Source organism: Carcharodon carcharias, chromosome 32, assembly GCF_017639515.1.
Source record: "Carcharodon carcharias isolate sCarCar2 chromosome 32, sCarCar2.pri, whole genome shotgun sequence".
Lineage (NCBI taxonomy): Eukaryota > Metazoa > Chordata > Chondrichthyes > Lamniformes > Lamnidae > Carcharodon > Carcharodon carcharias.
This window is the reverse complement of record NC_054498.1, coordinates 9,218,404-9,289,540: the sequence shown is the minus strand read 5'-3', so window position 1 is coordinate 9,289,540 and position 71,137 is coordinate 9,218,404. Positions and strand designations below refer to the sequence as shown.

The window sequence follows — 71,137 nt, the reverse complement described above, 5'->3', positions numbered from 1 at the left end:
ACAGCCAACCCCAGGACTAACTTAGCTGATTCCTTACAGCATTCTGGTGAATATCTGAGGAATCAATCGCCCCTTTTAAGAGCATGCTGACACGTCACTATGAACCCTATGTTGTTCAGATGAACATTGACAGCATCACAAAAGATGTTCAATCATTGCCCTGATTTACTGATGCTAATTTATCCTATCCTACTTTGCAGTCCCTTCATCGGCATCTAGTTAACTCTCAACACCCCCCAGTCCTCCTGTCTGCGGCTCAAGATTTATGAAACTTCTAAAAATATATGCTCTAATTAATTAAAAATTTATAATCTGTTTTGCCAATATCCTTGCTCGCATCCCTAAGGGTTTCAAGCCATAATGGAGCATTAAATTGCCGGTGACAGCAACTCCTTAAACACATGATAATCGCAAAATATTGAATTACCTGGGAGGGAGGTACAACGCTGTGTAGAACAGCCCTGCTGTTATAGTGTAACTAACTACTTGTTGTAGCCACAAGCATTCGACAAACATCGGGCAGGGATTTCAATGCAATTGCGGGTGGGACCGGAGTTCGGGCGAGCTGACCATTTCCTGGTACCGGCCATCAGGCCAGTTTGCCAGCATTTCCCTGCCTCCAGGCCATTTTGGAAGAATTCACCTCAGCAAGGAGGGGTAGCAATGGCTACCCATTCATACACAGTTGGCAGGCAGCCACTTAAGCCAATTAAAGAACATATAAAGGGCACTCTTCCTATGCTGGCTGAAAATTTCTGTGACCGGTAACCCGGCCGATGGATGGGTGTGACCTTCCCACGGCACCAATGCTCCATTGTGCAATTTAACCCCCTAAACTCTTTGCAGCCACAATTGCCATGGAGCAGCATTTGTGGCCACAGGACACCCTGTGAAAGGATTTCCCCTCTAAAATGACACCCTGGCTGCTTTTAATTTTGGTATGTTTTTAAAGTTTTCTTCAGAAGACACCTCCATCTTGAGGCACCCTCTCTCTCCTACCCACGGTGGCAACACCCATCTCTGACGCTGTGGATGATGATCATTCAGTGCCGGACGGCCTCCTATTGGCCTCTGGAACTCAATGTCATTAATTGGATGGTGAGCACATACCCTGGCCACTGATTGGACAGAGGGTGCACACCCTGCACACTGATTGGACGGTGGGTGCATACCCTGGCCACCGATTGGACAGAGGGTGCATGCCCCCAGCCACTGTTCGGATGATGGGTGCATACCCTGGCCACCAATTGGACAGCAAGTACACACCCTGCACACTGATTGGATGACGGGTCCATACGCTGGCCACTGATTAGACAACAAGTACACACCCTGGCCACTGATTGGAGAGCAAGTGCACACCTTGAACACTGATTGGATAGCAGGTGCATACCCTGGCCACTGATTGGAAGGTGGGTGCATACTCTAGCCACTGACTGGATGGAGAGTGCACATCCTGGCCACTGATTGGATGGCGGGTGTACACCCTGTCCACTGATTGGAGATCAATTGCACACCTTGGCCACTAATTGGACAGTGAGCACATACCCTGGCCACTGATTGGCTGACTTGTCAAATATCATGTCGAGTGTCAGGTGGTGACACAACATGGGGTTGGGACCCAGAAATGTATTGGTCGTTGGGGTCCCAACCCCAGAACAAAAATTCAGTCCATCATGTGAGCCAAGTCCGTAATACAGACCAGGCATTGCTTCTGATGTACAACTGTTCTATCCTGCTCACTTGTTGAGTTACCAAAGTAAAGCCGGAATGTCAAGGGTGTCATGAGCAAAGCCAGCATTTGTACCTATCCCTAATCCTTCGCCCTTGAACCGAGTGGCTTGCTTGGCCACTTCAGAGGACAGTTAAGAGTCAACCACATTGCTGTGGGTCTGGAGTCACTTGTAGGCCAGACCAGGTAAGGACGGCGGATTTCCTTCCCTAAAGGACATTAGTGAACCAGAGGGGTTTTTACAACAATTGACAATAGTCCCATGGTCACTAGTCCTAAGACGAGCTTTTAATTCCAGATTTTACATTAATGGATTTTAAGTTCCACTTGCTGCTTGGTGGGGATTTGAACCCATGTCCTAGAGCTTTAGCCTGTGCCTATGGAATACTAGTCCAGTGACATTATCACTACACCACTGTCTTCCCCGGATGACTTCACTTCAAGTACCCTTCATAGGGACAAAACATGAATCTCCAAATAATTGTGAGCTCCTCAAAATTCCATGAGCCTAGACAGACAGATCCTCTGGGAACAGCCACGTGGGATAACAATAAAAAAAAATCCAACACCTTATCAGAGAGCCTGTCTAAGCTCAGCAGCGTCTTTTAAAACAGAATTTTTGACGGCACGTTCTCCGATACTTCACCTTGTCATTTTGCCTCATCTGCGACAGCTTTTTTATCTCCTGTCAGAGTTGGTTATGTTGCCTGGATCACGTGCATGCTGTTTCCAATAAAAACACATAACCATATTTCATGGTTCACCATGCTCTGCTGCCTAGCCGCTTACTTGTGATCCTGTGATCCTTTTGCAGAAAAAAAGCTCGTCATAGCAATAATCAGAAATTCAATAACCTGTCAGGGTTTGAAAGGTTCTCCCGCCCCCAAGATCCTCCTGAATGCTCCATAGGGACATTAGAAACAGGAGGTGGCCATTCAGCTCCTCCAGGCTGTTCCGCAATTCTGTTAGATCAAGGCTGATGTGTACCTCAACTCCACTTAGCCAACTTTGTTCCATCCTTCACGACCCTTACTGCAACAACAACAACTTACATTTATGTAGCACCTTTGACATAATGAAACATCACAAGATGCTTCACAGGCACATTATGACATAAAGCATGACACCGAGACACGTAAGGAGATATATATTATGTCAGATGAACCAAAAAGCTTGGTCAAAGAGGCAGGTTTTAAGAAGTGTCTGAAAGGAAGTAGAGAGACTGAGAGGTGTAGGGAGGGAATTACAGAGCTTGGGGCCCAGGCAACTGAAGGCATGACCACCAATGGTGGAGCAATTATAATTGGGATAGACTAGAGGCCAGAATTAGAGGACCACAGAGGTCTCGCAAGGTTGTGGGCCTGGAGGAGATTACAGAGATAGGGAGAGGGAGGCCATGGAGGGATTTGAAAATAAGGGCGAGACTTTTAAAATCAGAATGTTGCCTGATAGGAGCCAATGGGCAGAATTTTGGCCTTGGTGGGCGTATGGGCCCCACCAGCTCACTGGCGGGCGGGCAGCTGACCCCTGCCACCGAAACAGGGCCCACCGCCATTTTGAGTGGGCGGGCCAATTAAGGCCCACCCAGCGGCATCCCCGACGGGAAGCGCTATGCCCTCCCTGTGCCGGGGGAGGGGCGGGGGGGAGAGGGAATCCCCAGCTCTTTCGCGCGCTGTCTCAGGGAGATTAGTGACAGTCCAAAAAACTTTAAAAATAGAAAAATTAAAAATATTATTAACATGTCCCTCTCATGCGACAATGTCACACGAGATGGGACATGTTTATTGAAGTTTTTAAGCATGAACATGAAACCTCATCCCGCCAGTGGATGAGGTTTCATGTGTTTTCAGGAACCCGCTGGGGCTCCTGGCCTGCCCACCAGCCTTAAGGTTGGACAGGCAGGGCCTTTAATGATCTTAATTGTCCTGTCAAAGGCCTCAATTTGCTGATTTCACTGTCCGCTTGCCTTCCTAAAAATTTAAAGGGGCCGCGATGACATCGGAGGTTCCTCCCAGCATCATCCCGCATCATCTTCCTGTCGGTGAGCAGGCCCCGCCCCCAAATCACCGACGGGAAAATTCAGGCCAATGCAGGTCAGCGAACACAGGGGTGATAAGGGAATGGGACTTGCTGCGAGTTAAGACACAGGCAGCAGAGTTCTGGGTGACCTGAAGTTTACAGAGGATAGAAAGTGGGAAACAAGCCAACAAAAATCTATCCATCTCAGTCAAAATAATTCCAAATGACTCCAATATCCACAATCTGCTGGGGGAGAGAGTTCCTGGTGTCTACCTGCTTTGTGTGAAAAAGAGTTCCTCGATTACACTATGAACGGCCTGGTCATAACTCTCAAATTACGTTCCTTCATTATTGACCTCCCCCACCAGAGGAATCCGTTTCTCCATACCTATCAAATCCTTTTAACAACTTAAACACTCGATCAGATAACCCATCATATGCTCAAAAAGCTCCATCTAATCCATAACACTTACATGCATGTGAGGAAATTTTTCAGGGGTCCTCACAGGTGTGCGCTCAGGTGATGAAAGATGGAGGCTGGAATCACTTGGCAACCGCTGATGGATACTATGCTCCTCCACTGAACTAGGAGGCGGACTTTCTTCAGGAGGTTCCGGAGAAGGATCGGGATTGGTTTCTTCCACAGATCCATTCTGCAGTTGAGGCAAAAAATAAAACCATAAACGTTGAACTTTCAAAATCCTGGAACTCTCCAACAGCACTGTGGGTACACCTACACCACATGGACTGCAGCGGTTCAAGATGGTGCCTCACCACCACATCCTCAAAGGCGATTAAGGATGTGAAATAAATGCTGGCCTATCCAGTGATGCCGACATCCCATAAATGAATATCAATGAAAACCCTGTGGAAGAAGTAGGCAGAAATATGCATTATAAGCTAACGCTCAGAAGAGGCAACTGCCCTGATAGATGAGTAGTCTATAGCCTTTATTGGCATTCCTTAGGTGAGATACCCTTGTCAATGCCAGAATACTCCTTTTAGTATTGTTATTAACAATTGTTATTAAGGTAACAATAATGGGTAAAGCACCAAGGTCCATAACATAGTACATCATCAATATTGAGAAGACACCATTACTGTTGTGAAGATACCATCAAGCATCTTCTGAAAGGGGGGGACCTTAATCATCAACCAAAGGCTGACTTGTATCGGGCCACAAGAGAGATGATCCAAAAGCTGATATATGATGAGTTCTTCTCAAGTGGCTCGAATGCAGAATATCTACAGAGCATTACACGGAAACTTACCTCCCCAAACCATGGTCGCTGGTGCAGCTGGCTCTCTGCTGGTGTTTTTGGATATTACACACAGGCATAAGGCAGAGCCTAACCCTAGCTGAGGCCAGGCCTGGACTCTTTTGCTGGTGACCAATTAGGTGAAAATGACACGGGTGGAATTTTACAGCCCATCGCAGTGGGGGTGGTGCCATAAAATGCAGTTAGCCGTTCAAAAGTCATCTTGGCGTCAGTGGGACCGGAAAACACCGCTCGCGGGAGGAGCCATAAAATTCTGCTCATGGATTTTAATTCATGTACTGTTAGGTGGAGGTTTAAAATGACTGAGTGGCTGCAAAGGGCAGTTAAGGGTCAACCATGTTGATGTGGCATTGGACTCATGTGTAGGCCAGACCAGCTAAGGACGGCAAGTTTCCCCGTCAATAGAGTCTTTCCAATGTTAATGGTGCCTTTTTGATGTTGTTATCATCTTCCAAAGGACATTAGTGAACCAGTTGGGCTTTCACGATAATCCAGCAATCAGTTAGCTTTGCACAAAGGGCAGTGGAAATCTGGAACTCTCTCCCCAAATGGCTGGGGATCAACTGGAAATTTCAAAACCGGCATTGATACGTTTTTAATAAAAGCAAAATACTGGGGATGCTGGAGATCTGAAATAAAAACAGAAAATGCTGGAAAAACTCAGTAGCTATGGAAACATCTGTGAAGAGGGAAAGAGTCAACAATTCGAGTCCATATGACTCTTCAGAGCTAAAGACCCCAGGCCTTCTTTAGCTCTGATGAAGCATTATACAGACTCATAACGTTAACTCTGTTTCTCTCTCCACAGATGCTGTCAGACCTGCTGAGTTTTTTGCAGCATTTTCTGCTTTTATTGTTGATACATTTTTGTTAGGCTTAGGTATTAAGGGTTACAGAACCAAGGCGAGTGGAGGAGTTTAAGAAATAGATCAGCCATGATCTAAGCAAATGGTGGTAGAACACGCTGGAAGGTCTACTCCTATTTTTATACCATTTTAATACACCTAACAGAGCTTTGACAATCCGCTCCTAGAATCACAACACTTCACCGCTGGAGATACTTCCCACTTCAATCCAATAGAAGTGCAGTTAGTATATTCAGCTCTTACCTGAGGGATTGGTGAATGCCATGCTGGAGTAGGTGTCCATTGCTGTGGTGATGCTGTAGAAGATGGAGGCACTTCCAGTGTTGGCACTCGGGGTAATCTTGGGGTAAGGAGCTGAGAGTACCCTCCCTCTTTGCTCCTCAGGGGCGAAGAATCACTCTGGGGCGCCACTTCCTTCGGGAGCCTCACCTCGTGAAAGGACACGTTGCAAGCCATCCTCCCACAATGCATTGTGAGCTTGTCGTCCTGTACACGCAGCAGAGCCACGATATTGCTGTAACAGTAAAAGTCCTCATTTTCCTTCGCAAAAACATTTATTCTGGGTGCATTCGTGCGAGGGTAGATGGCAAAAAATGCCTCCCCCTTCTTCTTTGCGCCCTTTAGGGATGAGCCAGTTATGCGAAAGGCTTCGATACGCAGCCGGACATCATGGTTTTTATCATTTTGACAGTAACCTGCAAAAATAAAGGAAGACTTGTATTTACACCTGCTGTTTCACAACCTTGGGGCATTCCCAAAGTGCTGCACAGCCAATGAAGTACTTCTGAAGTGTCAGGAAATGTGGCAGCCAATGGGCATACAGCAAGCTCCCATAAACAGCAATGACTTAAAGAACTAGATAATCTGGTTTAGGTGTTGATTGGGGATAAATATTGGCCCGGACACGGGTGAGAATCCTCCCCCGGTTCTTCTTCAAATATTTCCATTGGACTTTTACATACACCCGAGAGGGCAGACAGGGCCTTGGTTTGATATCTCATCTGAAAGATGGCACCTCCAGCAGTGCAGCACTCATTCAGTACTTCATTCGAATGTCAGGCTAGATTTTGCGTTCAAGTCTCTGGCGTGGAGCTTAAACCCCCAACCTTCTGATCCAGAGACAAGAGTGCCACCCACTGAACCACACAAGGGATCATAGTTGTGCACTAACACCTTATTCAATGCAGGAACCTTCGCCATCTGCATAGGATTAGATTGTATAGTGACATAAGACTGTTGGTCACCCTTTGGAGGTAACTGACATGAAACATACAATAGTGGATAGGATGCCTATTCAATGCTTCTCCCACTGAAGTCAGTAGATGCAAAATGGGGAAAGGTCTTTAGTGGGATGCCAAGTGGACATTGAATGTTGAAGTGGAATTGCATATTCATGTATGTATTGTGGGAAAAGAACACTAACAAAAACAATAAATTGAATTTATATAACGTCTGTAACATAGTAAAGCATCTCAAGGTGCTTCACAGAAATGTTATTCACAAAATTTGAGCTGATATTGAGGTGATATTAAGATAGGTGACCAGAAAATTAGTCAAAAGGGATTTGTTTGAAAGAGGGTCTAAAAGGAGGAGAGAGAGGCAGAGTGGTGGAGAGGTTTAGGGAGAGTATTCCAGAGCTTAGAGCCCAGGTAGCTAAAGGCGCAGCCAGAACTGCTGGCCTGATCGAAACCAAGGACGCACAAGAGGCCAGAATCGGAGGAGTGCAGATGTCTCGGAGGTTTGCAGGGCTTGAGGACGCTACAGAAATAGGGAGGGGTGAGGTCATGGAGGGATCTGAGCACAGGGATGAGGATTTTAAACTGAAGCATCTTTAGCCCAGGAAGCAATGTGGGTCAGCAAGCACATGGATGAGTGGGACTTGGTGTGTGTTGGAATATAGGCAGCAGAGTTTTGGATGAGCTCAAGTTTACAGAGCATGCCAGGTCAAAAACACCAGCCATGAGAGCTTTAAAATTAAGTTTGCTAACCCTCCAGGAATTGAAGATCAATCTCCAGGACACTGCTGGGCACAACCATAGAGATAAACCATCGGCACATTCAAAAAGATTGTATTTCTTTGTCATTTTAGTTGAACATTTTTCTTCAGCAGGTTTAAAAATATTGATAATGGGGCAAAAAGGCTGTTTGAGCAACAGTCAAGAATCATCCAATTTGGTGATGAGTCTTTTTGCTTTCCAGTTGGTGTAGGAAGGCTGTACATCACAAGATAAATGTATTGGCTGACTAATGGCCGGATCATGATGAAATCTTCAGGAAATCATTTAATCAGAGTTGGCAGCCCTATTTGGAATAGCTCCTCAGTGTTCCAGGAAGTAATATGAAGACCATGAGTCTTCATTACATTAAAGCTAAAAAATAGAATTTGGGACATTTTGACTCAATCAGACTTAAAGACAAGTCATCTACAAACACAAATACAACCCTCTCACATCAAGACCCATATATGGATATGCAACTCAAGAAGACCATCAGCACCTAGAGCAACTAGGAATAGGAAATAAATGTCAACCTTGCCAGCGTTATCTTACATCCCAGGACTGAATATTTGAAAAGGCAATGTCTCTGATAAATCCAATTTCTGCTGCATCTTCTATGACCATCAGCTTAATTCCATCAACCTATCCTTATTCTTTAGCATCTTGTGCCCATATGCCACCATTCTCTGGCATTTGTTCAATGTCTTGTTAAGGTCCAAAATCGCCCACAGCATTGTAAACACTACCTCAAGAACGAGCTGGCTATCAATAGGGAAATGCCACACTCAAGTTTGAAGAGCATATCTGAACACTCATTGAAGATCTTGTGGTCACTCCCACTATTTACTCTCCTCAGCTTCTTTCAGTGGGCATCCGTTGATTATGAATTGATTAATCAATCTTATGCAACAGATCAAATCAATCCTTTAAAACCAACACACTGAAGAAGTGGTATTTTCCTGCAAATCTTTTAGGAGAAAGAGAAAGATTTTTTTAAATAAAAGGACTTGCATTTATATAGCACCACTCATGACCTCCGGGCATTCAAAAAAGCGCTTTACAACCAATGACGCACTTCTATCACTGGTGTAATATAGGCAACATGATAGCCAATTTGCGTACAGCAAGACCCCACAAACAGGAATGTGAGTTATGGTGAGGGAAGCCTCAAATGCTTGGCAAGCGAGGTGTAACAAAGGTCAGATAGAGGATAAAGTTCCACCCATGACCTCTTAATGACATCCCTTGGTGCAAATCATTGCAAATTTTCCATTTTGAACACTAACTCGCCGAGCAGGTCAGTGGACATCCGGGTGGGTCTGCATGCACAAGATCATCGCGCAGAGACTCTTTACCTAATGCTCACACATATCTTTAACACACACACCAAAGGTTAAGACTGGGGAGTAAATACTACTGTGCTGGAAGACATCCACAGGCTTTTGGAAATTCACATTCAAGCCGGTGTCACAGGCTAGGCCGACTATTAAAGGCCAACCCCTGTTGCCCCTTGGGAAGTTGGGCCACTGCAGCCTTGTGAGACGAAGGGACTCCCACTGTGCTGTTAGGGAGGAAGTTCCAGTTTTATTGCATTGCAGGTACTGGGAGTACATGAAAGGTGTTGCAGCCTCTCAGAATCGGGTCTAGAAATATAACACCGCTTCAACACTCAATGTCTGCACTTGCTGTGGTTTTATTTGAATTTTTAAGGCAGTTTTCCATCCAGAACACTTTCTTCTTAAACCATGAAACGATATTACCTTTAGGAAGCCTGAAAACAAATTTCTTCTTGAGGACGGAGTGGATTTCATTGACATCGGTCTGAGCAATGATATCGGTGCTTCCCGTGTTTGTGCACAACACATCACCATCATTCACCTGCAGCTGGACGCCCACCCCAGACCCTTCGAGAAGTGGGTTTTCCACCGTCAGTCGCAAGCGGTAATGTCCCACTTCGTTAAACTGCACGTTGATGATTTCAAACTCAAAGTCGAGCTCCTTGTCTTCGATTTTTAGCCGCGACCTGTGCATGTTTTTGCAGAGGTGCCTCTTGTCACCTGGACCTCTCCAAGTTAGGCAAGAAGCTATTGCTGGATTGAAACACCACCTGTAACAGAGAAAGGGAGTTTAAACATTTCTGGATTTGAGTGGTGAAAAAAGGAATAACCTTCCCAGGTTACAGATCTTGAATGGTTGCCACCGATCCATTGTTTGAAAGTACAGCAACAAGCAACTGGAGAATTCACAACTCCGACAGCGTAACATTCATTACCTGTGCCTTAACTGCTGGAGGAATACTGTCAGCCTCAGTTTCTAATGAGATAAAGAACAAGGTACTTTGTACTGATCCAAAAGCAGCCTTTGTTCTCACATCCCTTTTGGTTTAGGAACGTGATTCACACAACCTGTTCAGTTTGTTGTCGTGAATCTAGGCAGCAACCACTGGCCAATCAAAGTGCAGCATAAAACAAACAAAATACACTTCAAAGTCAATGGATTATTATATCTTATAATAACCAAGGTGACATGTTCTACAAAGATCAGTTCTTATAGAGATAAGCTTAAAACAGGCCTCGAAGGCACATGCAGTGAACAATTCAATAACCCATGCTCCATCTTATCTTTTTAAAATTTACTTCAAGTGATTTTACCTCACCATTTATATCATTCAGTTAAAAATCTCATTCAATGCAGCAAGCGCTGGCTCAGATCCTTTCTGTTCGTTAACAGCAACTTGCATTTATATAGCACCTTTAATAAGATATGACATCGGCACAGGGGCTTTTTAAAAAAATGTTGAACCCATGCCCCCTCAGGAGACAGTAGGACAGGCGATCCAAAGCTTGGTCAAAGATTTAAGGAGTGTCTTAAATAGAGGGCAGAGATGTTTACGAAGACAGTTTCAGAGATTGGGGCTCAAGCAGCCAAAAGTACAGCTGCCAATATTGGAGCGACTTAAATCGGGGATGCTTAGGAGGCCAGAATTGGAAGAGTCCAGATATCTCCGAAGGTTGTAGGAGGAGATTACCCAGGTAGGGAGGGCAAGGCCATGGAATGATTTGAGCACGGGAATGAAAAGTCTAAAAGCAAGACATCGCTAGGAGCTAAAACAGCCTCAGGGTAAAGGGCCAATTATATAGATCTGGGAGGAGGAGAAATTTCTTCACTGAAAGGATTGTGAATTTTTGGAATTCTCTACCCGAGAGGGCTGTGGATATTCCATTTTTTGAATACATTTAGGGCTGGGATAGACAGATTTTTGGTCTCTGAGGGAATTAAGGGATGTGGGGGTTGGGCAAGAAAATGGAGTTGAAGCCAAAGATCAGCCAAGATCATATTGAATGGCAGAGCAGGCTCGATGGGCTAAATGGTCTACTCCTGCTCCTATTTCTTCTGTTCTTATGAGCCAATATGTGTCAGTGAGTGCAGAGCTAAGCTGTTTTCATATTGCTCTAAGGGTCTGTTAGTGGCACTGCTGCTAACGCCCATAACTTGAGCAACCAGCTGCAACTAACTCTCAGTTGGTAGAGTACCTCCTGGCCACTTTCAGGTTGCAGATTCTAAGAAGGACACGGCAGGAGGAGCTTGTTCCACCACTAGCACGGGTCTTTGCCCAAATATAAAAGGAGCTCTAACCTTACATAGGAAGCAGCTCCACCACTAAAGATTTGCTGAGCGTTCTCAGTCCTTGACAAAAGTACCAGTAGATCAGAGCAACCATCGGAAGCCAGTATGGGCTCAATGGGCCAAATGGCTTCCTTCTGTGCCATAATGATTCAATGACTCTGTGACTTGATGGCCTTAGGATCATAGAATATGGCAGAGGAGGAGGCCATTTAGCTCACCTTGCCCATGTCACCTCTTTGAAGGAGTTCTCCAATCAGTCCCACTCCACTGCTCTTTCCACATTGACCCTACAAGGTTTTCCTCCAAGTTTTACCCCTTTCAAAAGTTACTGTTGAGCTTGTTTACACCAGGCAGCACTTTCCAGATCCTAACACCTTGCTGCATTAAAAAAAAACCATAATCTTAACAATAGCAAGACTAGATTTATCTTAATATTGCCTTTCAAAGCCTTCAATCTCTTGTTTGTCCGCTCAAGCCTTTCTCGTTTTCCATCTAGGAACATAGCCAATGTGAATTAGTGCATTGACACGAGAAGGGATGCTGGAATAAAAACAGAAAGTGCTGGGAAAGCACAGCAGGTCTGGCAGCATCTGTGGAGATAGAAACAGAGTTTTGAGTTCAGCATGACTCTTCTTCGGAACTGAAGAAAGTTAGAAATGAGATGGGTTTTAAGCTGTTGACAAAAGGGTTGGGGGGTGATCAGGTAGAACAAAGGGGGAAATTCAGATGAAGGTTACAGGGCAGGAGAGGTTAAACGCCAAAGATATAATGGAACAAGAGGCAAAAGGAGTGGTAATGGTCATAGTAAAGAAGTAAAGCATTGGTCCAGGGTAGGTGTTAATAGCAGAATAAAGGTCAGCTCTGTCTGAAAGCAAAATCATGAAAACAAGATACAAACTGGCACTTGGGAGGAAAATCAAAATGGAGGACAGAGTTCATGATCTGAAGTTGTTGAGCTAAATGTTGAGTTCAGAAGGCTGTTAAGTGCCTAATCCAAAAAAGAGAGGTTGTTGGATATGTGACAACAAGAGGTCAGTGGATTCTGACTAGTGCAACCAGGGTACATTGTTACTTCAGGAACTAAGACCCACTCCTCAGCAGCTCAATTTGAACATGGGTTACCACTCATAATGTAGCAGTGATCAACCTTTGAACTGTGACCTCTGGGTGTCACAGCACCAACAGTGCCACCTAGAGGTTTCTCTGTGGAAGCAAGGCAGCAGTAAATACACATGATCAGAAGCCTGGAGCGCATAAAGGCTACCAGTGAATACAATGTGACACTTAGATAGCACCACCCAAACCCATGATCATCCTTAGATAGCACCTTCAAAACCCACGACCACTACCATCTAGAAGGACAAGGCAGCAGACACATGGGAGCAGAACCACCTGGAAGATCCCCTCCAAACCACTCACCATCCTGACTTGGAAATATATCGGCCGTTCCTTAACTGTCGCTGGGTCAAAATCCTGGAACTCCCTTCCTAACAGCACTGTGGGTGTACCTACACCACATGGACTGCAGCAATTCAAGAAGGCAGCTCACCACCACCTTCTCAAGGGCAACTAGGGATGGGCAATAAATGCTGGCCCAGCCAGTGACACCCACATTCCATGAATAAATTTTAAAAACACCCAAAATGACTTAATACTGATGTGCAAAGCAACACAAAATATGTTTTGTACGCAGCCAACAACAACTGCCATTCATATTGTATCTTTACCATAATGAAATACTCCAAGGCATATTAGGTCAGATGATCGAAAGCTTGGCCAAAGAAGTCAGTTTTAAGGCGTGTCTTAAAGGAGAAGACAGAGTTAAAGAGATGAAAAAGTTTAGGGAGGGAATCCCTGAATTTTTTTTAGAAGCACTAACAATGGAGAAGGGAACAATTCCTGTTCAACTACCAGCAGCAAACAAGTTCAGCACAGTACAGCTAAGGTACAAGTTTCCTGCACTGTTTCCCAGTAGTGTACCTTAAACCAACCTCTGTCCCAATCTACCATTCATCCATACACTCAGGGTCTGGACTAATTTGCAGGCCGCACATCATATTTAAATGAGTGAAACTCTTACAGACATCACAGCTCATTTTCGCACTTTCCTTTCCGCACTTTCTCCCTGGGAGGCACTTCCTCATGCTAAGGTACAATTCCACAGATACTGACAACCCCCTGCTACCTTGCCCAAGTGATCATCTGTCATCCACAAGCCCAAGCCATGAGTGTTGACCAGTGCTTCAACTACAGGAGGCATCACGACACATCACACCCTGGCCCAATACCAGGGCACAATATTCTATTCAGTAGTTGGTCACTGAATTAGACAGACTGACTGAATTTATCTGTCCAAAAGCCCAGAAGTTCTAAGGCCAGTTGAGGCTCAGCTGGTAGAACTTGCGTCACAAGGTTCTGGGCTCAAGTCTCACTTCAGGGCTTGACACTCTATAGCTGTGCTGAGGGAGTGCTGCACTGTCATAGGTGCTGCCTTTTGGATGAGACATTAAGCCAAGCTCCCATCTATCTGCTCAGGTGGATGTAAAAGGGAGTTAAAGGGAGGGATGTAAAAGAGATGGGAGTTATCCCTGGTGTCCTGGTTAATATTTACTCCTCAATCAGTGTCACAAAACAAAAACAGATTAGCTGGTCATTATCACATTGCTGTTTGTGGGATCTTGCTGTGTGCAAATCAGCTGCTGCATTCCTTACAACAGTGACTACACTTCAAAAGTAGCTCAATGGCTGTAAAGCGCTTTGAGATGTCCGGTAGTCAAGAAAAATGCTAAATAAATGCAGGTCTTTCTTTCTCACCCACTGCAATCTGAGATTAGCCAATGCAACACAGAAGCTGAGGTCCCCCGTTTTGTGTAGGTCAGTTATACACTTCCCTTTATCAGGTAAACTCTTAAGGGTATGTTTTGTGCTCCTCGTTTAAGCTGATACTTTTTTTAAAATAAATCACTTATCAGCCTTGATCTATTTCACTCCGTCTCTTTTCAACTCTGCACTGTCTCTGACCGGGGAGCCATTTGTTTAAAACCACCAGCAGGGCAGTTTGTAGAATATCCAAAATAGATCCAGCTGCCATCACAACTGATCAGGCTGGTAATTGTTTGGATAGTTTATCACTCAGGCTGTGCTCAGCCCCGCTCTGTGGGGCTCCCTCCCTGGACCTCTTCATCTTATCAGCTCTCTTCCCCCTTTGTCAGACATCCCCCACTTTATTTCAGTGCAGCTGTTTCTCCTTTGTGAAGTGTCTTGCGATCATCCTGCCCATCCGGGTGAGGCCCTGAATGGCAATCTGAGGCCAACTAGGAAGAATCACAGCCCTGGCGACTGGTTCACTCTTTGGGAAGAGGATGAGGGAGGGTAACGCTGTCTCCATGGCATCAAAGCTGGCTCCAAGTCCGAGATCAGGGTCAATCTCTGTCACGAACTTGGTGATCCCAATAGCTGAGCTTGGCAGAACTCCAAGGCAAGGTTGGTGAGTGACCAGCCAGGTCGGCTGATTCATAGGACCTGGAGGAGTGAGCCTATCACAAGAGGCTGACCCTGGAACTCAAGGGGCAGGGTATCCTAACCAGTGGTAAGTGTGCTTGACAGTGCACTGTGCAGGTAAACTGGAGGGTTTGGGTGATTCAGTGTCTCCTCCACAAAGCCAGTGAGCTCAGGCCTTGGCTGTGAATTTTCTGGGTGTAGCCTTACAGATAGGCAGAGAGTCTCCATATTTATTCTTTCCTATCCCTAACTGCCCTTGAACTGAGTGGCCTGTGAGGTCATTTAAGATGGCAGTTAAGATCAACCACATTGGGTCTGGAGTCACATATAGGCCAGACCGGGTAAGGATGGCAGATTTCCTTCCCAAAAGGACATTAGTAAACCAGATGGGTTTCATGGTCACCATCACTGAGACTAGCTTTCAATTTCAGATTTTCAAAATGGAATTTAAATTCCACCAGTGGGGTTTGAACCCCAGAACTTCTAGTCTAGTGGCAGTACCCATTCTCCTCATAACTAATACATTTTCATTTACAGAATGTGGGCATTGCTGGCTGGGCCCACCCCTAGTTGCCCTTGAGAAGGTGGTGGGGAGCTGCCTTCTTGAACCACTGAAATAATGCACCAAAACCAATGAGGTTAGAATGTTATTACTAATGTCTCTAAGATACTTTATACCCTGTGGCACCCATATGGCTTTGAGCATACCAGTAGACCATCGAATGTTCTCTCTCCATGGCCCTTTGGCACAAGAGATGCCAGGCAGCCAAATCCGAGGATAAAATGCCCAACAAAAGAGCAAGGCACAGGAAGTCAGCGGGGTCTTTTAGCGGGCTGGCCCGCCCACGCATGTAGTTAAAAACTTTCACTTTGATGTTGATGATGATGATGATGATGATATGTTCATGTACCGCCTGCATCCAGAAAAGTTTGCGGTTTTTAACTCAAAGAGACGACCAAAGTATTCAATTGGGAACGCGGAGCTGAAGGATCAGGAATCCTGTAGGATCAGGAACCCAACCAACTTTTTTGTTTAAAAGAAACTCTGCCTTTTGATTTAATTTTGTTTGCAAGTGAGGGCGAGGTTAACAGTGGCCGCCCTCCTCGCCAGCAGAAGGACATAAGCCACCTGAAGCCGCTGAGCAGGTAGGACGGGTTCTGTTTTCCTTTGAAGCTTTTCCCTCTCAAATCGAGTTCCACCAGGCAGCTGGGTGAAAATAGCGCGGGCGGGCACATCCACCCGATAAAACCTTTGTCCGACCCTGTGGTCTGTCGAGGGTTTCACAAGCCAGGCTGTGAACGGGCACAACTTGACCAACCCGCTGCAGCCCGTGTACCTGGGCAATGAAACACATCAATTTAAAGTGCCCTCGCCCCGCAACCAGTTATGTAACGAGGAGGCTGATGGCAATGGATGAAGTTTCCCTTTAAATTGTGCGAGCTTGGCTGGCCGCCAGCATGTACAGGCTTAAGGAGATAGTAGTTGTTTTACGAATCCCACAGGCGCAAGATTGAGAACTGACTATTTCTGTGCTCGCCTCAAGGGACAGGTAAACAACATAGTTAATTACCATTGCTAATGAAATAAAGATGCGACTACTACTTTGCACTGCATCGTTCATGAGTTTATACTAGAATTGAGCCTGATCTGCTATTTCTGACCATAGCGCCAGAAGTTGTGTGTGTTTGTGAACAAGCCTCTGGTTCCTCGTTAAGTTTGTATGTTTTAAACTTGGTGATTTTTTCCCCCCTTCCGCTCCCGCACCCCGTCTTTCTTTCCTTTTTTTTAAACTGGTTTCCCTTAAATAAATCAGCTCTCAAGTTTTCACAGCGATTGAGCTGCTTAAAGTCCGCAGGAAGTTGCGCGGAGTCTGAATTTCGATTTTAAGTGCCCCATTTTTGATTGTGAAAGTTGGAGTGGAAACAACAGGTTGGAAGGAGCCGGGATTCAAATGGGACTCGGGATATCATTTTCACTTCGATTTAACTTTCTCGTCCTCCCTCCTAGATGGGAGACTATGATCCAACCGCACTAGATAATTAAGATCACAACGTGTAATCTAGTATTCTAAACGGAATGCGTGTTGGTAAATAGACCGGGAGAGATTTGTCGTGACTCGGGGCGTTTGGTGGGTGGGGGGGGGAGGGGTGGAATATGAAATATGTTTGGTGAAATTTGCTGCAAACGTTAAGCTTTTCACTTGTTTTATGATTCAGTCTCCTCTGAGGGTCTCGTGGCATTTGGCTTACACTAACATTACCCAGTGTGCAGGAAGTCACATTTATACAGCCATTCGGCCCAACAGATCGATGCTAGTATTTATGCTCCACATTCCACCCCACTGCATTCATTCACCCAGCCCTGTGGCCAGAATTTCCTATTCCCTTCTCCCTCGTGTGTCTATCTAGCTATCCCCTAAATATGTCTATTATTGGCTTCAACTATTCCTTGTGGTAGCCAGTCCTATTCACTGGGTAAGGAAGTTCTTCCGGAATTCCTTATTAGATCTATTAATGACTATCTTGTATTTACGTCCCTTGGTTTGTACTTTCCCACAAGTCCTAACATCTTCTGTGTATCGGAATCTCTGCAGAATTTATTATTGACTATTGAGTGACCCTCCTGGTTTCTAGAGGTAAAGTGTGTTCTAACCTCTCAGCCCTGCTAATCTTTATTGCACTTTCTCCAGTGCTCCTGTATCTTTTCATAATATGGAGATCCTCCTGAGTGCCATGTGTTATTTGCTTGCACTATCACCCTGGCATCAGTCCATCTATGGATTCTGTTTTCTACTGTGCAATATTTAACATGGAACATTTTCAAAAGTAAGTTTTCTGCCAAAGTTTACAATGTTGTTATGAATTGACTAATGCCTGCCTGGCCTACAGAGTTAAGAATCCTATTTGGTTTCTGGGTGCAATTACACAGCACACATTGGGCAGGGATCCTGGGACTCCAGGTTTATAGACTGTTTACAATAATTTATCAACCGATTCAGAACTCCCTCCTCTGAGTTAGATGGTTATGGTTTGACATCCCACACTGGAGACTTGACCACAAAATCTAGGCTGACATGCCCAATGCAGTACTGAGGGAGTGTTGAGCTGTCACGAGTGCCACCTTTCAGATGAGATGTTAGACTGATGTTAGGCATTAGTCTGCTTTCTCAGGTGAGGTGTAAAAGTTCCCATGGCACTATTTGAAAGAAGGGCTAGGGGAGATCTCCTTGATGTCCTGTCCAATATCTATCCCTTGATACCAAAGCCTAAAAACAGATCCCAAAGAGTTTGGGATAAAAGCAAAATACCGCAGATGCTGGAAATCTGAAATAAAAACAGAAAATGCTGGAAAAACTCAGCAAGTCTGGCAACATCTGTGGAGAGAGAAACAGAATTAACATTTTGAGTCTGTATGACTCTTCTTCAGAGCTAAAGAGAGGTAGAAATGTGATGGATTTTATACTGTGTAAGAGGCGGTGGGGCAGGTGAAGCAAAATAGAAGGACAGGGATAGGTGGGAGCTCAGGAGAGATTGATAAAGATGTCCACAAGACAAAGGAAGTGTCACTGGTGGCGCTAAGACTAAAGAAAGTTAGTTGCTGCTGTGTGCAAATTGCTTGTTGCATTTCCTGCATTACCACTGTGACTACACTTCACAAATTGGCTGTAAAGCACTTTGAGACAGCCTGAGGTTGTGGAAGGTGCTATAGAAATGCACGTTCCTTTCTTTATGGGGGAAAAAACTGTACCACTTAAGCACTTTAGATTCTGTTCATTGATGAAACTTGAATCTTATTCAGTCTCTTAATGATTACATATTAACTCCATGGTAAAAACAATTTGCATGCTGAATATTACAGAACTCAAAATCAAATATCTGGAAGACCTAATTTAGTGCAGAAACATTTTTTTAAACTTGTTGTGATGATCTGATGATTAATCTTAAATGTGTTCGTCAAATAATTCTGATTAAAGAACTGTTTCATGATTAGAAACAGGTATGTTGATCAAACACTGAGACTGTCCTCAGATGTTTGTTAGACAATAAACACATTTTTATGTAGTAACTTCAGTCTCCAATGCTTTTATGTAGTAATATAGCAGGATGCAACATTGAAAGCAAAGTTTTTATTAATGAAGTAAAAGTGCATTGCATTTAATAAAATATTTTAAAATTCAAATTCTATTTTGAAGAAACTTTCGCTCTTCAAACAAAGTTTGTGTTTTGTGGGGGATGGTTGTGTGTAAGTAAATATTTTCCTACTTTTTGGACCTAACAGCTCATGGGCAGCACAGATTGGATGCAGAGTAAAGCTCCCTCTACACTGCCCTAAAATAGCAACTCATGAATGTCCTTAGCAGTGAGTGAGCATCTCCAATTTCTATTGCTGCACCATTGAAGGTTGTGCCTTCAGCTGCCTCGGCCCTGAGCTCTGGAATTCTCTTCTTAAATCTCTCTCCCTTTTTAAGATGCTCCTAAAAACCTCCCTCTTTGGCTAAGCATTTGGTCGCCTGTGCTGCTTATGTGGCTTAGTGTCCAGCTGTCTGATTATGCGCCAGTGAATTGGTTTGGGACAATTAAAGTTGTATAAATACAGGTTGTCACATCTAAATTATTGGTATTTGTACAGTGCAACCAAATGATGGGCTTGGACTGCTAACAGTGCATGTCTGCATGCGTGTGCATTTTAATATAGTAATTCGTCCCAAGGCACTTCACAGGAGCTTTTTCAAACAGAAGTTGACACCAAGGCACCTAGAGATATTGGGACAGGTGACCAAATAAGGAAGAACTTAAGGGGCTTCTTGAACAGAGGAAAATGAGGTTTGGGGAGGAAATTCCAGAGGTAATTTATTTGGATTTGAGGCTTCATGAAGCCACTGGGAGCCCCCTGCCCACTTACTCTTCCTCAGAGTGCTCTGGAAATTTCCACCTCCATTGAATAGTCAGGCAGGGCCTTGTATTAAACAATGCAACAGGAGGAAGACTTCAGCTGTCTAGCCTCAGGGTTTCCCTTCACAATGGTGGCCCAGCTGTTGAAGACATTTTAATTTTAAAACCTTTTTCTTTAAAATAAAGTTTCTGAGAGGGTGCCTCAATGGATGTGCTCTCTCTCTCTCTCACCAGAATTGCAGGCTGCTGCTTCTACTGAAGAGGAGGGCCCTCCAGCTCCAAGAGTCAACCCGCCGTCTTTAATATGATGGCGAGAGCGCCCTCTTGCCACTAATTGGGTAAATAGGGGGGAGTGACTGCCGGGTGACTGTTTCCCACACAGCCAGGCATTGTGACCCCTGTTTGACCCCAATATCGGGGTCCTGCCCCAAGTACCAGACGAAAGTGAGGGACTGTATTGAAGTGGGCCCTCTACTCACAGCCTTCTAACCTAGAGGTGAGTGTGGTAGGCTGGGCTAAAGATCGTGTGAGCAGATAAGCCACAGCGCAAATGAAAGGCCTTGAGGAAGATGATGTCAGTGGTCCACATGACCTGGCAAGTTTAAACCGCTGTTCTGCAAGATATTAGCCACATGCGGCTAATAGGGAAACCAGATGTGGCTAACCGATCAGTAAATAAAAAGTGAGTAATGGGCTGCTGTTGAGCATCTGATCTTGACGTTTTTATTCGCACAGCAAATGAACTTTAACCTTTTGGTGTGCTTGCTTGTAAAATGGGAAGATGGAAAGCAGAAAGTGAGAGTGTTTGAGTGCTTTAAGTCATTTGCTCCTTTGGGTACTGAATGAGGAGGCAGGGGTAAATATTTAACACAATATCCACTTGCAAAGTACATTTACCCTGTATTTTGAGCACATGAGGTGTTTTCTACTAAAATTTTGTGTAACTAAAACTGTAGCCAAGCAGCAGTTACACAAACTAGGGTTGTATTCCCTGGAATTTAAAAGGCTAAGGGATGATTTGATCAATGTTTCCAAGCTGTCAGGTGGAACAGCTAAGCTAGACAGAGAGAAACTATTTCCACTGGTTGGGGAGCCTACAACCAGTGGGCATGTTTGAAAATTAATGCCAGACCTTTTAGGAAAAGCTTCTTCACATAGAGGGTGGTGGAACATTGGAACTCTTCCTCAAATGTCCACTAATGCTAGATCAGTTAACTCTAAAACAACAGCTGATAGATTTTTGATAACCAAAGATATTAAGTAATAGGAGGCAAAGCTGAGTATATGGAGTTAGGTCACAGGTCAACTAGCATCTCACAGAATGGCGTAAGGAGCTCTAGAGGCCAAAATGGCCAACTTGGGTTCTTATCCTCTACTGGACAACACTGTACCAGAAACTAAAAGCTGGATTGTCACGCCATACAAGCCAGTGGTCCCAAAGTTTAGTCCTTGGGCTGTGCTGTGTTGGGGTTCTGGCAACTGCTCTGTTCTCTGAATTATTTTGCAAGCTATCTTCACCCACACACTACTCCCCTTTGGGGGGGTGGGGTGGGGGGGGGTGTCAGTGGGGAGGTAGTGGAAGGACTCCCATGCTGGTTATCAGCCTGTTGAACCGTGTCATGACAGCTCCTTCCATGGCCAACAAGTCCTGGGGTTGGATTGGAACTCTGAGCTTCTGGCCTATAAGAGATACAGATGTTGCCATGGTGCAACGAGACCTCCTTTCTCTAAATACAAACGTACGCATTTGGAGCAGAAGTAGGCCATTCAGCCCCTTGAGTCTGCTCCGCCATTTAGTTAGATAATGGCTGATCTGATTGTGGCCTCAACTCTACACTCTGCACCCCCACCCCCTCCAATAAACTTAGATTCTGGGCTAACAAGGGAATCAATCTACATCTGCGTTAAAAATATTCATTGACCCAGCCACCACTGCTCTCCAGGGAAGAGAGTTCCAAAGTCTCACAGCCCTCAAAGAAAAGAATTCTCCTCGTCTCTGTCTTAAATGGGAGACCCCTTATTCTTAAACTGTGTCCCCTAGTTCTAGTCTCTCCCACGAGGGGAAACATCCTCTCAGCATCCAAATTTAGAAATAGGGAGAAATAATGTGGGTTAGGGGAATTTTTTAAAAAATCAGATTGGGTGTGAATTCTTGGTGTGTGTGGACAAGGGCTGGTGAGAGGAAATTGGCGCAACTGACTGGAGATATTTTGAAGAAATCTCGGGGTCGTGCAGTGGACTCTTGAGCTTGCCTGCAATGTTCGTTCGCTGACCAGCCCAGTTTGCATGATTAATCCATTAGTCATGTCTGGAGTGGCAAAACAGCGAGTGTTTGGCTGTAAACCTTGTTTCTTTGGCTAATTGTTAAGGTTATGCACTTTTGAAAATGTAACACTCGGTTTCTTTGATCATCGGAGGTCACAAGACTAAAACATCTCTGGCATCATAATCCCTCTGGATTTTAGCGATCTCCCCAAAAGTTCTGCACGGTATTTATTTGTATGTTGGGGAAGACGTAACTAGTGTTTGTGGAGGGGCAACTAACTGCAAACCAATGGGGCAAACGTTCTGATCAATCTGTGCAGGAGAAGTGTAACAGTTTGTAGCCTAGCTTGCTTCCATTGCAGTAAGGGTGTGTAATCGGAGTCAAATACAAATATTTACACAAGAATCTGAAGGGCGTCCTCTAAAATGGACATTTGTCTCTGGTGACAAGATATTTATTGTTTCAGGATTCTTCAGGAGAGAGAGAATCTTTTGTGAAAGTGGTCTTGCCCTGTCTTAAAGACTGGCATTTATACAATGCCTTTCACGACCCCCAGCGTGTCCCGAAGCGTTTTAAAGTCAATAAAGTATTTTACACATTGTGTCAGCAATAGGTTAATCTGTTTTTAGTGATGTTGGTTTGGGGATAAATATTGTCTTCTTCAAAAGAGTGCCATGGGATTTTTTTTTGAGTGAGGGGGAGAACAGGGCCTTCTGCTTAATTTCTCATCCCCCGGTAATGCAGCGGAATGTTAGCCAAGACTTGTGTGTTCAAGCGTGGGCAGCACAAGCAGAAGAGGAAAATAGGAGGGTGGGCTAATGGAGGTGGTTCATGTGGAGGGTAAATGCTAGAATGGGCCAGTTAGGCCAAACGGGACTGTTTCTCTGCTCTAGCTTCATTGTAATATAGGAAGCAGTGTGAATTTTGTGTCATGCAATGCATAACTGTTGGTCTTTTACTCCTTTTGGTTAAGTGGATGAAATTGTGCTCACAACAGCACATCTTCCCCCCTGTTAACAGGCCAATTAATTTAACATTCTACCAAGCACCAGGCCAGCAATCCTGAATATGCTGTTCCTCTCCCTTTGTAGAAAATAGCCCTTTTATCCCACTCTGTGTTACTCTGCCAATCCACTCATTCATTCAGATCAAAAGACTTACTCATTTTGTGCACTATTTTTATTAACACCAATGGCGGAATTAATGGATGAGTTAGCAGTGTGGAGTTATACTATTGCTTCCACACTTGCATCACGCGAAGCTTGATGCATGGATTTTTGAGATCGGCCGGGATTTTACGCTGCGGTGTGTCTTTAGAGCCATTTCAATCTCCGTTCAGTTCGGCAGGGCCACAATATCCTGCCGGGTGGGAGGGGCTGTAAAACCCTGGCCCTCCTCACAAATCTTTACTGAGAAGTTTATAATGTTGACAAAATGTCAACCAAAAAAAGGAACTTACATTTACATAGTGCCTTTTATGGCCTCTGGATATCCCAAAGTACTTTCCAGCCAATTTGAAGCATAGCCACTTATAATGTAAATGTGACCATCAATTTGTGCACAAAACCCCACAAACAAGTGGCTCCACTGATCAAAAGTGGCATCTCTTCAAGATGAACTTAGCCAACGTTTTGAGTCAGCCTTAGATTGGCTGCTTCTACTCAAAGTTGGATGCGAAAGTTTTCTCTTTTTCCGTTGTGTTGATGTTAGATCGGTGTTCGGTGACTTGTGCCCATTCTCCATTTGTGAAGCTAACATCGTGTGGCATGAACTCAATCTCTCTTGCTCATCTGTTTCAATATCTCGAAACTCTGATCGACCAATTCCTCAATTAAACTGAGAGTGAATCTACCTCTAACTGTGGCAATCATCTTGCCAGATGCCAAAACTACTAAAACATTTGAGGTAGCATTTCATTTTTTTCTGTGTTGAAGTTAATTCCACATTAGTGAAAATTTTAATTTTAGCCTAATATATAATTACTGAACTTAAATGCCATTTTCTAAAAATATCACCTTTTGCAAAATCTTTTGAATCTGATGCCTTTAAAAGTAACACATCCCCCTCGTTATTTTCACAAACCAGGTCATGTTGACTTTATTAAAGCATTTTATTGATGCACTGATGTTTAGTTCGGTGTTTGAATATGGTGAAACATTAAGCAGAGTGTGTGTGTGTGTGTGTGTGTGCATGTGTGTGTCTATCTGTGTGTCTGTCTTTGTGCGTGTGTGTGCCTGTTTGTGTGTGTGTATGAGAGAAACCTTTACTTCTGTAGCTCTGATTGCTTGGACAAGGAAGCTGACTGGCTATTTAACTGTGTGTATCCCAGTGTGACACCGTTTGAAGTTGGTCCCAGAAGTGTTAAGAACAACAACACAACTTGGACAAGAAGGAGCAAGCTGGCACAGTTTACAGCTCTGGTCATTAATCCAGGTCACCCTTGCAAGGCACTTAGAGCAGCAAGGCACTCCCACACTAAAAGACAACAGTCCAAGGATCAGAACAACATTGTTGACCAAGTGAGAAGCAGCACAAAGAATGGATTTCGGAAATGAATCTTTGGACATTGACGAACCCGACTTTCTGGAATATTCTGACTGGTACATAGATGACGGTTTGGATCCCACCTCCCCTCCTGCAGAGTACGTTTTTCATTTTGATTCTACTGTTAATTTCATTTTTTTTCCCTTAAATGTGTGCCATGCATCCCTAACTTTGTTTTGCTTTGTTCTGTAGTGTAACATCCTGTGATCCCACCATCCCAGTTGATTTATATCATATGTGTGCAGCAGGTGCATCTGTAAGTTTGCTGCCTTTTTACTCAGTTCAGCTTTTAACATGTGATTTGGACAAATGTCTTTTATTTTCAAGTCATCTTGTGTAGCTTCAAGTGAGTCAGGGGTTAGGAGTGAGATGAAACATCAAGTAATTTACACATTTTAGGAAAAATGATGAACTCCTTCCACCATTTATTGCAGGGTAGTTTCGACCGCTTTCCAATTTGTCACAAGATTTCAAATGTCATTGCTCTATACACTCCCAGCGCACCACTTTGGGAGTGCTGCACTGCCGGAGGTGCCATCTCTTGAATGGGATGTTAAACAGAGGCCTTTAATAGAGCCCCATTTACTATTTTTCCCCCCAGTGATCCCCCTGTGGTCTTGGGTAGTAGTAGAGGAGCCTGTGGTACTATTTCAAAAGAGTAGCAGGATCATTCTCCCTGGTGCCCTTGCCAATTTTCATATCCTCCACCACACAAACTTATCTCATTGCTATTTGTGGGACCTTGCTGTGGTTGACTGAATTGTTTTGTTTCCTTTTTTTAAAAAAAAGTAACCAAGCCTGCAAAAGGAGATAATTGACGCGAAGATGTGAAAGATGTTATTTTTTTAAAAACATGCTTTACTTACTTCCCCCATCCTCTGCTATGTTTACGCAATGAATAACAAATAATGTGAATCTTTCACTGACTTCCTTTTGTCCCCTTTACCCCACCTGATTCGAAGTTATAGCTGGGGGAAGCATTCAGAGTATGGGACACCTCACTGTGGGTTAATGGGGCTTTATTAAGATTAACCCACAGTGTCCCCAGCAGCAAAATGTTTAAATTAGCGTCAGGGCAGTGGCCGGGATGGGTGGGGGAGGAACTGATATTGAAGAGCATTTCTTTGCTTGAAAAAGTGACATGGGAACAGACAGTTAATTATCTGAGATAAAAACAAAAACAAAAAAACTGCGGATGCTGGAAATCCAAAACAAAAACAGAATTACCTGGAAAAACTCAGCAGGTCTGGCAGCATCGGCGGAGAAGAAAAGAGTTGACGTTTCGAGTCCTCATGACCCTTCGACAGAACTTGAGTGAGTCCAAGAAAGGGGACTATTTCACCCCTTTCTTGGACTCACTCAAGTTCTGTCGAAGGGTCATGAGGACTCGAAACGTCAACTCTTTTCTTCTCCGCCGATGCTGCCAGACCTGCTGAGTTTTTCCAGGTAATTCTGTTTTTGTTGTAGTTAATTATCTGCCCTCTTTCTGCTGGTGATGAGTTTATAAATGAGCTTAGTCTTAAAAATTAGAGCCAGACCCTTCAAAAGTGAAATGAGGGAACACTCCTACACACAAAGGATGACAGAAATTTGGAACTAACAGCAATTAATGTTAGATCAATTGTTAATTTTAAATCTAAGATTGATAGATTTTTGTTAAACAAAGATATTAAGGGATCTCTTCTGCACTGTGATTCTGTGATATGGGGCAAAATGCCTTAGGTTGCAGATCAGCCATGATCTCGCTGAATGGCGGGAAAGGCTTGAGGGGTTAAATAACCAACTCCTGTTCCTACGTTCCACAATCTGTTCAGGCACAAAAATGCAAAGGGCTTCAGAAGGCGGCTAGACGCTGTACCTGGAAATTGTGTGTGAATTCTCCCTCATTCTCTTTCAGTTTGCGGTGCTGGTGTTCCTGTCCTTCCTGGTGAAGCGGAGACGTTTGTGCAAGGGCTGCTGTGGTGGAGCCCCCGGCTTGTTGCAGTTAAGTGTCTTCTCTCCTTCAGTTCCCCAGGGTCAATGCTTGAACCCTGGATGAACTAAACTCTGGGCTTTCTCGGGTCAAGCCATGACGTTGGGTAAATATACATCACTGCATTAAGTGTGCTGGGAGTGCTGAAAGCTCACCTACTTACTAATGTTTATTCAAGTATGTCTGTCTGTGCCTTGCAGCACCTCTCAACCTGGATATTGCTGTCCATAAAATGGATCGGGTTACTAGGCAGTCTCAAAACGTGTACGTACAGACCCTGTTAAAAGCACCAAAGTTTTCTTTTGAACATGCTTTAGCCCCTCCAATGTTCATTATAAGCTGGAAAATGTACAAACTCCCTTGTTTAGCTTCCCCCTAAGGCACTGGGCTCATTACACAATGTGTTTTTATTATCCCTTTTGAGCAAAAGGTTTGAACCGGTTCATTTTCTTTTCCTTCGACCTCTGTCCTTTCATGAAAGGTCCCATGTCTCGCTCAGTGAAGCAGCCAGTGGATGCTCATTAAAGTGGGATTTGAAACCTGATGGTTTGTTTCCAAGAAAAAAAAGTAGGTTAATCCCCACTTTATGTATGTGTAACACTATTCTGTAGTGATCCCCACAACTAAACCTCGTTAAGAGTTCCGACTGTTGGAAAAGCTGCAGCATCAAACTTGGCTGCTAATCCAGTTGCCAAGCTGAACCTGGAGTGAAGCAGAGTGTGACTCACTGGATCCAAATCCAATGAGGGATCAAACCCGCTTTGCACATGTTTTGGGGCTGGTGGAAATGCACTTGGGCACGTTTTGCAATCTATCTGTTAATGCTTAAAGGGAGGAATCCCACCCTCTTCAATTTCTAACTATTGAGAGAAAGCCGTGAACATGCGTGTATCCAGTCCTGCTTGCTGTTTTTCACCTGAGCAGGACTTGTTAATTTTGCATCAGTACTGCAGTGTTATCTCATCCCATCGGTCCCAATCTGGAACACTCCAGAATGCACAGATATGCAGACTAACTCCTGCAGGGAAAAATAGCCATTGCTAATCTTTTCAACAAGTGCATTAAAAAGTAAAAATCTCATTATTGTCAATAGAACAGGAAATGCCTGGCAGCATCTGTACAGGGAGAACTAGAGTTCCGTGTCTGTGACCTTAACTCTGTTTCTCTGCCCTCATGTGGCTCAGTGTTGGCTGAGGAGGGGCGGGGCTAATTTAAACAGCCCTGATTTCTCCTCTCGCCACCCGTCCATAAATAGAAAAGTGTTTTGATTTTGTTTTTCCCCTTTATAAGTGGTATTTCCCAACCCCTTCATTTTGGTATGATCCAATAACTAATAACCCCACAGCAAACTCTAAATAAGGCAAACTCAGCAGGTTAGTTTATTTGTACACACACAAACGTGAGAGGAGGGCTGCAGCATAGCCCCCTGTGCATTTGTACAATAAAAGAGTAGAGAAAGAAAGATTTACAAGGCAAAGACCAAAGCAAAAAGAATTATTGTTTCACTTGAGTCCAGAATCAAAGCCCAAAGGTATATTCCTTCACAGAGGTAGGCAGGTTGAAAACTGGTGCTGGATAATTCACATTTCCAGTAGAGTTGACTTCCACGATGAGATAAGCACACAGAGATGAATCCATCTTATAGGTGATGGTATGGAAGTTCCAGTTGAAACAGTGTAGATAGGGCCAGGCATTCAAACCTGCACAGAGCCCCTTTTTCTGTGCTGCTGCTAAGTAGTTGGAAAAATTGCAGACTGAGGTTTCTTAGTACCACAAAACAATATTACTAGTTCCACCAGTTCATGTCACGTGACTCCCACTTTGGCTTTGATAAAGGTTGTGTATCCCTTTGTCTAGGTCCCTGAGATTGTTAATATTCCAACCATTAAGTCTTAAAGGGCGATTGTGGGGTCCTTTGTCCTAGCAGATGAATCGGCTCCGGTTGGCCGAGCCAGGCTAATGAAATGTAGATGGCCTTTGTATGGTTCCCTTTGAATTTGGTCTCTGCAGCCCACAGGGAGTCATTGGGATCTCTTCAGAGATAACAAGTTGCAAATTTCTTCGATTCTGCCAAATAGCACCTTTGTATCAGGGTCACAGACAGACGCAGCTTCATTTTAAAAGGCCATTGCCCAGATTTTTTGAGATTTGGAAATTAGCCATGTATTTGTTTTATAGAGTTTGAGGTCTTAGACCCCTGACAAGGGCCTGAGTTTTTCACTTATTGAGCGCGCGCAATTCGCGGGCCTGGGAGCAGATGGGACACAGGCCCCTGACGGTGATCCACCCCCTATTAATGAACGGGCAGTCAGTGTGAAACGCGTGCTGAGAAAGGCTCAGCACTACCTGTGGGGGTGGGAAAAGGGCAGGTGCCAACGTCACCGGGGGTACTGGTGTGCGCTTCCAGTGAGCTCCCTGAAGGCAGACAGCTACCCCAGGGAGCTGCAGACCCCTACGGAATAAACGAAACAACAAAACTGCTGCATAATATGTCCATGCAGCACAGTCGAGCACCTGAAAGCAGATCCAGTGTAAAACCAGTCCCCGGATATCTCCCTTTTTATTTTATTTCACCACAGAGACTTCATCCCGCCCTGGATCGAGGTTTGAGCAAGAATGTAAAGGCTGATTGGCCGATTGGCCCGTCCACCAACTACAAAAGTGGGCCAGCCACGAAAAATCGTTTTCAATTTGCCTCCTTAAGGGGCTTAATTGCCACTTGGTTGTCGGTGGGTGCGCTGCCATCTCGCAACATCTGAATGTGTCCATTCAGGTCAGGCTTGCGCCCGCCCACAAGGTGTAAAATTCGGCCCGAGGTGCTTGTAATGGATTAGGAAGTATTTATGAATAGATCACGGTTAATTCTCTCTCCCTCATATATCCCCCCTCCCAATAACATCTCCTCCCTATCAACAATCTTTCTCTTGCTTTCTCCCTCAAGAACTGATCAGTGCCAGACTGATATCAAAATGATTGATCAGGATATCTCAATGTAGCTCAAAGCCACACTCAGTAATAATTTACCTTCAGCATTTTATCTTAACACACCACAATGCTTTGTACTTGCAGTCCGGTTGGTTTCCTTGAATGTGACTACCATAGAGGAATTGCTGCAGCTGTGTTTGGAGTGCTCTTTTGTTCCCTATGTATGGTGGTTCTTGATGACAATCCCTTGCCCTTCATCACAAAATCCCCACAGGAGACCAAAGGTAAATGGACAAAATTGCTTTTAACGGTGGTGAGAAACTTCTACAGAGCAAGGAGACAAAAGCAAAGACAGGAGATCAATAGCCCTGTGACATTAATGGGACCCTTTCCATTTCCTGGGGCAGGATTTTGAGGTCGTCGGGTGGGCATGGCGGGTCCGGTCCAGGAGAAGCCAGGAAAACAGCCCGTGACCGCCGCCGCCCCCCCCACAGACGAATTTCAAAAACCGAAATCTTCCCGATTTAAAAAGCAGGGCTGGATTTTATTGGCTTGGCGTGTGGGCCCGAGCGTGAGGGAGCACGCAACAACGTCAGGCGAGCATCCCGACGTCATCTCACACTCGCGAAAGGCTCAGCGCTGCCGGGGTGAGGGGGCGGGAGAAGGGCGAGCGCTGAAGTCAGTGCCGGGAGGGGTGAGGGGTGTGGGGTCGGTGGGGGAGCGCGTAGTGAAAGCTGCCGGAAGGCAGAGAGCTGCCTCAGGAAGCTGACGAATTTTAAACCATGGAATAAAGATTTGGAAAGGCAGGAAAAAATGCCCACACATCAGAGTCCTTCACGTGAACGTATAGATTATAAAAAAATTCTTTTTTAAATCAGTATCGGAAACCTCATCCCGCCCGTGGATGAGGTTTCATGGAAAATCCAAAGGCCGCCTGGGCAGATTCGCCTGCCCGCCCATCGTAACATTGGACGGGCAGCGAAAAATCGCACTTATTTAATACATTAATGGCCCTAATAGGCTTCCTAATTGTCCGCGGGCGCATTGCCGACTCTCCCGTGTCATCGCGCACTATTTCACCCTCGGGCGGGTTGGGCACACGCCCACATGCCAAGCGATAAATCCTGCCCCGGTTTCTAATTGGGAAGATTTCGGTACCAAGATAGAAAATACATTAAAGTAGCTTTTGCCTTAGGTCAATTTGTTTTTTTAATTCTTTCATGGGACGTGGGCTAGCTCAGCATTTATTGCCCATCCCTAATTGCGCTTGAGAAGGTGGTGGCAATCCTTGTGTTAGAAAAGATACTTTCAATACCCTACAAGTGTTAATTTGCCACAAGAGATTAATTCTTGTAAGCTGGCTGCTAAATGGAGAATGGGGACCTGCACTCCAATTTTGGAAAAACTAGTTGTGTTTTATAATAAATTTTAGAAAGGGACTGTCTTCTTAATGAGCAATTTTACATTTAAGTTTTGCACACAAATCTAGTTCAATGCAAGGGGTAAACCTCCATCAACGCACTGGACAATTTGCAATGGGTATACTCGCAGTTTTTTCATGAACGTTAAATATTTGATGTTTTTGTTGGACTCTGGTTTATTACAGTTAAACAATGTCAATGTTAAAAGGATCAAAAATTGTGGCATCTATGGACAGTAAATGTTATCAATAATGTGTAGAGGAGGAATTCATAAATTGGTATTTTGCTCTAACCAAACTTGCATTGTTTGTCCCTTTTTCGAAAGAGTACTGGAAGATCACTGCCTTGCTTTACTACCCAGTCTTATACTATCCTCTACTTGCATGTGCAACAGTCAAGGGGAAATTGGGTTACCTGCCTGGCAGCCTCCTATCTTGGCTACACTTTAGCATTCTCCTTTGCCAGAAAGTTGAATGTCCTTTATCACCCAAGGTACTTATTTATTTATTTATTTTGCTTATGCAAGTGTCTTAAGTTTTAATCAGAGATTTGTTCTAACTCCAATTACTGCCCTCACAGTATCACTATTGTTGCAACTTGAAATGACTTGTGGGAACCCAGTACAATGATCCTTTTCTCCTGTTATCTGGGAAAAAGCTGCTCCTGAATGCTGGGAACTGCCGAAAAATCTCTCTCAATCTGCTTTGGTCCTTTTTACAAAACAAACTTTTTAACTATTTCTCAAATGTTAGCTCTCCAAACGTCGCGGGAGTCCGTCCATTTCGGCATATGTCCTGAAATTGTTTAACTCTCAAGGAGCCTGTTGTTGTTCAGGATACCAGCTCCGGCTGTAATCCATGAGGTTTCATCACATGGCATTCCACTGCACTCCCCCTCCCCCACCCCCCTGCCACAACCACCATTGGTTACCCAACATGTCCATCCTTGTGGCACATTGAGCAGAGTCTTCGAATATTTTTAAGGCAGAGGTAGATAGATTCCTAATAAGCAAGAGGGCAAAAGGTTATTGGGGTAAGGCAGGAATGTGGAGTTGAGTTTACAATCAGATGTCATGATTGTATTGAATGGCGGAGCATGCTTGAAGGACTAAGTGGCCTACTCCTGCTCCTAAATCCCATTTTGTATGCCTTCCCAAGCCAATTGAAAGGCAAGCAAGGTTCTTAATTACAAATTGGATGATAATTGTCTCCAATAAAGTCAGGGTTTTTTTTATTCTTAATTTTCTCCTGGGATTTTGCTTATAGCAGTATCCTGAAGACTTGGCAACCCAACTTATAACTCCCACTAATTAGTCTAGTCTGATTATCACTGCAAGGTGATCAATGTTGCTATCTGATCAATTTAAAGTTCCCTGTCATTTGTACTTAATTGTGGCATGCTATGCTTGTCATAAAGCTGGCCATCTAGATGCTGTTCCTTGATACTGGAAACACTGACCAGTCAATGTGATGCAAGGCCATGGGACTAACATTGCCCTCTGTTTAATAGTTATTATGTTGTCACTGCTGTAGTGGCCCAAATTCAGGAGCTGAAATCTTTGATCAGCTCTTCCCTCTGACTCAGCTGTATTAAGCCATGAGCTTCCACAAGATGCCTAGTTGACTGTCAGCTGTGGCTCAGTCCTTGACATTCTCATCTGTGTGTCAGAAAGTCTCAGGTTCACGTCCCACTCCAGAGGCTTGAACAAGAAATCTAGGCTGACATTCCCTGTGCAGTACTGAGGGAATGCAGAACTGGCTGAGTTGCCATCAAACCAAGGCCCCTCAAATGGGTGTGAAAGGTCTAACAGCACTATTTTTGAAGAAGAGCAGGGGAGTTCTGAGGCAAGGTTAATCCTGTTTCGTTTTCCAGACTAGCTGAGCATTTTCTGTTTTTTATTTTGGATTTTCAGCATCCGCGGTATTTTGCTCTTGAGTTCTCCCAGTTGGCCTGTTCAGTATTTATCCCGCAGCCAACAGTTGGTTATTTATTTCATTTTTTTGTCTTTGTGGGAGCTTACTGTGCATTATGATCTCCTTAGAGACTGATCATTTTTTTGGAAAGATATTTGAATTTCCAGTGGCTGAACGGAAGGACCACACAACAAGATTTCAAGTTTTAAGTCTTTTGTACTGCATCAAACTAAAGCAACATTGTCTAAACATTATTCAGTAGGTAACTTATACTCTAAACTACAGAAACAATACCCCATTTGACATTTCAACCAACAGGAAAACCCCCTCCATGGTTAAACTTTACTCTTTTCCTTAATTGAACACTTCATTCTCCAGGAACCAGTCCAAAGTGATTCTTAGCCCCCACGGGCTTGCATCCTTTCTTTCCCTTTCCCATCTGGGCAATTCCTAAACCTAGAACTGACTTTCAGTGAGGGACAAATTGGAGATTCTCCTCTCCAGTTAAGTGAGGCAAATCTTCCGGTCTCAATTAAATCCTCACCAACTGTGTCTCTTCAGTCTGAGTTTGAGCTCCCACCCATGTTTTGCATGGGGACTAGCAGAGCATCCCCCACCCCTCCCCAGGGCCATCTGTCAATTGTTTCTACGTTGTTCTTTCACAGAATGCTGACCCTTGTTTTGCTATTACCACATTCTGCTTTCCTACCTTTATGCCACTATTAACACCTTCTTTAGTCTTCACCACTGCCATTAACACTCCCTTTGTCTTATGTCCATGACATCTTTGTTGGTCTCTCCTTAGCTCCTATCCATGACCTTCAATCTGGCTTCACCCGCTCCATGAACCACCACCACCACCACCACCACCACCACCACCCCCCCCCCCCCCCCCCCCCCCCCCCCCCCCCCCCACCTAACTTAAACAGTATAAATTCTATCACATTTCTACTTCCCTTTAGCTCTGAAGAAGAGCCATAAGGACTCAAAACGTTGATCCTGTTTCTCTCTCCACAGATGCTACCAGACCTGTCAAGTTTTTCCAGTGTTTTCTGTTTCTATTTCAGGTTTCCAGCATCCACAGTATTTTGCTTTTATCCTAGCATTTTCTCTGCCTCCTATCTCTCTCTCTCTCGCTCTCTCAGACTGAATTGTGTCTTCGAGGTTCAGGGGTCTTTTAGGAAAGACCTGCATTCCGATCCTACAATGGCTTCCCTTAGGCTTCTCCCTTCCCAAACCCCATCTCCATGGCAAAGTGAATCGTGTGAGTCTTGTATCTGGGTAGACCTCCAACTCCATTTTATCTTAAAACTAACAGTTTAAAGAATAACCATTTACAAAACCTGACATTCCTAGCACCTCCCTGTGAGACTTGGAGACTAACAGTCTATCCACTGTCAGCACAGCTACCCTGGTCATTTTTTTACAAGTGTGAATGTCTCACACCTTCTTCTCTGGGAAGGGAAGACAACCTGGGCCCTCCTTTAATAACCAAGGCATCAGACTTGTCATTGGGCAGTATTCACAATAGATCACATGACCCTCATCTTCATGCCTCCATTTTATCCTGGACTAAAGAGACAGTTCCAAAATGTAACAGTCTTACACATATTGTAAAATTGTTATCAGTGCAGAGACATTACAATATTGGCTACACTTCTAAGGTCTTTAATTGGTTGTAAAACACTTAGAGTTTGTGAAAGATGCTATCTAAATGCAAGTCATTTTGGGTTGGGAGGTGGACAAGGATAACAAATGGAAGTTAAGTAGTTCACTGGAGGGAACAAAATCCAAGGGTGAAGCAAGCTTTTCACATAATATTGCAACAATTTAATTCAAGGTGATTGGCAAAAGAACTAAAAGTGACATGAGGAAAACCATTTTTGCACAGCAAGTGGTTAGGACCTGGAATGCACTGCCTGAGAGTATGATGGTGGCAGATTCAATTAAGTTATGCAAAAGGGAATTGGATTATTATTTGAAGAGAAAATGTTTGCAGAGCTAAGGGGAATGGGCAAGGGAGTAGGACTAACTGAGCTGCTCTTGCAGAGGGTCGGCATGAATGTGACAGGCTGAATGGCCTCCTTCTGTAACCATTCAGTATTTAACGTCTCCTACTTATTTTTTGTTTGGTTGTCCAGTTGTACAAATACTATTCACTGCTGAGAAGTCTGCCCCAGCTTTTGTGTCTGGCATTTCTAAGCCTCGTTTATCCTTTGTTGCTGGTGAGGAGCGGCAAGACATCACGAAATCTGCCCTGGCATCGGGTAAGTGTCAGATTTAACAATGGGCGATGTGAAGTCATCGACTTCACACTGACATAAAGTGTCCTTTTATGGAGGTAGATATTGGACAATTCAAGAACACAAGAAATAGGAGCAGGAGTAGACCATTCAGCCCATCGAGCCTGGTCTGCCATTCAATATGATCATGGCTGATCTTGGGCTTCAACTCCATTTTCCCGCTTGTTCCCTGAGACTCCAGCCTGCTCACTCTCTTCTACTTTCCGAATTGCAAACCCAACCCCATGTGCAGCTTTAATCCGGGATTTTGTCTTTTCACACAGGGTTTGAGTTTGCACTGCATTTTGCAAGCCGCAATAGAGGAATGTGGGTGTGGAGGCGGGCTGGTTATCAGGCCACCTCTGTTCTCGGAGACAGCAGCCGAGCTCCCAACAACATTTCAGGTCCCCTTAACCCTTAACCCTTCACCCCTTGTCCACCCACCCTCCATGCCACCCCATAGCCACTCACCCAGTTTTCACTGTGAAAGAGTTCTCAGGAGCTGTGCAAGAGCAATGGGAATTCTTTTAAATGCAGTTGAAAAAAATTAAGCCTGTGACAATCTAATTTTTTTTAAAAATTCATTCAAACACACTGCAAAAAATCAAAAGGCAGAGTATGTTATTGCAACTTTGCAAAATTGTCAGTCATTCTGCTGAAAAGCTTTTGCAACTCAGATGAGCATTCATAATGGCCACAGCTATCAAAATATTAGCTACCCAACTCCAAAGGTTGAAATTGACAGAACAGCTGGTGTCTTCTGCTTTGAAATGCAGATTGCATGTCAATAGAGGGGAACTGGTGCTTGGATTTTTTTTGTACCTTTCAAAAATAGGGTTTTTTCTCACAGTCAGAGCTGTCTGTACGTTTAAATCCCAGTGTTGTATTAAACCCGAGTGTATTTTTTTCTGTAAGACTTGATTTGTCATTGGGTTGTCTTATCCGGCAAGGGCATTCCTGACTCGGTATATTGGCTACTAATGTAGCCAAATGATGCTCATTCACTCCACAAACTGATGTATGTTGGTGATTAAAACACTTCATTCTAGCCACCCTGCACCTATAGTTCAGGCATTGCACTGTTGGATACAGTGCTACCCTATTGATGTTACTTAGGAAGCAATTGTGCACCATGACCCAGGTCCCTTAGTGTTTTAATTTTCAGGATAGACTCGCCATAGCAAATTGAACATGTGCGACACATCCGAAGGCATGCTTTATTTTAGTTCACAGTTTTGCCTCTGGGGATGTAATGTGGCATTTTTTTTAACCACTTGCCACGTGGTTTTCTCAGGTAGGTCTACCAGCTGGTGCCATATTGTCTCCAGTACCCTGAGTTGGATTGAGTCTGGCCTGCAAGGGAGGAGCATGAAGTAGGTTTTGACCAGATAACTTCAACTCCATCATCCTGGCCTGGAGGCTAGGTCCCAGACCTAAAATGTAGCTCCTTACTCCACTTACCTCCATCACAACCTTTGACGAAAGTGGACCAAATATACACCATTCAATGAATGGTCCATTAGGACAAAGAATCAAGAATGTTGAATTCCCCACTGACTATATTTAGAAGGGAAACCACCTGACTGCTATACTGTCCACTGTGACTCAATGGGTAGCACTCTTGCCATCACTGCTACATCTCCTACACTTCAAGAAGCACTTCATTGGTTGAAAAGTGCTTTGAGAATTTCAGAAGTCATGCAAGGTGCTATGTAAATGCAAGTTTTTCTGGTTATAGGCTGTGTTGTCATCTTGACACTTTTTTCTAAAAAGGCGCAAGTGCAGGCTCTGACACCAATGGGCTAGATTCCAATAAGTCAGCTTATTGAGAGTCTGTGCACCATGGGACTGATCTGCCATCCTCTTGTCTTTACTTTTTACTCCCTTGCCTCACTTCAGGGTAAGAAACCAACCAGTGGTTCCACTGCCTGCTCATATCACTGTTAAAGGTATAACACAGCCAGCAGTATAACTGGAATTTAAGTTCACTTGACATCAAATGCTGATTGATGCTGTTACCTGGTTGCGAATGTTGGGGATGTGCTTCTCCTACACTTGTGTGGTTATCCCTCATTAAACTCTGTTTCCTCCTCAGTGTCCAGCTAATAAATATTACACTGATTACCTAAAGATCCTATTGAGAAAGAAACCGCCCAGAAACAGGTTGGTGAATAGTGAATTACTTTACAGTGTGTGTGTGTGTCTCTCTCTACCTCTCTCTTTCTCTACCCCTTCTCTCTAAACCCTCTCTCTACCCTCACCACCCCCCGCCCCCAACACCACCACCCCCGCCCCCCCCCCCCCCCCCCCCCCCCCCCCCCCCCCCCCCCCCCCCCCCCCCCCCCCCCCCCACCTCTCTCCGTCTCTCTATCTCTACCTCTTCCTGCCACATAGTGCTTGACTTTTAACTGGCTGCAGTTTCTCTAGACCGTTGCCACTCATAGTTGCCACCTTGTCTCAGTTGCAACTATAGTCCAATCTCCACACTCGTGCACCCCCCAACAAGAGTCAACTGGCATCAGAATCTTTGTCTCTCTAGGCCAAATACCATTGAAGCCCATTGAAATATCCTAGGATCAGTTAACTTAAAATGGGCTTATGCAGCTCTGTAAAATAGTAAACACTGACCCTACTGTTGGAGCCTATGTTTACTAACTCTTTGGATATGATGGTATTTTGTGGCTGTAAGAAATGGAGCTCTAAGAGCTTTATGTACATTTTCTTCTCTTTCTCCCATCCCCTCTTTAGTGTCAGCACTGGTCAGCTAAGCCTCTGGCCCAGGATAAAGACACTGATGCGATCGTACATCTATGTGCCAATGGAAGGTAAAACAAATAGCGTTTTGGTAGTACAGAACTTGAGTATTGCTGAAAAAAGAGACATGTTGAAGCTTTTCGTCTTGGACTTGTCAGGACATTCTCAAGAATAGCAAATGTAAAGATAGCAACAATTTATACTTCATGAGAAGAGAGTGCTGATTGGCAAGTGGACTTTGATTGGTAGAGGCATTGCCATGGAGAATGCATCAGTTAACTAATGACTGACAGTTAACTGCCAAGCTTTGTTTAAATTCAAGCCAGGCAGGTTGACTCTGATTGGTCAAGGCATTGCCCTGGGGAATGAACCAGAGAATGGCTGTCACCTATTTTGTTTAGTTGAAACAGGCGCAATGTGTGTACATGTTTTTTTTCCCCCTGTCTGCAAAGAACACAGCTGTATGTATTAATAGCTTCTAGCACATGTAAGTGTGCCACCAGCGAACCCGATGGTGTTTTAAAACCATTTCCCAACTCCCAACACTATCTGGGTTAGACTGCAGCAGCTCAATCTCTGCTGCCAGAAAGACACAGATGATGAACATGTTTCTCTCCTTCATCTCCTAGGAACATTCAGCAAAGCAGGAGGCCATTCAGCCTCCATCGTGCCTGTGTCAGCTCCTTGAAGGAGCTATCTAATTGGTCCCAAAACCCAGGAAATTCTTCCTTTACCCAAAGTTGCTGTTGAATCTGCTTCCCTTTCAGGAAATATATTCTGGATCAGCGCAACTGCTGTGTTAATTTTTTTTAAATTCTCCCCTCCCTAGTCCTTTTTGCCAATTATCTTAAATTTGCGTCCTTTAGTTACTGACATTCAGTGAAATAAATTCCTCTTTTATTTGAGTCATCAAACCCCTTTATAACTTCGAACAACTGATTAAGACCCCTTAATTTCTTTTATTCATTTACGGGATGTGGGTGTCACTGACTAGGCCAGCATTTATTGCCCATCCCTAATTGCCCTTGAGAAGGTGGTGGTGAGCTGCCTTCTTGAACCGCTGCAGCCCATATGATGTAGGTACATCCACAGTGCTGTGAGGGAGGGAGTTCCAGGATTTTGACCCAGCGATAGTGAAGGAACGGCGTTATATATTTCCAAGTCAGGACCATGAGTGGTTCCAAGTCAGGACAATGAGTGGCTTGGAGGGGAACTTCCAGGTGATAGTGTTCCCATGTATCTGCTGCCCTTGTCCGTCTAGATGGTAGTGGTCATGGGTTTGTAAGGTGCTGTCTAAGGAGCCTAGGAGTATTATCATTTTCAAAAAGTCTCTCCCTTGGAGAAGGGGTGTAGTAGTAGGGTCTGAGACATAAAGGGTTAATGTGGGACTGAGTACAGTGCCACCCACATAGTGATGTAAGAAGGCACATGACCCAGAACTGGGGTCAGTCTAGTGATGGACAGAGTTGGGTAAAGACCTAGAATGGAGACAACTCCATACCTGTACCCTGTACTGTAAATATGAACATAGTTATGAGTTGTTAATAAAGACTTGCTATTAATATACTCAAGACTATGAAGCCATGGTTTCTGGAGTAGGATTCTTCAAGGGGTTGAGGGAAAAGTAAGGGTAGCTCTTCGAGTTTCCTTTTTGAAGAGGCCTAAGCTGGATCACTGAAGAATTAGATTGATTTTAAAGCTTAAAACTCCTAGGCATGCCCTGATTTACTTCCTCGGGAAATCGGCAGTGTTATCATGAGAAATCTTGGCGTTCTCTCTTTGCCCCTGATTTCCAGGTCAATTTGTTTCTCGGTGCCAGTAATAATGAGTCATGTTCTCCAGGGGTAGCACTGACTAACTCTAGATTACTAGCTCTGACCATTGGGAAATTCCAGAACAAGGAGTATGGGTGAGTATTGATAACACAAGGATCCCTCTCACTGCATGTGGGGCATTTGAATTCCCTTGAATTAGCGGAAGCAGGTTGAGCGCTCATTCTCTTGAAGAATGTTGTTGGGGATTGCACTGGGGGGGGGAAGCCTACAGAAAGGTGCTCCTTGCTTGTCTTATTTTCCTTCTCAAAACCATCCATTTATATTTTATGCAGGGTTCAGAATTCCAACGAGCCTGGTTGTATCAATGACTGTGGCAATTGTTTCTATCTATCAGGTAATTATTAGTTCAAAAGCGAGTCTTGAATCTATATTTTTTTTTTATTCATTAGATTTGGGCATCACTGGCTAGGCCAGCATTTATTGCCCATCCCTAATTGCCCTTGAGAAGGTGGTGGGGAGCTGCCTTCTTGAACCGCTGCAGCCCATGTGGTGTAGGTACATCCACAGTGCAGTTAGGGAGGGATATTGACCCAGCGACAGTGAAGGAACGGTGATACATTTCCAAGTCAGGGTGGTGAGTGGCTTGGAGGGGAATTTCCAGGTGGCGGTGTTCCCATTCCTATATCACCAACTCCATGTTTATCTATCATACTTCTTCCAGTTTTTCTGCTGTGGATTCAGAAATGACGACTACTTCACTAGCTTTGAAGCAGTTTGGTCTCTGCTTAACTCCAATGCCACGGGAGGTGACATTCAAAAGCAGTGGAGCCTTTCCTTCCATTGTAAGGAAAATGTGAAGTGCTTATGTCAACAGTCCATTTCAGGGCTTCCCAAACTCTGGGTCATGACCTCCAGTGGGGTCGCAAGATTAAATTTAGAGGTCCTGAATTCCAAAGCGGCAACAGCTGCTGTGAACTCTGACTAAGTGTGAATAGCTGCAAGGCTCCTTTAAATATTTGTAATTATTTTCTAATGGTGGACATGGGGTAAAGGACAGATCATTGAGCTGTAAAAAAGGTGGGCTTTTTTTTTAAACACTTGCCACCACGCTCAACATCACGTCACCTCCGCACCTCCGTTCAACAGTTGAAGCCCACCCTCCCCCTTAACTGTCATATCCCCCGAACCCCCCACCAGCTGGGGTCATGCAATGTTTGGGGCATTAGAATGGGGTCACAGCGGGACAAGTTTGGGGACCTGGTCTGTTTTATACTTGGGGCAGAATTTTACACTCGGTGTGTGTGGGGGATGGCACACCCAACACGCTGGACCATAAAATGACGTCCGATAAGGTCGGGCATGCGTCCCGAGGTCATCGCGAGGTCACGCGATGTTTCTCTCGGCTGGGCGCCCGCCGATAATTGAAAGGCCTATTAGGGCCATTAACCAGGTAATTAACCTGAATTTCACGCTGCCCCTCTAACCTAACGGTTGGCGGGCAGGCAAAAAAGGCCAAGCGGCCTTCACATTTTTTAGGAAGCCTCAACCACGAGCGGGATGTGGTGTCCTGAAGCTTTTAAAAAGTTTCATTTGAACTTAAAAACATGTCCCATCTCGTGTGACACATTCACATGAGGGGACAGGGTTCATTGAATTTTTCTGCTTTCCATTATTATTTTTTTTTAAAAATGCTTCAATCTCCCTGAGACAACTCCCAGCCTAGGGGAGATTGAAGCGCTCTTTCACGCACCATGTGCAAACTGCACGCTAGGCCCGGCTCTCCCTCCTCTCCCCCCGACCCCCCACCCCGTGCCCACACAGGTGGCGCTCTCAGCGCAGCCGCTCGCCATCCACACCGGACCCGCCCGCGTGAAATCCACGTTGCAGAGCCCATCGTGGGTGGCGGTCGGCTTGGCAACCATCTACTCCCGCCAAGCTCACCCGACGAATGGGAAATCCTGGCCTTGATGTTTGAGTGTGGCGAAAGGAGTGTTTGTGCCATGTGTGGTTTGGACAATACCTTCACTTTGACAAAAGGAAACTCATTTATTCATTCGTTCTACTTGCGTATGCATCTCTCCAACCCTGACATTTAGAACCGTCACTTTAGACTTTTGAACAATTAAATGCTGTAGTGGGAAAATGGTACAGCTGATTTCGTAGCAGGATGAGATTGAATGGGCAGAAGGGCCTTCATCATTTGAACCCGTCTTTTAGTGGGGTTGTGAGAATTTGTTGCGGGGGGGGGTGAGGAGAAGAATTTGGGTGACTCTTAGAGTCTTGAGCCCAGAAATGCAGCCTGGTACTCCCGAGTGCTGCACAGTTGGAAGTGCTGTGTTTCAGCTGGAGCTGTTGAATCCTGGACACCCTCAGGTGGGCATTCAAGATCCAATGGTGTTCGAAGAGGAGCAGGGCAGCTCTGCCAATATTTAATCCCTAAAACCGATTGCCTGATCATTGTTATGTTGCTATTTGTGGGAGCTTGCTGCACATAAATTGGCTGCTGCATTTTCTACATGACATCCCAGTGTTGGCACTGAGAGGCACTAAACAAAAGTTGTTATTAAATACAGCCATGAACACACATTCCAGGGAACGTGCAATACATCAGTCACCATGTGACAGATTAAGATTATAGCCTGTTCATATCTATTACAATTATTCAAATATTAACTTAAACCTGGGCTTGTTTCTTTTTGACTTCTTGTTTGATCTATTTGATCCATTTCTCACTTCTGATTCCCAGGGAGTTTTTTTTCTTCTGTTTGGACTGCATTTTAAATATTCCTGACCAATGTTTCTCCTCTACAGTTTGCCCTTCTGCTCGTGGTATATGTTGTCCCCACTCTACAGAAGATGCGGGCTGGAATCCAAGAGCAGATATCCTATACACTCGAAGGATTTGGCGTCAATCTTTCAGAAAATAGGAGTGAAGTTATCAATATTGTCAAATATTACATTTGGACCGTGGAAGGTTTGCTCTATTTTAGAAAAAAAGATGACTCCCATTCCCCTGCCACAAGCCCCTCAACACCAGTACAATTCGTGTGGTCTTGCAGCTAGCAAAAGTACAAGTTCCTAACCATCTGGCATCGACTGAATGAAAAAAATTTGATTTTGTAATGATAAATATTCAGCTCCCAGATCATTCAGGCTGACTCCCTTGAGTTTGGATCTGACTGGCTGTAACAATTAAGCAATGAGGAACCACTCACTGGGGGTGAAGGAAGGCCTCTACATTCTGAGCTTCACTCGCCCAGAAGTGAAACTGACTGAGCTAAATTTCACAGCAGGTCATGAAAAACTGATTGAGGTGGTGGATTTGAGTATTGGGCTTTGAGAGTTGCTAAAGCTTACAGCAAAGTCATCAACGTGCCAATTTGTCACTATTTTGACTTTCCTTGTTGGGATCACTACAGCTTGGGCAATGGACATGCATTTTAGGGGAGGGGGTGGATGGTTCAACAACACCACCCCCACCGCCAACCCCCCCCCCCCCCCCACTCCCAGTAGGAAAATCAGCTGGAAGCCAACTCGCTCCATGCAAGCTCGGTCCGCAGCTATAATACGCTGCAGACAAGCTAAATTAGCTAACAGTGGGACTTCCTGATTCACTGCTTGGCTGGCAGCTCCAGCAGTCCAGGCAGTGCCAAGCGCTCAATCGTGGGCATTCCCGGGCCTGTAGCCAGTCCCAAGAAAAAGGCCAGTGGATCCTGGAGTGAGGCAAGTCCGGGGCTTTGGGCAGGGAGAATTTGGCCCGCTTAAGGCAAGGAGGAGCGGGGAAGGAGTGGGGTGGAGGGTTTTGGGGGACATACAGGTACGAAGGAAGGGGGGGGTGAAATCTTTGGGGGTCTGCCCTCGATGTGCAAAAGGAACCCCCAGAAGAGAGTGCACCCACTACCTTCCTGCCCTTTTGAAGACCTTTTTAAAGAAACGGGTTACCCACTCTCACCCACCTGCCTACACCCACCATATTATGGCATGAGCAGCATATTTTCAGAGTTAATTAGCTTGTTAACAAGCTCAGTTGACCCTTAATTATTTATTTACATATGGCGAGCAGGCTGCTGATTTAGGCACCTGCCCACCCGCCATGTTATGTGGGTGAGCTCGGGGGCATGGGGGGGTGGGAGAGAAGGCAGTGGGCTGGACACCCATGCCTATTTTACAAACCCCCCCGCCCCCAAGAAGGCCACATAAAGTAAAGCCCAGTGAACCTAATCACAATCCATGATTTTCTCCCTGCACTTGGAATTTTTGGAAGAGAAAGTTGAAGTTTTGTTTGTATAATATCAGAACGGTGTGATTGGGGAAATAATTTGTTCCTTTTCTTTCCCCCCCGCCCCCCAACAGTGTGTTATGTGTCTGCAGTGAGCGTGTCCTGTTTCTTCACACTTTCTACTTTAATGAGGTCAATGGTTTTACACAGGTAACTTCAAAAATAAAAGACTTCAGATTCTGTCGACCAGGCCCGATGATGCAGGCTTTCTCTCCATTTGTAACCGGGGAACAGAAAAATCAGCCCGATATATCTTGACAGACCACTCTGTGCGCAACAGCACAATACGATATCTCAATTTACTTTTTAAGTAGATTTGAAGAAGACGATTTTTTGAGAGAATCTAGTAGATTCTACCGCCCCCACCATCCCCTTCTAATTGTGGATCAGTTTTATTTTTTATTTCCTGATTGAGACTGTGCCTCATGGGTTTTTTATTCATTTGGTGGTTTTAATGGAATGTATATTTTCAACAACTTACTAGTTAAAGGGGCTATCTAAGTGGTTGTTGGACAAATGACTGTCCATTTGTATTTTTTATTTACTTGTTATTGAGTATCTGTGCATGTTGGCAGTTAAACATGATTAAATCTAATTTCCTGCACACTTTTCTTTGCTCTGTCATAGGGACAACCTTCAGGCTCTTCATAGAGGTGACACACAAAAGGTCTGCAACCAGAAGAGGTACATCAGGCCCTCGCAGTCTGCCATCGTTTGTTGGATGAGCTTCACCAGTTACCAGGCCGCATTCGTCTGTTTAGGTAACTGGTTGTGGAGCATTTATAATGGTTTTGATTTTGGTTTGAATGTGGCGTTTGTTTGCCTGTAGAGATTCTGGGAGGGAGGCGAGTGCCAAGATAGAATGGATATATATTTATAATCCTGGTAATTTCACTTCTCACCTTATTTCAGGAAGTGGAAAACCCACTGAAGGCTTGCAATTTCCCTCCTCTTCCTTCAAATAATACCACTGTCTGTACTTAATTCTTTCATGGTGTGTGGGCATCACTGGCAAGGCCAGCATTTGTCTCCCATCCCTGATTGCCCCTGAAAACTGAGTGTCTTGCTGGGCCATTCCAGAGGGCAGTTGAGAGTCAATCCCATTGCTGTGGGTCTGGATTCACGTGTAGGCCAGACCGGGTAAGGGCAGTGGATTTCCTTCCCTACAGGGCATTAGTGAACCAGATGGGTTTTCGCAACAATCGATGATAGTTTCATAATCACCATTACTGAGACTAGCTTTCAATTCCTGATTTTATTAACTAACTGAATTTAAATTCCACCAGCTGCTGTGTTGGGATTTGAACCTAAGGCCCCAAAACATTAGCCTGGCCCTCTGTTTTAGTAGTCCAGCAACATTGCCATGATGCAACCATCTCTCCTATGTACATAAATTTACATAGAATGTTACAATACAGAAACGGGCCATTTAGCCTGACTGGTCTATGCTAGTTTTATTTTCCACACGAGCCCCAATCACCCTACATCATCTCACCTTATTAAAATATCCTTCTATTCCTTTCTGCCTCATATCCTTCCTAACTTCCTATTTACTGCATTCCTTTTCTTACATATAAGTATTTGGAGGACTTAAATTATTTAAAATCTTGCTTCAAATGAGGCACTGTTTAAAATTCCTGGCAATTGTGCAGTGCACAGATTAGCCACAGTGTTTTTGTTTTCTTCACTCATGAGATGTGGGCATCACTGGCTAAGCCAACATTTTACTGCCCATCCCTAATTACCCTTGCAAAGGTGGTGGTGAGCTGCCTTCTTTAACCACTGCAGTCCATGTGGTATAGGTACACCCACAGTGCTGTTAGGGAGGGAATTCCAGGACTTTGACCCAGCGACAGTGAAGGAACGGCGATATATTTCCAAGTCAGGATGGTGAGTGGCTTGGAGGGGAACATAAGAACATAAGAAATAGGAGCAGGAGTAGTCCAGTCAGCCCCTCCAACCTGCCCCACCATTCAATAAGTTCATGGCTGATCTGCCCCAGACCTCAACTCCTCTTTCATGCCAGCTCCTCCTAGCCCTCAACTCCCCAATATTTCAAAAATTTACCTACCTCCTCTTTAAATGCTTTCAGTGATCTAGCCTCCACAACTCTCTGAGGTAGAGAATTCCAGACATTCATTACCCTCTGAGAGAAGAAATTCCTTCGCATCTCAGTTTCAAATAAGTGTCCTCTTATTCTGTAACTATGTCCCCTAGTTTGAGATTCCCCCATCTTCTCAACATCTACCCTGTCAAGCCCCCTCAGAATCTTGTACATTTCAATAAGATCACCCCTCATTCTTCTAAACTCTAATGAATAAAGGCCTAACCTGTTTAGCCGTTCTTGATAAGTCAACCCCTTCATCCCAGGAATCAGCCTAGTGAATCTGTTCTGAACTGCCTCCAATGCTAGTATATCCTTTCTTAAATATGGGAAACAAAACTGTACACAATACTCCAGGTACAGCCTCATTAACACCCTGTACAGTTGTAACATGACTTCCCTATTTTTAAACTCCAACCCCCTAGCAACACAGGCCAAAATTCCATTTGCCTTCTTAATTACTTGCTGCACCTGCATGCTAACTTTTTGCGTTTCATGCACAAGAACACCCAGATCCCTCTGTGCTGCACATTTTTGGAGTATCTCTCCATTTAAATAATAGCCTGCCTTTTGAGTTTCCCTACCAAAGTGCATGACCTCACACTTTCCTACATTAAGCTCCGTCTGCCAAGTTTTTGCCCACTCACTCAACGTGTCTATATCCCCTTGCAGATTCCTTATGTCCTCATCATAACATGCCCTCCCACCTATTTTTGTATCATCAGCAAATTTGGATACATTAGGCTCTGCCCCCTCCTCCAAATCATTAATATAGATAGTAAATAATTGAGGCCCTAGCACTGATCCTTGTGGCACTCCACTAGTTACGTCTTTCCAACCTGAAAAAGACCCATTAATCCTGACTCCCTGTCTTCTGTGTGTTAACCGATCCTCAATCCATGCTAATATATTATCCCCAATACCATGAGCTCTTATCTTATGCAATAACCTATTAAGTGGCACCTTATCAAATGCCTTCTGTAAATCCAAATACACTACATCTACCGGTTCCACTTTATCAACTCTGCTTGTTATATCCTCAAAGAACTCTAGGTGGTAGAGTTCCCAGGTGTCTTGTCCTTCTATATGAGTTTGGAAGATGGTGTCTAAGGAGCCTAGGTGAGTTGCTGCAGTGCATCTTGTAGTTGGTAACACTGTTGACGCTGTGTGTTCTGGTGGAGGGATTGAATGTTTGTGGATGGGGAGCTAATCAAGTGGGCTGCTTTGTCCTGGATGGTGTTAAGCTTCTAGAGTGTTGTGGGAGCTGCACTCACCAAGGGAAGTGGAGGGTATTTCATCAGACTCCTGACTTGTGCCTTGTAGATGGTGGTCAAGCTCTGGGGAGTCAGGAGGTGAGTTACTCGCCGCAGGATTCCCAACCTCTGTGTATAATGTCTTCACTTTTTAGTGAAAGGTTTAAACTGATCAAAAATGATCCCCATTACAATAGCAGACACAGGAATTACACATTAATCTGTACACTGGGTAACTTCAAGTCGTTTCGTTTGAGGTATTTAAAATGATTCCAGAGTGGAGACAATTGTTTAACCTCACTCAGTATCATTGGACTGAACATGCTATCAATTAATTTGGTTGTTTTTTAAAACAGCTTTTTTTAACCCTCGGACTGCTACTCAATATGTTAAATGTTATTTGCTAAAACTGTAATCCCCTATTTCTAAACTATTTTTAATTTGTTCTTGGGACTGGAGCATCATTGACACACTGAGGATTTTCTGCAGTTGAGAGGATGATAAGCTCTTTGTGTGTCTGAGCGTAAACTACCAAAAGTATAGATCCTATTCAGTACATGAGCAGCTGGCAGAGGAGTAGCACGGATACAGGGCTTGTCTGACTCACTACTTCTGCCAAAGGAGGACTTGAATATTTTGTCTCTTAATATATGTTTTGTAAAAAAAAAATCTTGCCATCTCAATTCTTGTGATTTCCCCCATCTAGGCCTCCTCATTCAGCAGCTGGTATTCTTCATCTGTTTCCTACTGTTTGCCTTTCTTGTCGTTGTCCCCATCCTCTACGGACAAAAACTGATCATCTTCAGGGTCCTGGAGAACATGTGGTGAGTGTAAATATTCCGAAACTTTCTCACCTCCTTCTTGCTGTTAAATAAGTCACAAAGTCTTTAAAATAACACGCGGCTCCTAGTATTTGGATTTTGCTCCTGACTACGTCCCTGGCTAAAATCTGGCCTTATTTTGATTTTGTTGTCGGGGTCCCACCTCCCCAACGAAAAGGTGAAGTTCACTGAGGCTGTAGGACTTGCTTGTAAACTTTCCTAATCAAAGCACTGGACACCAAATACTCGCCAGCATTAAACATAGTTGCCTGCCTTATGTAGACGTTGAGCATTTCAGTTTTTAAGAGGGAAATTCCGTGCTCTAATCCACACGGAGTATCGTTAAACGGAAAGCATCCTTAACCAAATCCATGCAGCTTCCTGACCTATGATTCCTGTCAGTATAACTCCTGGATTATCAAATTGCCCTTTACTTTCACCACACCGATAGGAGTAGACCTAGGCATTGTGGTATTCTCACTAGGTTAGTAATCCAGAGACCCAGAGTTATTCTCTGGAGACCTGGGTTCGAATCCCACTTAAGCAGATGGCAAAGTTTGAATTCAATAAAAATCTGGAATTAAGTCTGATGATGACCATAAAATTATTGCTGATTTGTCATAAAAACCCATTTGGTTCACTCATGTGTCCTTTAGGGAAGGAGATCTGGCCTGGTCTACATGTGGCTTCAGACCGACAGCAATGTGGTTGACTCTTAAATGCCTTCTGACCAAGGGCAATTAGGGATGGACAATAAATGCTGGCCTAGCCAGTGATGCCCGCATCCTGCAAGTGAATAATTTTTTTTTAAAGAAAAGACAATGCAGGCTTTTGAGCCAGATCCACCATTCAATTAGATCACGGTTGATCTGCAACTTATCCCCATTTACCCACTTTAGTTCTATAACCCTGAATACCTTACACATCTATCAATCTCCATGTTAAAATTTTAATTAGCCCCCTCATCCTCAACTGCATTTTGGGGAAAAGAGTTCCAGATTTCCATTAACTTTTTTGTGTGGAGAAGTGTTCCCTGACATCACCTCCGAACTGCCCAGCTCTAATTGTCAGGTTATGAACTCTTGTTCTTTAATCATCATAGAGGCCTCCATTAGATCACCCCTTGAATCTTTTATACCTTCTGCAACTTGTCGTCAGACTAGTTTGCTGGTGGTGGTGTGTTACAGTTCACCCAAGTTGCTATGGCAACACACATCATGTTGTAGTCTGGGGCTGTGAATATTGACAGTAGAGGCTCCAATTTTCTTCTCATCGCATGGCTGACCCGCAAACTCTGCCATTCTTACCGCCTGTTGGAAATATTTGCGTCAACCTGTTGGGGCGCATCATGAATACACTTTCCTGGGTCATCGAGTCCTGGGGTGGGACTTGAACCCAGAATGTCTGGCTCAGAGGTAGGGACGCCACCCACTGCGCCACAAGACCTCCGCCAAGCCTACCGGAAGGGTTTAATTATCAGTGGATCTCCCAAAAGATGCTGCGCATCAACACCCCACCCACCCACCCAGCTTGGGATGAACCTCCTCCAAAGCAGGCATTGCATTTGCTCCTGATGTTCAGCCTTTCTGAACAACCGAGCACTAAATTTGGCACCAAAATGTAGAAAATTGTAAACTGAGTCCACTAACTGTCCAAACATGACCATGAAGCTGGATGAGACCTTCATTCAGCCTGCCCGTGATTCTGAAGGATCTGTTGAGGCTAATTATAGGCAGCACCTTCTTTGCTAATCTGGTTTTGGATTTAAATTTTATTGATGTATAAATTTGGCCTTTTGTCAATTCCATAAATCGCCAACATACTTCCCCACACCCACCCCACCGGGTTCCGGATTATTGCTTCGTCTCTGGTTGTGTTTTGAATGAATCTTTTAATAAGGATGATGATGATTTGTAATGATGTCTGTCCGCTTCTTTCATATTTCTCTCTCTCTCTCTGTCTCCGTCGAAGGCCCTTCTGGTTAACATTGATCCTGGTCGTGTTGATTCAAAACTTAACAGCTCGATTACTGTTCCTTCAGAAGGATGGGAAGCAATTAAGCATCACTAATAGGTACAGGAAGTTTGATAATTGTGGGAGCGCTCTACAAATTCATGGTAAATTGGTGTTGTGTTAGCTGCATTTGTCACCTTTGTCTCCGAGTCACAAGGTTGTGGGTTCCAGTCCAACTCCTCAGACATGGGGCAGAATTGTTTTGCCTCATCGCAGTGAAGACAGGGCTGTAAATTAGGGTGAGCCATTCAAAACTCCATCGGCAGCAACGGAAGATCTCGCCAACTGAAGGGGCCATAAAATTTTGTCCGTGAGCAAAAAAATCCAGGTTGATAACCTGGTGCAATACTGATGGAAAGCTGCACTGTCGGAGGTGCCATCTTTTGGATGAGACGTTAAACCGTCTGCCAACTTGGATGAACATAAATGATCCCATGGCACTATTTGAAGAAGATTGTAAGTATCCCCCCCGAGGGGATCTGGCCAATATGTATCCCTCAGTCAAAATTACAAACACAGATTATCTGGTCATTATCACATTGCTGTTTGTGGGAGCTTGCTGTGTGCTAATTGACTAATGCACTTCCTACATTAGAACAGTGACTACACTTCAAAAAGTATGTCATTGGCTGTAAAGCGCAGTAAAGCTTTTTTGGAATGTCATGAGGTTTTGGTAAGGTAAATGCAAGGGGGAGATGGTTGTGGGGTGGTAATGTTACTGGAGTAGTAATCCAGAGATCCAGGCACTGGGAACATGGGCTCAAATCCCACCGTGGCATATAAGAAAAATCTGGAATTGAAAAGTTAATGGTAACCATGAGGTCATCACTGATTGTTGTAAAAACCCATCTGGTTTGTAAAACCCCCTTTAGGGAGGGAAATCTGCCATCCTTACCCAGTCTGGCCTATATGTGACCCCAGACCCACAACAATGTGGTTGACTCTGAAATGGCCTAGCAAGTCACTCTGTTCAATGGCAAATAGGGATTTCTGTATTTGAGCATTGTTGTTCAATAGGGAGCCCTATGGACACTAGACATTCCTCCCCAGTGCTCAACATATTTCTTGCTTCCCTCTCCTCTTTCCTAGCTGACAGGAATAAATAGAAATGGGATATGTTTGCTATTGCCTTGTTATAATCTGGAATGCACTGTCCGAGAAGCTGGTGGAAGCAGATTCAATAGTAACTTTCAAACAGAAATTGGGTAAATATTTGTATAGGGAAAATCAGCACTGCTTTGCAATGAGGAAAACTGGGGTGGTGGGGGGAGGGTGGAGGTAGGGGGAGGGGGAAGCAGATTAATTGGCTAATTCTTTCAAACAGCCAGCACAGGCACAATAAGGCAAATGGTTTCCTATGATGTAAGATTAAAATCTATTCATTAGCGTTGGAGTTCTAGGAGGTTTAGTGGGGGAGAGAATTGTTAACAAATTTACAATTTAGAATAGCCTTATGTTACAAAGAAGATTTTGCTTTCCTGTCCCTTCAGATAAGGAGTTTGTTGCCAATTTCTGTTGGTAGTACCCGGGACATTGGAAAGCAAGAACTTTTATTTTAAGTACATCTGTCCATATGCCCGAAAGCTCTTTGTAGTCAATGAGATTCTTTTTATCTATGTTGTAACGCAAGGAAACATGGCAGCCAATTTGTACACAGCAAGATTCCAGTAAAACAAGTGACCAGTTAATTTGTTTCTGCTCTTCTGAGTAAAGGGATAAGTGGTAACCAGGAAAGCAAGAGGTGGACATGCTCTCCAGCCAGTGCTGTTGTGTGAGATTGCGGCCTTGACTTTTGGCCCCTCTCCAAATTTTGCCATCCCTTCATGACCCTGCCCGCCTCTGGTGGGACCAGAAAATCCCGGCCGTGTTCAATGCTAAATCCCTCTGGGCTGTTTTACGAATGGCTGATTATGTCTTGTGAACACAGTGGGTGTGTGCTGAATGTTTGTTTGTATAGGAAGATCACTAGTCGGAAAATAGGTCCCTCGTCCGGAATGGTTTAATTGGAATGGCCTGGCACTGGGTGGCACTGCTGGAAGGAGGAATAAAAAGAACACAAGACTTGACTAGTTAACTTGGCTGGCTGAAGGCTGCAAATCCTGCCCAAACTCCAACTTGAGTTGAATTTGTTCAAACAGCTCAAGCTACAGGGTATTGAAAGCTGACTCCCGAGGTTCGGGACCTTCCAAAGCCAGCACTCGGATCCAACCCAGGCAGTCCTCACATGTATTTCTTTTTGTTCACTCTCTACACTCCAAACAAGGCTATGAGACTTCATCAGCCAGCCCATCACCAGTACTCCAACCTTGGAACAAAGGGACCCACCTGTTTGATCAGTACACAGGTGCAATCATTCCTGATGGGTTGGGACTTTGCTGATTGAACCTTTTTTACTCATGAACGCCCTGTTTGGATGTAAAAGCTGGGAAAGGAATCCGTACCTAGAGAGAATGTGTGTGTGTGTGTGTGTGTGTGTGTGTGTGTGTGTGTGCGTGCGTGCAACGTGCCTTTAATGTCTTATCTTCCTCTTTCTCTGTAGACGAAGCCTGTACATCTTCACGTATCTGCTTTTCACTTACAATGTCCTGATCGGGGTCATTGCTGGTGTGTGGAGAGTGGTCTTTACAGCTCTGTACAACATTGTTCATTTTTGTCGATTAGACCTTGGCCTTATAAATCGTGGAGCGGAGTTTCTTGACCCAGGTAATTCTCTGGAGCTGCTTCCTTCATGTTCTCTAGTATCATTCTTTGGTTTAACCTCCATTAGTATCTCTATGGTTTAACCTCCATTAGTATCTCTCTACTGTACCATAGAACTCTGCGTGTATTGCCTTTAATTTCGAAGCTGTACACGAAGGTTTGCGATTTTAGCTTAAACCAAAACTGGTCTTGAAGCATTTGCCTGCAAACAATTTGATTAAACGTTCTTGTCAAATTCCTGATGCAACACAGACCAATAGCATAACTTTATCATTCCAAACTTCTTGTTCCTTAGTTTCTGTCTCCATTGCAATTGAACACCAAATAATGATATAAATGAGACTGTAGTTCTATTGTTTTTCATATTATCATTCTGTCCTTTTGTTTAAAAATGAAACATTGTATTATATCGCAAAATGCTGGTGACCAATCACTGCAATTATCCTAGAACCTTGTAGGTATACAATTTTGCATCTCCAAACTCCAAGCAACTCTGTTCCCCAACTTCCAAACTGTGCATTTTGCAATTTAACAATAAACAATGTAAGGTCAAAATAATAACCAGGACTGAATGTATGACTTTATAATAGGGATTGAATAATGTTTGTGCTTCCTGATCCAATTATCCCCTTCCCTTTTAACCCTACTTCACATGAATACAGTCCATGTGCAATGTTGTAGGAGATTGGCTAACATTTTTGAGATCATTTCTGATTTTCCCCAGTTTTGGAAGGTAGTGGCTGTTGCGTTGTTCCACAGATTCTAACCACTCGCTTTCGCTTGTCCAAATGATCTTATTTACATGTGAGCGGTCCACCCAAATTGTGGGGTGGGTCTTCCTGGTCTTTTTGCCTCAACACCACACAAGGCAACACATTCACCAACAATGTCATTTGTACAGGGATGGGAAAGCAGTGATTATTATGTCAATCCCACAAGTGGGCTGAACATGGGAATTCACATAACCTGTGCTACTTCCATATTTGACTGTCATGTGAATTTTGGTATTGTGCCTTTTTTAGCCCATCGCCCCTTTTCTTCTTCTTCTATCCAGTGAGTGACTTGCTCCTCATAATGACTATTAGGAGATGGGAAAAGCTCCAGGAAACATTCCCAACTATATTACTTGCATTGCCATCCGTAGGAGATGATGGGGTGGCGTTAATGTCACTGGACCAATAATCCAGGAATATTCTGGGAACATGGGTCCCAATATGGCAGAAATTCAATTAACAAATCTGGAATATAAAGCTAGTCATTAGTAATGGTGACCATGGCAACTATCATCAACTGTTTTTTTAAAAAACCCATCTGGTTCACTAATTCCCTTTAGGGAAGAAAATCTGCTGTCCTTACCTGGTCTGGCCCACATGTGACTCCAGACCCATGACAATGTGGTTGACTCTTAACTGCCCTCTGAAATGGCCTAGCAAACCACTTAGTTCAAGGGCAATTAGGCTTGGGTAATAAATGGGGGCCTGGCCAGCGACAGCTACATCCCATGAAAGAATAAAGAATCCCTTGCATCTATGCAAGTGTGATTTATTGAATAGCTAGGAACCAATAGCAGCGTGAGCCTTTGAATGCTGCATTGAGAATCATTGTCTTTTTCTTTCTGCAGGCTATCGCTGTTACTCTAACTTCCTGGAGGTGGAGGCCAGTCAGTCCCACCCAGTGATGAAAGCTTTTTGCTTCCTCCTACTCAAATCCCAAAGTTCTGGGAGAAGCTGCAATGATAGAGGCAAATCTGTTGAAGAAGGTCAGTGATTGTACAATGGAAGGGAAGATGTTGGAAAACTAATTGGGCGATTTATTTTTGAATGTTTAGAATTTGATGGAGAAATCAGATACACATTATGTGTTTCTTCTTTTTCTGATGCTCTTCACAGTATGGTGCAGTGGGCAGTGACCCTGTCTCTGAGCCAGAAGTTCTGGGTTTGAGTCCTACTCTGGGACTTGATGGCCAAGGAAGGTGCATTTATAACATGGCCAAACAGGTTGAGTATCAATCTGTAAATCCTTCCCATACATAAGCGTGGGAGAGTCCCTTTCAGCCATGCTTGATGTGGAGTGTTGCCCTTCAAACTATAGCCCCCAGCCACAGGCTAGTGACCTGTTCCAGGTAAGACTAGCTATTGAAACAGACATGAGCTTTGTCTGCCTCCTATGACACTAGACATGAGAAAGCCTCCAAATTTAAATCATCAAAGTGAGGGATCTATATCAAAACTTCCCAGATCAGGGTCTAACATTGCCAGGTGCTGAGGAAATCTACCCAAAAACAACTGTTCCAGACTCAGTGATAGGTGAGTAATCAAAGTGATGCAGTTTGGAGCTGCACAGCAGTTAATGGGCTTTCAAATATCCAATGCCAGTGTGAATATTATTATAGTCTTGTCACTGTGAGGCTTCCATCTCCCAGCACTAATTGTAAATTTGTCCAGTGGCTATTTTAATCTATAGTATTATAAAATGCCACAAATGTATGATGGAATGCCCACCTGTATCTCTAGGTTCTCAGGATTGCATCTACGCCCACTCCATTGTAAATTCCTGGGTCCTATGTTATAATGTAAACTGCCTATGTAATCTTGTCGTAATTGCAACCTCCCATCACTCATGGTGCTGCAGAGCCACAATTTTGCATTGGCCTGCTGTTCTTCCTGTACTGCAGAGAAACTCCTCGGCTTCACCTAACTCTACTTCCTATATTGCTGTACATTTTGCTACATGTTGTATATGAGGCTTTCAAGCATCCATGAACTATTGTGATGTGTGTTGTGTGTGTGTTTTGATGGCAGGAATTCAGTTGGTGCCCGATCAGAAATGTACGAAGATGACAAAGTCCAAACGAGCTCTGGCAAGATGGTGCTTGACGTACACCCTCCTAAACAATCCTTCGTTGGTTAACTGCAGGAGGTCCACAGTTTGCTCACCTACTAATATAATTACAAATGGGGAGCTGAAAAGTTCTTCCAAACTCAGCACAAATATTTTTGTTAAATCTGAACTGCGTGAAAAGTCATAAGATCCTGTATAAATCAGTGTTCCTCATTGATACAATCCAGGAGGCTAATCATTTATCTATACAGTTTGAAAAAAAAACACCTTGCATTGGTTGCACACATCATGACTACACATTACTTCCTGTTGCAATGATTGGTCATATTTCCCAATTAGCATTTGCCATGACAACAGTCACAGTGTAGTTAGAGTTGGCCAGTAGGTAGCTATATGGTCATTTTTTTAGTGGTTGTGCATTTGTAACATGGTTTACTTGCTTTTCTAATTATTGGACTTTGTTACTAATGGTTAAGTGGACTCGTTTTGAATTTTTACACACAACCACTGAGATAACGAGTCACTATAGAGAGCTTACGCTATGTATTTGAGTGCAGCTTGCACTCTAAACAGCTATAGCAAATCTCCCCAAGTGTCATCAATTATTATGTGTCATAAATATTTTTAAAATGAAAGCTATTCTGTTCTGCAGTTGTAAGAATCTGGGTTTACTAGTTTAGGAATTGTTAAAATAACATGCAAAGTTTTGAAATCTTGACATTTCTAAAATGCCAAGAATTATAGAAAAGTTTAACCTCTCTCCTGCATAATTTATATCAGTAACCTTTCTTTCTTTGCAGCTTTATTGCCTGTGATTACTGCTCCTGCAATGTAATTGCAGCTCAATGCACAGAATATAATGGCAGGAATGTCCTACTCTTATGCCGAGGGAATTGGAAATGAGTTTTAATTTGGAAATGAAGCCGGGCACTCTTATGGCTCATCACCATGTGTGACTCTGATCAAAAGTCTGAATTCTTGCATTCTGGCATAGCATACAACAAAACCCATCACTAGGTAAATTTGGGAATGATCTCAGCCAGATGTCCCTTGCTGAGATGATTCAAAACTGATCTGAGGGTTAAAATGTTGCTATTAAATTTATACATGCCAGAGTGTCATTGGCCATTTGAGATTTGATAAATAACTTACCTTTGCTTGAAAGGGAGCTTGGTGCTAAGAGGTTGCCAAACCCATCAAACTCTCTGCCTCCAGTGTTTCAAACTAATTTGAGGGTCCTGGCTTTACGGCAATTGATGAAACCCCTTTAGATCCATGTAGACCCATCAAATCCTGCACAACCATGTGAAAATCAAGGCAAAACCACAGGTTACCTGATTAAACTAGAAGCTGCAGAGTCTTGTGGCATTGCTGAATAAAATAACATGTTGTTGAAGCTTCATTAGGACAGGTACAAGAATGACAAATTTCAAAGGAAGCAGCAATTTATACTGCATGAAAAAAGCGTGCTGATTGGTTGGCAAGTCGACTCTGGCCGAGGTGTCACCATGGAGAATCAACTTGCCAATCAATCAGCACCCTTTTCTCATGCAGTATAAATAGTTGCTTCTTTTGAAATTTGGCATTCTTGCGTCTGTCCTGATGAGTGCAAGACAAAAAGCTTCAACAGCATGTATCTTTTTTCAGTAATATTCAAGTTCCGTACAACTAAGTGATTGGTCTGAAACCGGTGTCCTTTCCTCGAATCCAGATGGGTGGTAAAATTATGAAGCTCTCCAAATATGTGTGACCACTTGTAGGATCAGGTGGAATTTAAAGCCTGTCCGATCCATGACTAGTGTAATTTTTTGCATGATCTTCAGTTAGCTTGAGAGCCCTCTGCTGTGATCACATACACGCTATGTTTGGTCATTCACTCAGGTGAACTAAAGTGAAAATATTTTGCAGTTTCTTGTTGAATGGGGTTTGACCTGAGAGCTGTTATGGTGTGCAGCGTAAAGCCAATGGTATTGAAATAACTGGCATGTTCCTTACAGTACGGTGCCACTTCAAAGAACTTTTTTGCTTGGTAATGTTGAAATATAAAGCCCTACAGTAAGTGAATGAAGGGGAATCTGGTTTATTCTGTCCTGCATGTTCAAAATGACATTGACATTTGAGCAAGTAATGATAAAAGTTAGAAGCCGAGAATACTTGTATCCATGAAATTCCAGTATTGTAGAGTTTGATGCCAGGCTCTATGATGGTAAGTATGGAAAGGTTTTGCCTGTTACCTGTTGATTTATTTGCCATATAAAAGATGGAGCAGCTTGACCATCTTTAAGTTTTTTTGGAACCACCTTTTGCAAAGTTATTTGATGTTGATAATGCCTTGGTCTGTTAATTCAGCACACATCACTGGTATAGAAGGGGTTAAATGCCTTTAAAACTTTGTAAAGGTTTGTAAGATTATGTTTCCTTTTTAATGTATACCCTCGTGCCTGCTGCCCCTATCCCTGCCCTCAAAAACATTTGAAGTTCTTGCAGGATTAACATTGGACTGTGGACTCAATCGTTCCAAAGTGTTTTTTTTAATATTTTTTGCCTTTGTTTCCAATGAGTCAAAATATCCAAAGGTGCCTTTAATACATAACACTGACTTATCACTTTACCTTGTGAGATATGTGACCTTTCTTTGACATGACAGACATGTATTTTACTGTGCTATTGTTTTAACTTTCACTGTTTATAAAATAAAATACAATCATTATGATGAAGCTTAAACTGATTTCAGACTTTTCTATAAATTTGAGGGGTCTTCTTTTTCATCTCCAACAAGGATTCGCACACTTTCTGGTATCCGAATGTTTGCTCCTTTTGTTTTCAAATTACACTATCTATTGCTGGGTGCAGTCAAGTACCTATACAATTCTTCACACTGAGATAGGATTTCAACTTGCATTTATACAGTACCTTCTTTAAATTAGTAAAATTCCCCAAGGCGCTTCACAGGAGTATTGTCAGACAAAAATAAATTGATAGAGTCAAAGGAAACATCAGGTCACTTGCTCGTAGGAATAGGTTTTAGGGAGTTTCTTAAAGGAAGGGCGAGAGAAGTGAAGAGGTTTGAGGACGGAATTTTGTAGCTTAGGGGAAAAGTCTTCCCCCTGTCAGAAGAGCGGGAGCAGGCACAAGCGGGTGAGCTCCCAATCAGCATCCCCAGTCGGGAGCACGCTGCCATTTTATGTGGGTGGGCCAATTAAGGGCCGCCCAGCATGATGTCTGCCAGGAAGTGCTATGCGCTCCCTGTTCAGGGTGGGGGGTGGGGGAGGGTGGATTCCCTCAGCCAGGAATGTGCTCTTTCACACATGCGAGCAAAAGAGCGCACAGATCTCCCTGAGACTAAGTGCTGCCTCAGGTAGATCAGCTCCGATTTAAAACTTTTAATAAAAATGTTTAAAATGTCTCACGTGAGCTGGGACACGTCCATAATTTTTATTGCAACCTTTCGTTAAAATTTAAAAACCTTCATGATGCCTCATCCTGCCAGTGGATGAGCTTTCATGTTTTTTTTCACAAGCCCGCCTGGGTTCCTGGCCTGCCCGCCAACCTTTTAAGGTTGGACAGGCAGGTCCATTAATGAGCTGAATTGGTTTCTTAACGGCCTTAATAGGCCATTGACAGATCGGCGGGTGCTCATCTGACTCGGCTACACCCCTGCCGACCTGAAAATGGAAATGACGCTGGGTGACAACAGGAGTTCCACCCGACATCATCCCACGTCGGTGAGCAGACCCTGCCCCCCCCCGTACGCCAACGGAAAAATTCTGCCCTAGGACTCCGCTGGTTGAAGGCACAGCTACTGAGGGCAGATGCAATAGTGAGTGGATCACAGGGTGAATTGTAGGAAGCAGGACTGCCTCAGTGAACTGCCGTATCTAAATGGTAATTATCAAATTACCCTCCAGATAAATTACTGTGCCTGTAATGAAAATAGGCAGCCATCCCACGGCAAGTGCTCACCCAGCAACTAGGATTTGAGAAGCCATCCTAAAACGTTGGCATCCTTCAGAGGAAGTGAAATAGTGAAGGTACCTGCTACAGGTCATGGTGCCCATCTGTCATTTCATGGCAATAAAGTTAGCATCACACATGGGCTTAATAGTACCAGCAACTGGCATTTCACAGGCATTGTTTGAAGCTACCAGCTATTGATTTTTGATTTTATTTTGTTCTGATGGGATTGGCCTGTACCCAACAGCACTGGCTGCAAAAACCAGGACACTGGTACTGATCAGCCCTGTTGAGTTAGTTTTAAACCTCCAGCGTTAAGTATCCCTTTAACCTATTTGGAGGAAGATGTGTTCTGGTGATGAAATGGGAGCTTCCCATTTGCATTCTCCTGTTTCCACCCCTCCCCCTCCTGTCACAAGGGGTAGCCCCAGTTCCCAAAGGTCCTTCTTGAATAATTTAATTCTGATTGATCTGACCTGCTACATTTGAAACCTTGTGGATTTTTTTTCCAAATCCATTTATATGGAAATGACATGTTGCTCTTGCTGTATGAACCTAGTGACTTAAGGCAATATTTCCTCAAATTGTTACCAGGAGGCTAAAAACATGAATTTCCAAGAGTCCAGAGAAAAGCCCAGAATATACATTGCTGCATAGACAACTCTCAATCTTCCATTACAGTCGTGTATGGTAATTTAGTAAAGACACACATGATAAACTTGTAGCACAGTGGGTCAATATAGAAGAATCTGACACTGTGTAGATGTATTGTAATATTGTAGAGATCCACTCACTGTACAAACATGTTGGTTATATTTGTGATTGTGGAGACTCACCATGGGGAACTTTGATTTTCATTCATGCTGCCCTGATTACATAGAACAAAGACCATACATGTCCCAGCAAGGACTGAGGTACATCTGATGGTCACTTTGGGCCCTCTGTATACACAGAAGTAACAGAAACGCTTAGAGATGGGCGTAAAGTGTGGACAAGTTCCCACGTTCATCTTCTATTGGGAGAGATGTCGGCGTAGTGGTAATGTCAATGGACTAGTATTCCAGATCCTTGAGCTGATGCTGTGCGGACATAGGGGAGAACATTCACCCCATCGGGGGGTTGTGCTGGGGCGGGCAGGAGTGAGCACAAACTGGATCAGCACCCACCCCCCACCATCGATCGGGTGCGTGCTGCCATTTTACATGGGCCGGCCAATTAAGGCCAGCCCAGCGTGACGCACTCCCGGAAGCACAGAGCGCTCCCTGTGCGGGCTAGGGTTGGGGGGCGGGGGAGAGGATTCCCTGCACTTTTTCACACATGCGCGCGAAAGAGCACAGCGGTCACCCCAAGGCAGGGAGGTGCCTCAGATTGGCTTCAGTGCTAAACGAAGGTTTGTAACACTTTTTTAAAACACGTCCTTTCATGTGACACTATCACGTCAAAGAATAAAAGTATAAATTGTTATTACATTTTAAAACACTTCATGAAACCTCATCCCGCCCGTGGATGAGGTTTCATTGAAAACGTGAAGGTTGCCTTAAGGTTGCACAGGCAGCATTCTTAAGAGCTTTAATGACTTTCTTAATGGCCTTAATAGGCCTTTGACAGTTCGGCGGGTGCTCAGCTGACGCAGCTGCCTGCCTGCTGAACCGACAATCTAGGTGACACCGGGACGCCCGCCTGGTGTCACCACGTGTAATTTTACACAGCGGCAAGCAGGCCCCATCTCTCGCTCGGCGATGGGAAAATTCTTCCCATAGATTCAAATCTCACCACGGCAGCTGGTGGAATTTGAATTCAATTAATAAATCTGGAAGATAAGGTTAATCTCAATGGTAGTGATCATGACAGCTATCGATGATTGTTGTAAAATCCCACCTGGTTCACTAATATTGCTTAGGGAAGGAAATCTGCTGTCCTTATCTGGTCTGGCCTACATGTGACTCCGGACCCACAGTAATGTGGTTGACTCTTAACTGCCCTCAGAAATGGTCTAGCAAGCCACTCAGCTCAAGGGCAATGAGGGATGGGTAATAAATGCTGGCCTTTCCAGTGATGTCCACATCTCATGAAAGAATAAAGAAAAAAATGTATAACCTTCAGTGACACCCAGCTGCTATCTGACTTGCTGAATGTTTTCAGTATTTTCCAAGAATTTTTTTAAAAACCTAGCTTACCTTTATGGTAGATCTCTTGCCTCTGATTCAGCAGGTTGTGGGTTTGACTCCAGCTCCTGCATAAAATCGAGGCTGACTCCCTTGTGTAGTACTGAGGGAGTGCTACACTGTTAGGGATGCTGTTGTTCAACTGAGATGTTAAACCGAAGTCCTGTCTTCCTCCTTAGCTGCACCCTGAAAACACACCTTCAAAGAACAACAACGAAGTTGGAGTGTGGATAATATTTATCTCTCAACCAACATTACTGAAAACTGTCCTAGTCATTATTACACTGCTGTTTGGGGAGCTTGCTGTGTGTATATTGGCTATAGTGCCTCATACATTTCAATAACATGTACACTTCCAAAAATACATTGGCTGTGAAGTGCTTTGGAATATCCTGAGGGTTGGGAGAGGTATTATATCAATGCAAGTCTTTCTTTACAGCAACTGGGGAATATTATTAGTTCTTTATTTCCTGACTGCAAATTTCTGCTAGATAAGGACTCAAATATCAATGTTAACCTGAATGGAACATATAACCTGTTAGCTCTCTGGTGCCAGCTTGTCTAGGCTGACCATATAATGCATATTTTCTCATTGAAACATGCAATATTCTGAAGGAGCTGGATAGGGTGGACGCTGAGAGATTGTTTCTGCTGGTCGGGGAACCTAAAACACGGGGGCACAGTCTCAGGATAAGGGGCCGATTATCTTAGGATCGGGATGGGGAGAAATTTCTTCACTGTGAATCTTTGGAGTTCTGTGTCCCAGGGAGCTGTGGATGCTCCGGTGTTGAATATATCCAAGGCTGGGATAGGCAGATTTTTGGTCTCAGGAGAGCCGAGGGACATGTGGAGGCAGTCGGGGAAGGTGGAGTTGAAGACCAAGGTCAGCTATGATATTGAACAGTGGAGCAGGATGGGCAGGCCATGTGGTCTACTCCTGCTCCCATTTCTTGAGTTCGTGCAGTGCTGTGGGGAATTGCCATTTCAGTCATAACATCTTTTGGAAGGGAAACTAAACTCGGTGCCTATTTAGGTTGGTGGTGGGCAGGGTTATGATGGGAAGACACTTGAGGTCCAAGGGAAACCCCATGAGAAGACAGTAGAAGGCTTTGGGGTACTTGCCTGGAGGGCTGGGATCAAGAAAGATGAAAACCTCTTTCATTTTGTATCTATGTTCTCTCTGCTGGCTCATAATGATAACCTATTAGTTTTCCGTGGCCATTCCTGCTCACATTGTTTGATTTATTCCAGCTCAACCCGTATAACATTTGTCTTTACCCAGTGCCTTTAATTTAATAAGATATCTGAGGCACTCAGCAGGAGGTCAAAAGCAAAATTCCCAGTGAGGGGAAACAGGTAACCAGAAGCTTGGTCAAAGATGTAAGTTTTAAAGAATGCCTTAAAGGAGGAAAGGTCGTGAGGCAGAGAGGCTTAGGGAGGGTATTCTGAGCCCAGAACTTCTGAGGAGTGGAGAATCAAACTGCCACTCGTTCCTTTTTGCTTACACCAGAATGCAGCTGTACCTTTCTCATTTGACCTTCAGACTGGGGCCAGGTGAGAATAGTGCAGTGCAGCTGTTCAGGGATCCTCTCTGTCCAGTGCAGCAGCACTGGAGGAAGTGAAGATAATGCCCCCGCCCCCCCTTCCCCTCCTCCTCTTTAATGGCACTAGCTGCTGTGATACAGGCAAGTTTAAAGGTCCCAGCCACTTTGAGAGGCCATGGAGAATGTATGTGGCTGGGAGGGGGGAGTGGGTCGGGGGAGGGGTTTGATGGGTTGGGAGGCGGTGAGGGTGGTCAGTGGTGGAGTAGGATGGGTCAGGGAGGCTGGGTGGTCAGTGGGAGGTTCAGGTGCTTAGTCAGAGGGTAGTGGGGAGTTGGGGGGGGTGCAGTTGGGGCATTGGGAAGGGGGGTTTGGGGAGTAGTTGAGGGGCCCTGTTCGGGGGTGGTGGTGGGGGGGGTGGGGTTACTACTACAGTTACCCAAGAATTGGAAGCGATTTTAATTATTCTAAATTTTTTCTGGTAACGATTCTGCTAAGAGAGTGCCTGAACACACGCAGTTTCCGAGTATGGGTTGGTTCCTAGTGCAGGGTCCATCGGAAGTTTGAATTTCCGGACCATTCCCGGAGGTCCTTGCGTGGGGGGTGGGGGGGGGGATCTCCGAAGCAGCATCCTCCGGGGAGATGGAAAGTCCTGGGAAGGTCCAGGCAGCTGAATGCACGGCCATCAACGGCGGAGTAAATTGGACATGATCATTGCCAACGAAGTGGATCTCTTGTCAATGGCGAAGAATTGGGACCGATTGCGAACAAGAATTGGATCTGCACTTTGCTATGAGTTTATTTTTTCCCCTTTTTATTGAATACAGAGACAGATGAATATCAAAAAGGGCGGGGAGGAGCGCGAGTTGGTCGAGGTTAAAGCAGACACCACACACACACACACACACACACACCAGACCCCACAACGAGATCGCTCAACAGAGGCAACGGAGAATCCCTCCGACTCCCCCCTTCTTAACACCTAATGCACCCTTTTGTGCACACAGGCAAAACATCACCGGCATTGTAGAACGGACTAATCTCTTAACACGAACACAGCTTCAGCTCTGGCAGCGAGGCGGAAAACTGCAGAATCTGCTGGCGGAATGTAACTTAACATTGCACTTGTAGTAAACACCGAGAGAAAACACATAAACACGTTCACTAGATTAAACTGTGGGGAATGGAGAGAGGTTTGCAGTGCACCGGGTGACAGACATGCTGCACAGGCGGGACTCTACAAAAGGAGAGACAAGGCGGTGGGTTTTTTTTTTAAACCGATAAAGCACCAATATATCTTGACAATATTTCTGCAGCTTTCTCCAAAGCTGGTCTCGATTGCATTTTTGGTCCCAGTGGGCTGAATGGGAGATTCCCTGTGGATGCCTGAATTGGTCTCTCTCTCTCTCTCTCTCTGTTAGGAATGCCAGGAAGTCATTTCTGTCAAGTATCAATAACAAAATCCTGGGATGATGGGGTTACGGCGCCTGGGAGGTCCACAGGTTTGGTGTCTTTGTAACGCTTTGGGCTTGTTCGAAGATTTGGTGCGCGATTTTCCTCCTCCCGCCGGCCAGGAATCAGCGCACCGGCCGCCTGTAGTTGCCGTTAATTTCCTGGCTGATATTGACAGCCTCTGCGCCCAGGGGCAGCCGGTCGCTGTACTCGGAGCCCGCCTCAAACTCCTCCTGGTTGGCTTTGCTCTGGGAGCAGGGGATAGAGTCGGCGGCCACGCTCTCGTCCCCAGCCTCGCTGGGCTGGTACAGCTTGTCGGAGCCCGGGAACGAGGCGCTGGCCTCCAAGATGCTGGGCGCGTTCTTGCCCAGCTCCCCGGGGACCTGGGTCTTCATGATGAGCTTGTAGGTCTTGCCCCGGTACTTGTACATGAGGTGGCAACAGGTTGCGCCCAGCAACGGGATGGTGGCCAGACCCAGGAGAAAGCAGCTGACCACGATCATTATCAGCAGGGATGGGATCTTCCTCTTGGTTGTGAAGACCACTTGGACCTGGCAGTCTGGCCCGGTGTAGGTGAGGCACAGGGTGTAATTGGAGCCCGGGGTTAAGCCCTGGAAGCGGTAGGAGTTGACGCCGCTTTCAATCGTTGACCACTGGACCACTGCAGCCTCCTTGCCCCCCTCCTCCATGCACAGGTACAGCATCTGCAGGTTGTTCCTGGCGGATTTCTGGAAAGGGGTCAGCTGGACCCTGGCGTCGGTCTCGCTCACGTCCAGGGCGATCACCCCGAAATCGAAGGTGTGCTGCTTCATCTGGGAGCTCTGGTTGAAGGCGTGATTGGAGATGTAGTGGCTGCCTTCCTTCTGGGCGCAGTTCTGGGCGGCGGGTGTAGCCGAGGCGGCTCCGCCGGCCGGGACGGCGACGACGCCGCCGCCGCCGCCGCCGCCGGCGGTGGGGGCGACCATTGGCCGCTCCTTCCCTTCTGGCTTGAGGACGCTGTTCTTGGCCATCTTCGGGTCGGGCTTCCCATCCGGTACGGGGCCCTTGCTGTAACCGGGGCCGTGCTTTGGGGAGGGAGTCACCAGCACATTGAGGGAGGAGTCGTTGCTTCCCATCGGGTTGCTGGCCAAGCAGGTGTAGCGACCCTCCTGGGCCTTGGACAGGCGGGGAATGACCAGGGTACCGTTCTTGAGGAGCACGTAGCGGCCCCCGCTCTGCTTGCGGTGGGGGTCGAGGTCTTGGCCCCCTGCCTCTCGCGCCGGGGCCTCGTTCAGCTCCATCTCCCCGCCGGCCGTGCGGATCTTCCAGCGGACCTCGGGCGGGGGGTTCCCGCTGGCGTGACAGTGCAAGGCCAGGCTGGAGCCGTCGGGGAACTCCGCCCTGGGGTTGCTGGGCTGGGAGCTGAGAGAAACCCCCGGGGCCCTGCAGTGCAGCTCGGGCAGTTCCACCACCGGCGTCCCCTCCAGCCCCTGGGGCTCCCAGCACACAATGTCCTGCCTCTCCGGGATGGAGATGAGCGCCTCGAGGATCCAGCTCCTCAGCCACTCCAGCTCGCAGCCGCAGGAGAAGGGGTTGCTGTAGATCTGGAGGTGGGACAGGGAGGCCAGCGAGTCGAAGGTGCCCCGGTGCAGGGTGCGGAACTTGTTGCTGTTAATGCGCAGGGAGCGCAGGTCCCTCAGGCTGCCGAAAGCGTCCGCGGGCACGCTGACCATCAGGTTGTTGTTCATCTTGAGGAGCTGCAGCGCCGTCAGGTTCCGCAGGTCCGCCCAGGGAAACTCCACGATCTGGTTGTGGCTCAGGTCGAGGTTCTTCAGCTGCTGCAAGGGGGCCAAGCAACCCCTCTCCAGCCGGCCGATCTCGTTGTGCGCCAGCCACAGGGAGGTCACCTGCACCGTCCCGGCGAAGGAGCCCCGGAGCAGCGCCCGGATCTTGTTGGCCGACAGGCTGAGGGTGGTCACGTTGGGCGGCAGCCCCTGGGGCACGGCGGCCAGGTTCTTGTAGGCGCAGTCGGCGAACTGGTGCGAGTATTTGTCCTGACACACGCAGGGCATGGGGCAGCCGTGAGCGAGCCGGACAGCAGCCAGGCAGCAGGCACTCAGGTACAGCAACTTAGTCACCATCTTGAGCCCTCCCCTGAGAGGAAGAGAAACGCACACACCAGTTACACCTTCGGTTTATTTATTACATTCCCATTATTAGCCAAACAAACAGAGCCAAACAGCCATTCCCACACCCCCCCCCCACCCCCACCACCCACCACTACCACCACCACCACCCACCACAGCAATGCCACCGGGAGAGCTAGCACAAGGGCAGCGGTTCAAGAAGGCAGCTCACCACCTTCTCAAGGGCAATTAGGGATGGGCAATAAATGCTGGGCCCAGCCAGTGAAGCCCACATCCCGTGAAAGAATTTTTTTTTTTTTAAAAAAAGAGGAGTCCACTCGGCCCATCGTGCCTGTACCCTCTCTTTGAAAGAGCTAACCGGTTAGTCACACTCCCTCCCTCCCCCCTCTCTCCTCCTCCTCCTCCTCCCCCTCCCCTCCCTCCTCCCCTCCTTCTCCTCCCCCTCCCCCCTCCCCTCTCTCCTCCCCCTCCCCCTCCTTTTCCCCCTGTCCTCCTCCTCCCCCCTTTCCTCCACCTCCCTCCCCTCTCTCCTCCACCTCCATCCCCCTCTCCTCTTCCCTCTCTCCTCCTCCCTCCTCCTCCTCCCCTCCCTCCTCCTCCTCCCCCTCCCCTCCCTCTCTCCTCCACCTCCCTCCCCTCCCCTCCCTCTCTCCTCCTCCTCCTCCCCCTCCCCTCCCTCCTCCCCTCCTCCTCCTCCCCTCTATCCTCCCCCTCCCCCCTCCCCTCTCTCCTCCCCCTCCCCCTCCTTTTCCCCCTGTCCTCCTCCTCCCCCCTTTCCTCCACCTCCCTCCCCTCTCTCCTCCACCTCCATCCCCCTCTCCTCTTCCCTCTCTCCTCCTCCCCTCCCTCCTCCCCCTCCCGTCCCTCTCTCCTCCACCTCCCTCCCCTCCCCTCCCTCTCTCCTCCACCTCCCTCCCCTCCCCTCCCTCTCTCCTCCACCTCCCTCCCCTCCCCTCCCTCTCTCCTCCACCTCCCTCCCCTCCCCTCCCTCTCTCCTCCACCTCCCTCCCCTACCCTCCCTCTCTCCTCTACCTCCCTCCCCTCCCCTCCCCTCCCTCTCTCCTCCACCTCCCTCCCCTCCCCTCCCTCTCTCCTCCACCTCCATCCCCTCCCCTCCCTCTCTCCTCCACCTCCCTCCCCTCCCCTCTCTCCTCCTCCCTCCTCCTCCTCCTCACAGCCCTGCAAATGTTTCACCTTCCAGTTTTATCCAGTTGGTTTTTGAAGGTGAAATTGCATTTCAGGTCACAACTCGGTGTCTTCAAAAGAACTTCTAACTCCCTCTCCCCCTCCTTCTCCCCCTCTGCCTCGCCCTCCTTCTCCCTGCCCCTCCCTCTCCCTCTCCCTCTCCCTCTCCCTCCCTTTCTTTTCACCAATTACCTGAAACCCGTGTCCTCTGGTTCCCGACCGTCCTTTCAGTGGGAACAGTTTCTCCTTATTTACTCTCTCTAAAACCTTTCAACAAAACGGGACGCACCCCTCAAAGTCTTTCCCAGCCCCTCTGTCCGCAGGACTGAGGATTCAAGAAGCCGGCTCCCAGGCGGCTTCTCATTAGCTCGGCAATAATACACCATGACATCCAATTAAAGCACACGCGACCCGCAGCTCAACACCCTGTTCGTGTTCCCTCCCCAGCGCACACAAACACACACTCTCAAATGTGCAGGAATCCCTGTCCTTTTTAGAGAGAGAGAGATGGTAACAATTACGCCGCAAGCAATCAGTTAAGATAACGGGATTTATCCCGCTTGCTTGGCTTGATCTTAAAAATCAAGGCTCGGGGAGAAGAGAGTTACTTAAAAAGCAAATTTTGACGCTGAGGTGTACAAAAATACAGGTGATTCCTATTGTTCCGGGGCTGATTCAGGCCGCGGACTGGAAGCGATTGCAATTTGACGTGTTAGACTCAAACGTGGCCCTGGTTTATTTTGAGATTTGTTATGTCCAGTCTCCGTCCGGAATGGGGGCGGGGGAGCTGGGGTGGGGGCGGGGTGGTGTGGAGAGAGAGATAGGAGGATCAGCCGCTTTTTAAATCGTCCTCCAACCGTCAACATAAACTTCCCAAATACACACTAGACAAAAACATCTTGGCAAGTTATAAAGTTTGGAATTTTAGAAAGGGTAATATTAAATTGACTCCGCTGCATCGTACTAGATTGGCGCGAAAGAGCAGAGAATGTGAAATAATTCTGTCATGAAGTAAAATCCGTCTCCAGCCATAGTCCATATTTGGGATTATTCCAAATATTCCCCCAGTTTGCATTTTTAACTATGAAATACTGAATTTCGGAACTAGGCTTGTGTTTCTAATTAACAATATGATTTCAAACAATTCAGCCTATTGTGTACGATGCGGATGACAGGAGCGTTATCAGTGTGAGATTGACACTGTATCAAATTAGAAGCGCCCGTCTGTAAATCAAAGGATTCTTGTATCACGTTCAGGATGATTGCAATCGAAAAATGTCGTTTGGCGTTTAAAGCGGGGGATTTATGAATCATTTCTGACTCGTCAGTCGCCGGCTTTAAATCAATTTCCTTTCATAATCACGAGATTTCGTTACTGGGGCTTTCTTTTTGAGGGGTGGGAGTTATGTGTGTGTCATGAAATATTAATTAAAGGATAATCAACGTGTATGTGTCTCTCACAAACGGGCATCTCACCAGAGCACCAATCTGAGGAATATTTTGTCCTGTAAAATTGTATTTTGAAAATAGATCAAATATGGGCTGAAGACGCAATTAAATTGAAATTCACACCGCTGATGCCCGATTGACATTTCACCTTCGATCTATTTCTGATAATAGGAACATTGTTGTTCATGTTAGAAACTGTATTTTAATCCTTAAGGTTGTCGAAATGTCTGTTGCATCTAAATGTGAGTCGGTTTCACAATCCAAAAGGTGGCTGAAATAGGAATAGATTTCACTTCCCTTACCGTTTGACGAAGGAATTTGATCGCTTCTGTCGGTCAGAACACGCCCGAGTGCCGTCGGAATTTGAGCCCCGTCATTTACACACTTCGGGGTAAACGTGGCGAGACGGCGGCGGAGGCTCCCTCTGGGCGCAGATTGTGGCGTTAGGTCTCGGGCTCGGCTCTTCCAATGGGGGCGTCGAGTCCAATAGGCATTTTTACACGGCAGGTTTGGTTTCTTTGGGTGTGGGTTGGGGGTTGGGTAATGTTGGGGGGCACTCCTGATGCAAGCACGCCCGTTGCCTGAGCTGTCAGTTTTGGCTTGAATCTCCAAAGCGCGCCCCCGCCAGCCCCGGCGGCGCGCAGCCTCTCCCAGGTACTGCGCCTCCTCTTTGGAGTGACAGCCTGAAGAATGAAGGGGGGTGGGGGGTTGGGGAGAGAGAGAGAGAGAGAAAGAGTGTGTGTGAAAGAGAGAGAAAGAGTGAGAGAGAGAGAGAAGGAAAGAGGAAAAGGCAAAGCACTATCCCTGGGATATATAAACAGAAATCCCACTTTTAATTATAGAGAGACACAGTCACCAAGTCTTAGCCAGACCCTCTAATCTGTCCCTTATGCATTTAAGATCAAAACACCATTTGTAAAATCTACTTGTAACGTTTATTTCCTGCAGGAATGGGAAGGAGCATTCGGGACAGCAGAGTCCCGGGCTGGGCGCTGAGACTGGGATGTGTAAGGGCAGAGGGAGCCCGGTGCTTGGGAGTGGGAGCGGGGTTGAGGACAAACCCGTGCAGAACCAGCCCAACCGCACCTGAAGCGTGAAGACAGGGGATCCATACCGCACCTGTAATCTCACACTCGGTATGTATGTGATAGATGGAGTCCACATCAATTTATTGGGATGGATGGATGGATAGACAGATAGAGAGGCAGGCAGATAGATGGAGAGACAGACAGACAAATCGATGGACAGAATGAGAGACAGACAGATAGATAGATATTCAGGCAGAAATAGAGACAGACAGATAGACAGGGTGAGAGGCAGAGGGATAGACAGACATACAAATAGATAGACAGACAAATAGAGACACAGAAAGATAGACAGGATGAGAGACAGAGGGACAGACAGACGGACAAATAGAGAGACAAACAGATAGACAGAATGAGAGACAGATAGATAGAGACAGACAGACAAATAGAGAGAGACAGACAGAC

General features: G+C 45.3%; 3 protein-coding genes across 4 annotated transcripts in view; 1 reads left to right on the top strand and 2 right to left on the bottom strand.

The window, feature by feature from the left end:
• The window catches only part of ccdc33 (coiled-coil domain containing 33), a 312,770-nt gene extending 302,848 nt beyond the window's left edge, over positions 1–9,922 (bottom strand). The window contains exons 1-3 of the mRNA XM_041178215.1: positions 9,652–9,922; positions 6,138–6,589; positions 4,222–4,401 (exon numbers count right to left, since the gene is read on the bottom strand). Of these exons, the coding sequence (XP_041034149.1) occupies positions 4,222–4,401; positions 6,138–6,589; positions 9,652–9,922 (903 nt within the window). The remainder of the gene's footprint in view (positions 1–4,221; positions 4,402–6,137; positions 6,590–9,651) is intronic.
• Positions 9,923–16,268: 6,346 nt separating this feature from the next.
• Positions 16,269–57,209, top strand: stra6 (signaling receptor and transporter of retinol STRA6). Of its 2 annotated transcripts, none has more exons than XM_041178669.1 (18): positions 16,269–16,569; positions 24,508–24,820; positions 24,915–24,978; positions 26,620–26,705; positions 29,764–29,903; positions 31,366–31,532; positions 35,095–35,220; positions 37,331–37,398; positions 37,984–38,060; positions 40,097–40,158; positions 42,576–42,738; positions 44,118–44,193; positions 44,671–44,804; positions 48,107–48,224; positions 50,193–50,294; positions 52,774–52,937; positions 54,556–54,693; positions 55,736–57,209. In XM_041178669.1, exons 2-18 carry the CDS (start codon positions 24,717–24,719, stop codon positions 55,960–55,962), a joined length of 2,016 nt encoding a protein of 671 aa, XP_041034603.1. In that variant the 5' UTR covers positions 16,269–16,569; positions 24,508–24,716; the 3' UTR covers positions 55,963–57,209. The 2 variants fall into 2 exon arrangements, with proteins under 2 accessions (XP_041034603.1, XP_041034604.1); XM_041178670.1 differs by lacking the exon at positions 16,269–16,569 and adding an exon at positions 24,065–24,083.
• Positions 57,210–64,237: 7,028 nt separating this feature from the next.
• On the bottom strand, positions 64,238–70,101 carry islr2 (immunoglobulin superfamily containing leucine-rich repeat 2). The gene is made up of 2 exons (XM_041178529.1): positions 69,950–70,101; positions 64,238–67,020 (listed from the first exon to the last, which is right to left on the bottom strand). Exon 2 carries the CDS (start codon positions 67,005–67,007, stop codon positions 65,013–65,015), a length of 1,995 nt encoding a protein of 664 aa, XP_041034463.1. The 5' UTR covers positions 67,008–67,020; positions 69,950–70,101; the 3' UTR covers positions 64,238–65,012.
• Between the last annotated feature and the right edge of the window lie 1,036 nt (positions 70,102–71,137).

Coding starts and splice junctions, on each gene's coding strand:
- stra6 (XM_041178669.1), top strand. CDS start 24,717: ATGGATTTCGGAAATGAATCTTTGGACATTGACGAACCCGACTTTCTG. Junction 37,399..37,983: donor AAGAAACCGCCCAGAAACAG/GTTGGTGAATAG, acceptor TCCCCTCTTTAG/TGTCAGCACTGGTCAGCTAA. Junction 44,805..48,106: donor GGCCGCATTCGTCTGTTTAG/GTAACTGGTTGT, acceptor TCCCCCATCTAG/GCCTCCTCATTCAGCAGCTG.
- islr2 (XM_041178529.1), bottom strand. CDS start 67,007: ATGGTGACTAAGTTGCTGTACCTGAGTGCCTGCTGCCTGGCTGCTGTC.